This window comes from Physella acuta, unplaced genomic scaffold (genome assembly GCF_028476545.2).
Source record: "Physella acuta isolate Inbredline_101_S28 unplaced genomic scaffold, ASM2847654v3 ptg001754l, whole genome shotgun sequence".
NCBI classification, from domain to species: Eukaryota; Metazoa; Mollusca; class Gastropoda; family Physidae; genus Physella; species Physella acuta.
In genome coordinates, this window is record NW_026733264.1 from 74,720 (window position 1) to 146,808 (window position 72,089).

Consider the following 72,089-nt stretch of genomic DNA (forward strand, 5'->3'; position numbering starts at 1 on the left):
GCCTAATTACTTTTTTATGAATTAATTAACCAACCACACCACACGCGTCATCACGTTCAATAGCTGCGCCATCACGTTCAATGGCTGCGCCATCACGTTCAGTAGGCGCGCAATGGTTTTTAGTCATGTAACTGTATTGTAAATAAAACATGTAAAGTACTGAAAAAAAATTCATAAAAAAACTTTTTAATAACAAGCTTATATGTAATAATGCACTAAAAAGTAGAAATAAATTATAGACTACTATTTAAATAACTAGAAAGAAAAGCGTGGGTGTCTTCCTTAACATTAGTAAAGGTATCCAATAGATACTAAAGTGACCCACGATTTTCTTTATAGTTATTTAAATAGTAGTCTATAATTTATTTTCTACTTTTTAGTGCATTATTACATAAAAGCTTGTTATTAAAACGGTTTTTTTTTTAGGAATTTTTTTACAAGCTTTCATTTAATTCACTTCCTCGTCAGTCTGTCGTCAGTCTGTCGTCAGTCTGTCGTCAGTCTAGATCGAAACGCTGCATCGATACGGTTCACAGTTGGCACGTTGGTTAAGACATGAAGACAGTGCAATCTCAAATTAAATTTGACTTAATTTGATGCCTAATTAATTTTTATGAATTATTTAAAATTTGGACCGAATTAGTAGGCATATCTATCCAACTACACCACACGTGTTATCACGTTCAATAGCGCGTCATCACGTTCAAAGGTGCGCAATGGTTTTTAGTCATGAAACTCTATTGTAAATAAAAACACACTTTTTAAACCTTGCACCTAATCTCAAACACGACATAGGTCGCAATAATGGGGCGGGGGGGGGGGCTCCGACCCGTGCACCCCCACCCTCCCTCCACCCCCAAACCCTAACGCACGTCTACTGTCACATTCGACGAAATATACTCTTTATAGAAAATATATTTTTACCTGTGTTCCCCCCCCCCCCCCTTCCAAAATATTTAGTCCAACCTCACCCCCGAAAATTTCAAGAAACCCCTCCCATTCTGAGGAGGAATAACTCTGAAAGAAACTGGTCGCTTTTGTAGCTCATACAAACTAAAGGTAGAGCCTACTTCTATAATATAGACGTGTTTCCTACTTTTGGCCGATAAATTTTACTCACGCAGACAGTGTTCGTTTCTGGATTTTTCCCGAGGGGTGGGGCACTTGAATTTTTGCAGGGGCGAATAAACTTCGACCCTACCCGGCGCCCGGGGACAAACTTTCGATTTGAACCCCCCCCCCTCGAACTTTTCATTTGCACCCCCCCCCCCCCCCATCGAGCTTTTCATTTACACCCCCCCCCCCCCCTCAAACTTTCAATTCGGCGCCCCCCTAAGGTCATATTTCGTTTTCGTTTTACTATGAAAGTTTTTATTTTGCTTGTGTTTTCTCTATAGTGTTCTTGTCAGACAGATAGATAGACAGACAGCGAAACTATTAGTATTGATTAGTAAAGGTATCCAATAGATACTAAAGTGACCCACGCTTTTCTTTATAGTTATTTAATTAGTAGTATATAATTTATATTCTACCTTTTAGTGCATTAGTACATAAAAGCTTGTTATTAAAACGTTTTTTATGGAAAAAAAATTCTTTAACACGTAATAAAATCTTTGACGTGTTATAAACATCAGTGTGACTGATGCAGTTCGTTAGCGTTACTAATTGTGTATTATTAGATGCTCGATCTCAATTTCTGATTGGATTGTCTAAAATTAGAAGCTAATTGCATCATTCGCAAAGTGACGAAACTGTTTGGATTTTTTACGGACAAAAGGAACAACCCAGTTAATAATCTAACCTTAGTTAATTTATGTGATTATTTTAAAAAATGTATTACAGGGCCATGTGAGCCTTTAGGGGCCGAAACTGAAATTTTTGTTCGCAGCCAAATCGCACCCTACCAGGGCGCCGGCGGACTTGCCTAATTCAATTTAGTAAGCGACTGTAACGCACCATCTTATCCATTTCTAACAAACTGTTTAGACCGAACGTAGTCGCCATAGCGCTCACGGGAAAGACCAGGGCGCCAAATCGCATCCTGCCGGGTGCCGCCAGTGCAAAATTAAATCCCCCCCCCCCCCCCGCGAGAAACCGTGTTGGGAGTATTCATCAACTCCCTAACGTTTTATGGCACTCTGATAAACGGTGTCGAACAGCATCTGACTTTAATTTTTTTTTTAATTTATCGTATATAGAGAATAATCGCACCCTTCCGGGCCCCCCGCCCTTGTGAAACTTTGGGAAGTTGTTGTGAATATTCTTGGGGAGGTTTCTGCGGGGAAAAAAATCCAAATTCGCAGGGGTGGCGCCCCGGCAGGGCGCAATTTGGTTGTTTTGTGTATATTTTGTATTGTGTATTTTGTTTTATGTATAGACTGTTTTGTGTTGTGGGCAAAATCTTTAGAGGAAAAATAAGTTTAGTTGAATATTTTCAATAACTGGAATGTGATTAAAACGATGCTTGTTTAAACTTGAATCAATAGGTGGATGAATATATATATATATATATATATATATATATATATATATATATATATATATATATATATATATATATATACCATACATTTTTATTGTGTAGGGGGGGAGACACCATTAGGTGCCGCACCGGGTGACACCCTACCTAGCGACGCCACTTTGAGAAAGTATAAATACCATTAAGTCTCAGAGAATGCGCACCAAACGTAGTTGCTATGTTTAAATCAGCCATGGATCAAATATTAATTGTTAGACATTATTTTATTTTCAGACCTATTGGAAAACCGTTTAGTATAAATTCTAAAGCTTTTTTTTCTATTATCAAAATATTTTTATCGTTGTTTTTTTTTTTTTTTTGTGTGTCTAGTCAAAGAACTGATTAAATTAAATGTTTAAATTTCTGTCGGTGATATATATATATATATATATATATATATATATATATATATATATATATATATATATATATATATATATCTATAATATAACGCTGCTGGTAGTGTGTCAGTCCTTCCTTCCTTCCTTCCGTCATCGCTATAGATTTTGGAACCATAAAAGTAAACATTCGCACCATGCTGTGCTTTTCAGTGCACCGCAGTGTCTTATTATAAGTATTAGAGTAGGGTTTGTTTATATAGCGGCATAGAGCTATTTTATAATTGCCACGGTTTTTATTCTTTCGCATAACGTCAAGAAAATATTAAATACACGCAAACTGCTAAAACGTATTAAAAAGATTAATGTCAAATATCATTTTCGTTTAGGTTCCCAGAAAAAGTGGATACATTTTAATAAGATAATAACAGTACGGTAGAAAAATCAAATTAATTTAACTCTTTTCTAATTTTGACAAAGGAGGTAATTTAAAAATACATTAAACTCACGCTAATAAAAAATGTAAATGCAAATATACGTTCGTCATAGAAGGAATTAGTGTTGCAATAATATAATTAGCAAATTGTGAATGCAAATTATTCGGATGTGTAAGAGGAAATTATTGTTAGAAAATTATAATTAGCATGGATTGATAAAAGGCAATCTTTTATTTATTTTATTCACTGAATGTAGGCCCTACTGTTTATTACTTATAATTTTTAATCAACTATTCAGCTCTATTATAGACGCGTCATCACGTTCATTAGGTGCGCAATGGTTTTAGTTATGAAACTCTATTGTAATTTTTTTAAATTTAAAGTACTGGAAAAAAATGCGTGAATGGATAAAGTGAAAAATTGTAGGTAAAACACGGATATTTTAAATACTGCCTATTATTTATACTGTTTTCTAATTATTATTCTATCTTTCGGGTTTTATAGGAGAGGCGTAGCGAGGGGGGGGCATATGTCCCCGGGTGCCGACCTTAGGGGGCGCCAAAGTGGGTTGGAAAAAATTTGCGAGGGGGGGTGGAAATCGAAAGTTTTAGGGCGGGGGGGGGGGGAAGGGGTGCAAATCGAAAGTTTGAGGGGGGTGCAAATCACCGGAAAGGGCGCGATTTTGGCGCTACGGGCTAGACTGTGAGCAAAATGCCTGTATGATTGCATTTAAATTGTGTTTATGTTATGAGTGTTGTGTTTGTTTTTTCGTTGTTTTTTTTGCGTTCGTTTGTGTTGTGTTTAGTTTTGTTCTGTTCCCAAGTTGGTACATTTAAAAAAGATTTACCGTGGCGGAGCACGGGATGCAGCTAGTATATATATATATATATATATATATATATATATATATATATATATATATATATATATATATATATATATATATATATATATATATATATATATATATATATATGTAAGTATGTAAAATTAATCTGTCAAACTTGTCGATTGTTAACCCCTTATTATGACTTATCTGAGAATCTGCTTTTTTTTCAGGTGCTTACGGCACCAGATATCAAGTTTTTATTGCATCTGCAAATGGTCGATCTAATTCAAGCACAAAAATCTATCGCGGTCAGTCTAGGTCAGTTTTCGATCACTTTGAACGCGATTATTTAGATTTAATATTCCCGTTGGAACAAGAGAACAGCACATTTTGTCAAAGCAATTACATTGATATTTTCTTGCGAATACCCGATCTAATAGTGTGAGGATTAAACGAGCAAACAAACAAACACCCTCAGATTGCTCTTATATTTATTGATTATATACAATTTTTCCGAAACCTTTGATAAACTGAAGTGATACTTTACTCTATTTCCAGTTTCTAAAATACCGTTTCAGTTAGCTAATCGAAATATTGTATGCTTAAGTATACAATCCTATTCTCTTGATAATGTCTAATTTTAAGTGATTTTCGAGGTACGGAAATATTACTTTACGCTATTTCCGATTTCTGGGAAAAAGGTAATCTCAACCAGATTAATTTCTTTAAAACTGTTCACGTAGGTCAAATCGATTACATTGCAATGTGACAAAATCTGACTGAATTAGACATGTGATTAACTTTTTAAATCTGACTGAATTAGACATGTGATTAACTTTTTAAATCTGACTGAATTAGACATGTGATTAACTTTTTAAATCTGACTGAATTTGACATGTGATTAACTTTTTAAATCTGACTGAATTAGACATGTGATTAACTTTTTAAATCTGACTGAATTAGACATGTGATTAACTTTTTAAATCTGACTGAATTAGACATGTGATTAACTTTTTAAATCTGACTGAATTTGACATGTGATTAACTTTTTAAATCTGACTGAATTAGACATGTGATTAACTTTTTAAATCTGACTGAATTAGACATGTGATTAACTTTTTAAAACTTAATCAGTGTTTCCTTCACAAAGCACTATTGGTGTATTATTATATTTTTAAAGAAACTCATTTATTTTCTAATTTTTAGTGCAATTGTTCATAAAAGCTTGTTGTTACAACGTTTATTATGAAACCACAGCTTTTATGTTATAATGCACTAAAAAGCAGAAAGTGAATTTATACACTACTATTTAAATAGTAAAGAAAAGCGTGGGTCTCTTCTTTAATTTCAGTAAAGGTATCCAATAGATACTAAAGTGACCCACGCTTTTCTTTATAGTTATTTAAATAGTAGTGTATAATTTATTTTCTCCTTTTAAGTGTATTATTACATAAAAGCTTGTTATTAAAACGTTTTTTATTAAATTTTTGTGTGTGCAATAGTTTGTAATCAGGAAACTCTATATTATTTTAAAAAATGTAAGTTCTGAAAAAATGCATTGAAAAACGTTTTAATAACCAGCTTTTATATAATAAATTATAATGCACAAAAAAGGATAAAATACACACTACTATTGAAATAGCTATAAAGAAAAGCGTGGGTCACTCCTAAATATTAGTAAAAGTATCCAATATGTATCCAAATATTAAAAAAATATAAGTTAATTTTCTTATTTCCAGTGCCTTTAAGCTTCTTTAAGTCTTTTAATTTTCCACTTTTTAGTCATTTGTTCTAAAAGAAGTTGACACTACACAGGCTACCATTAAAATATTTGCTGTAAAACCCAACTAGTAGCTTGTGACAATTATTTGCCCCTTATTAATCCATGGTTGATTATTAGGCAACAAATACCCACCCTAGTTCCAGATTCTTGAATCTCCCACCCCACCCCACCCTAGCTCCAGACCTGTGAATCGCATGCTACTGGTGTCGATGAGTTCACTCGCTAAAAATAGATTACGTCGGAATCAGCTCATTATCTCCATAAGCTGAAATAGTGTTGGAGGTAGGTTTGTCTTGGCTAGTGAGTACTTGACCTCGCCATAAGCTGAAATAGTGTTGGAGGTAGGTTTGTCTTGGCTAGTAAGTACTTGACCTGGCCATAAGCTGAAATAGTGATGGAGGTAGGTTTGTCTTGGCTAGTGAGTACTTGACCTGGCCATAAGCTGAAATAGTGATGGAGGTAGGTTTGTCTTGGCTAGTGAGTACTTGACCTGGCCATAAGCTGAAATAGTGATGGAGGTAGGTTTGTCTTGGCTAGTGAGTACTTGACCTGGCCATAAGCTAAAATAGTGATGGAGGTAGGTTTGTCTTGGCTAGTGAGTACTTGATCTGGCCATAAGCTGAAATAGTGTTGGAGGTAGGTTTGTCTTGGCTAGTGAGTACTTGACCTCGCCATAAGCTGAAATAGTGTTGGGGGTAGGTTTGTCTTGGCTAGTGAGTACTTGACCTCGCCATAAGCTGAAATAGTGATGGAGGTAGGTTTGTCTTGGCTAGTGAGTACTTGACCTGGCCATAAGCTGAAATAGTGATGGAGGTAGGTTTGTCTTGGCTAGTGAGTACTTGACCTCGCCATAAGCTGAAATAGTGTTGGAGGTAGGTTTGTCTTGGCTAGTGAGTACTTGACCTGGCCATAAGCTGAAATAGTGATGGAGGTAGGTTTGTCTTGGCTAGTGAGTACTTGACCTGGCCATAAGCTGAAATAGTGTTGGAGGTAGGTTTGTCTTGGCTAGTGAGTACTTGACCTCGCCATAAGCTGAAATAGTGTTGGGGGTAGGTTTGTCTTGGCTAGTGAGTACTTGACCTGGCCATAAGCTGAAATAGTGATGGAGGTAGGTTTGTCTTGGCTAGTGAGTACTTGACCTGGCCATAAGCTGAAATAGTGTTGGAGGTAGGTTTGTCTTGGCTAGTGAATACTTGACCTCGCCATAAGCTAGGTTTATGTAAAGGTTATGCTTTACGTCAGGGTTAAGTATATCTAGTCCAGATTTAACCTACCTACCTAGTTACTTCACAAAGGTTATGCTTTACGTCAGGGTTAAGTATATCTAGTCCAGATCTAACCTACCTACCTAGTTACTTCACAAAGGTTATGCTTTACGTCAGGGTTAAGTATATCTAGTCCAGATTTAACCTACCTACCTAGTTACTTCATAAAGTTTATGCTTTACGTCAGGGTTAAGTATATCTAGTCCAGATCTAACCTACCTACCTAGTTACTTCACAAAGGTTATGCTTTACGTCAGGGTTAAGTATATCTAATCCAGATCTAACCTACCTACCTAGTTACTTCACAAAGGTTATGCTTTACGTCAGGGTTAAGTATATCTAGTCCAGATCTAACCTACCTACCTAGTTACTTCACAAAGGTTATGCTTTACGTCAGGGTTAAGTATATCTAGTCCAGATCTAACCTACCTACCTAGTTACTTCACAAAGGTTATGCTTTACGTCAGGGTTAAGTATATCTAGTCCAGATTTAACCTACCTACCTAGTTACTTCATAAAGTTTATGCTTTACGTCAGGGTTAAGTATATCTAGTCCAAATCTAACCTACCTACCTAGTTACTTCACAAAGGTTATGCTTTACGTCAGGGTTAAGTATATCTAGTCCAGATTTAACCTACCTACCTAGTTACTTCATAAAGTTTATGCTTTACGTCAGGGTTAAGTATATCTAGTCCAGATCTAACCTACCTACCTAGTTACTTCACAAAGCCAACTTATCTTCAGTTACCTTAGACGACCAACTAAGCTGATCAGTCTACATTTAATCACCTTGACAACCTATCATATTTACTTGTATGACCTTTAGTGGGAAAGCTGGCGATACATACAAGGTCACAGCATATGTGCTCAACAAGGTCACTGTTATGCCGCCCCCCCCCCCCCAACAATAATAAAATACAATTAAATTTAGCGATTACTTTTAATGGTATTTTACTCCACTGTATCAAATTTTGAACATTCGAAAACATATTGCTAGACAGAGTTTCTTCCAGGCATCTCTTCCGGGGGGGGGGGGGGGCACTTCGAAGAAAGTATATATACGTTTGACAGTGTCAGCCCCCCCCCTCCGGAAATTGTTGTGTGTCCCGTCCCCCCCCCAGAAATTGTTGTGTGTCCCCACCCCCCACCCCCCCCCCCCCCCCGAAAATTTCAATTGCGCCCCCGGATAAAAAATAAAGTCTGGAAGAAACACTGTTGCTAGAGTGTTTCAGCTGACTCTATTATTAGAGTTAGTACACCTAGGATCAATGATTATATGATCAATATTATACATGTTCTTTTTTTTTAAACATTGAGACATTCACAAAATATTTTTTATTAAAGATGGCAGTCCTTTGCCATGGTAACTATATCTTCAATAGAGTTCCTGGTGCATGCGCATATTTTCATTTGTGTGTATCTATATTAGAGTATTAACTTAGATACACACAAATAAATAAACAAAAAGCGTTTTAAATTAAGGAACGTTTTTGTTTTTTAAGTCCGGAGCCTCATCCCTTAATTTGTAATATAACTAGCGTATCCGTCCAACGCAGTGCCGCGGTCTTGAAAAAAAAAGGGCTGACACACTATTATAAGCAGATTTCATCAATGCGTTGCCAATCGCGTATTTTTAAAAGCGTTTCTAAAACTAAGTTATCAAATTATAAACAAAACAGACTCTACTAAGGGGCAGATAATTGTCGTTTGGGGTTAACTAAAAATAACTGAACTAAACAAGTAACTAAGCAACCAATAGTTTTTAATTTACATAATAGTTTATTCTTGTATTAATTGTACTATACATAAATAATAAAAAGCAGGACAAAAAACGGGAGTAATCACCCCTAAATTTATATGCTTATAACAGTAAGGAGGAAGGCAATTCAAGTGCATTTATGCAATAACATTTTTGTTTTTTATAAATATATTTTTAAAATACTTATATTTTTACTTTCTCGTATACGAAGTATAGAGGAAGTATTGTAATAGTGCAAAAAAAAAAAATCTCGATTTTTTTTTTACAAATCTCGTCTTTTTTCACCTCCCGAGTCGAAAAAAAAACAGTGTTTTGCAATCTTGTCCGTATTTCTGTGTGTATATATGTGTCTGTGAACACGATAACTTGAGTACCGTTACAGCTAGGTTGATGAAATTTGAAAAATAAGAATTATATCAAATTTGTAGTTCTGTATCAGCTTTTCAGCTATTTCCGGTAACCGAAAGTAGAACTAATTATACTTTCAATTTTTCAAAAGCCTATAACTTGAGTAATGTTCCAGACAGATAAATGAAATTTCACACAGAAGTAAAAGATCTAATTCTCTGCCTTCTGACAAATTTTGAGTAATTTTAGTTGGCCGAAAGTAGTAATTTACGCTATTTCCAATTTCTCATAAAACGCATGTGAATTTATAAAGTACTAATAATATTCCGCACTATTATACACATATTATTTGGCGTTCACTTGGTGCGCAATTCTTTTTTCTACGATATTCTATAATATTTTTAAAAAGTTTAATATGTAAGAAAAAATTTACTAAAAAATCACGTCTATATCCCGAGTTGCCGTCCCTCGTAGTGTTATATAAAAATATTCGAGAAAGTTTAGGGGAGATCACTCCCTTTTAAATCTTCGTTTAGTTCCTAGTGCGTTCCAGTTAGCTTTGCATTACCAACAATTTCGAGACAATCGCAATCTAACTCGGGACATTGTTGCTTATACATTCGATGATTTCGGTTTCTATTCTTAGCTGTTAAGCAATGCCGAAGGAATGCTTTCTTCAGTACATCGCTGGAGTCAGCCGTGGCACGCTGCCAACATCTTTTCCACGATCCCTAAGTAGAAAAAGGTGAATTATTTTAGCCCTCACGAAAAAGAAAAAACAAAAATGATCGTATTTAAAATATGGAATGACTAGACCAGCAACGAAAAAATAATTGACTAATGATTTCGTTGCACCAGTTGCAGTCAGTTGCTTTCCGAAAACCGAAATCAGATCAGCTGACTGTGTAGCATTATCTTTTGAGAGGGGGGAGCTGGATATTCCACATATTACTCATCAATAGAACCATGGGGAAGAATGAGTGAATAATTTCAATAAACTAACTACACACCACATTACACACCAATGGATACATGTTTTTGTGGAATGAATTGGAATTGAGTGTAGTCGCTAGTGGTGGTCTAGATTAGGTAGAATTCCCACTCAATTGTCGGTGGAGTAGAATTGTGTACATTCCCTATTGTGTCTGTAAAGTAGAATTGCGTACATTCCCTATTGTGTCTGTAAAGTAGAATTGTGTACATTCCCGACCATGTCTGAAAAGTAGAATTGTGTACATTCCCGACCATGTCTGAAAAGTAGAATTGTGTACATTCCCATCTGCCTGTCAAGTTGGATTCTGTGTAAATTGGTGGAGCAAAGTGTTTACTCTAAGTAAAGCTTTTTATTCTTATACACTAGGTCACAGACATGAACAAAAGAAAAAAGACAAAAATTTATATTTTGCCTCTGTTTTAATTTTACGCTTGTAATTGTTATTTTTCATGAGTACAATCATTTTAGTGTACATTTAGTCAGTTAAAAAGAAAGTAAGTTTTTAACATTAATACTAGTTGTCTACATTGTGAGAATGTTTCCATCCTATTTTAAACATGTGACAAAACGCTTTTTGTTTATTTTTTCGTGGCTTGAATTTTGACCAACACACAGTTCACAGTTTAAAGTATTTATGGTAGAAAAATGGACAGTTCCCACAGGGAAAACTATACAGACTCTATGTAGAAATCTGCCTAAATGTAGATCAAATACAAACATCTAGAGTCAAATGGTAGGGCTGATTGGGATCAAATGCAATGGGTGCTAAATTAATCTGATCAAACAAACAAAAATATTTACTACAGTCGGAATACACAAAAAATCTGGAAAGTGGCCGAGTCAAAAATTCACCTCGGTGCACTTTTGCCCACAATGCTATCAGGCCCAGGTATGAAAAAAATACATCTATTTTGTGTTTTATTTAGAAACAAAAAATTACCCCTGAGTTGGAGCGAAAAACAAAGGTTTTTCTGTCAAAATAAATCTTTTAAAATGAGGTAGATATGGTCATTGTGATATTTAATTGTTCGTGTGTTAAAAAATATTCTAAGTAGAATCTAGATCTAGAATCTAGATCTAGAATCTAAATCTAGAGTTTTTGTAGAGTCTAGAACTCTAGATCTAGTCTAGAAGATCTAAAATCTAAGTAACCAAAAAAGATAAACCGCAGACCTTAGATCGAATCTAGAGTCTAAAGTAAATCTATGTCCTAGGAAGCTAGATCTAGATTAGAAAAAAAAAACTTGCTGAAATAAACCTTAAACTATTATAAATTATTCAATTCTGGTTGTATAGAATTTACTATTTTACTTAATAGATTGAATCTATTCTAGATCTAGATCTAGTCTACTAACTAAACGGAAGTTCCTGAATTGTGAAAATTCAAACGTTAACTATTCAAACTGTTAACTGATATTTATTGATTAAAGATTATATTCACATATTGAATCTAGATCTAGTAATCTAGCCTACTATTGTTACCATTATTGAATAAATTGAAATTGGATAGTACAGAAAGAGAACTGAACTTATTACATCATGCCCTGCATTACTGATTGAAAATACACCATATGAATTAATATAATGTAAAAAAAGAAACAGACTAGATACTAGATCTAGAATAATCTAGTCTAAGTACAGATTAGCTTGATCTTAACCACTACTGCTCCCCTCAAAAACTAAAATGAAGTAGAATGTGACAGAAATAGTATAAAAAATGATTAATTAATGAATTTAAGAAAAATAATTATGAGTGCATTCAACATAAATGTTGGAATGAAATTAGTTCTGTTTCTGGATCTCTGATAGCTTAATAGTTTTCTTGGAGTGTTTCACTAAAAAAAAAACTTGAGACATACAATTGTAAATTCTTATAAAAGTCTAGTCAATCAATAAAAGAACAGTGACTGTAACATCTTCAGACTAATTAAATGCATGCGAATCCATTTTATTGTTAAAACACATCTGTTTGCTGTTACATGACTGCAAAACATCTATAACAATACACTTCTATAATGTCAAAAATGAATTCCCTGAAAAAAAAATGGTTTATACCATTTATAAAATCATTCAAAAATCAAATGAGGTACATTAGAAATGTGAATGAGTTGATCTGAGTGGGCATGCTAATGCTAATCTAGTCTGTAAGATCCCTGAGCTTTAGACCACAGATTGGTTTCCAGGATCACACTGGCCACATCAAAACAAGAACAAAGCATCCTTTAACATCTGTTTTACCAAGACCTTCAGCAGAAACATCTCCAGTACACTAGAATATGACTGAGGCTCATAACATGGATTTTTTAAACAAAACACTTAAGTCTTCAGATCAGAAAAGAAAATACTGTAATACTTTTCAAACACAAGACAATCTTACATTGCATCAATGTAATCACTCACATCAAAATTTAACAACATCCATTGTGTTATAAAAAAAAGAGAAAAATACAGGCAATACAACAAAAACTGAATGTACCGTGCTAGTGTGCATGATGAAACATGTGTGAACTCATTGAAACATACATACATCATGATTCAATTACTCAAAACAAGTTTCTTCACATTCAGAACTTCCATTGAAACCTAGAGAATAGACAAGAGAAAAGTCTAAAGTTCACCAACATAACTTCCATTGAAACCTAGAGAATAGACAAGAGAAAAGTCTAAAGTTCACCAACATAACTTCCAGTGAAACCTAGAGGATAGACCTAGAAAAGTCTAAAGTTCACCAACATAACTTCCATTGAAACCTAGAGAATAGACAAGAGAAGTCTAAAGTTCACCAACATTCTACCCATGGATATATTATAACTGTGTATAAAAATAAAGTAATAAGCTCTGCTATTATTTTTCAAGCACATCTGGTACAAGTTTAGTAACTGCTTTTTTTTTTTAAATAAATTTTTACTCCTTAACCATGAGAATTCTTTGGCATATTTTTCTAAAAAAATCTGGGTATATCCTGGTGTTGTGCTTGAGGAAGCCCTAGAACCCTGTGAAAGACATATCCGAACCCTCCCTTTGGTCATTAGCTATGAAGTCAGATGCAAATAATATAAATAGAGTCATTCAGCAGAAAATATTTCAAATGAAAAATACATCACTTCAAATTTTTGTGAACCACACACCTTAGTACAGTCAATATTATGCATATTTTATTGAAGTTTTTAAAAAATTATTTGAATTCTAAAATGTTATTGTTTAAATGATGTAAGGTAAATGATTACTTGTAGACAGGCTTATGCAACATTAATTTTTTTAAGGAAATGTTGTCTATAGGTACAGACTTAACCTTGTAGACATAGAAATATGCTCTTTACTTAACTCGTTTTTACCAGCTGAACAACAGCAAAAAAATCTGTTTTAAAAAAGCGACTAGCATAAAGTGTTAGAACAATTTGGTATACCGAGAACAAGTTTAAACACTCAAGACAAGCTCATTCATTCTGACTGGTGAGGTAGGTCAACACACAACTGTCGTCTGCACTAAGTGCAGAACTCAAACAAGTTTCAATTTTTTTAAAGCATGAGGTAAAAATTCATGAGCCATACAAGTTTTCTCAAAACACAAACTGAAAACTGGGTAAGATATAGCCATAGGTTTGCTGAACACCGTGACAATATTGAGGTATAATATAGCAAATTGCTTAAAAAATAAAAATGGAGGTAAAAAAAGTTAAGATGTTAGAATTTCAACAAGTAACATCCAAGTTTTGTGGTATGTCATTCATCAAACTGTACAGCCACATGGCATCTTGATGATGCAATCAAAAGGTATTGAACATATCCCATAATCCTCCTGTTTTCATCCTTAGGAAACCATACAATCTTGTATGGGTATCAGAAAGCCATACAATCTTAAATGGGTTTCAGGAAACCATACAAGTTTACAGTTCAGGTAGATTCTATATTAAAAAAATGTTAAATGCTCTATTTAACTTAGCGACATCAGGAAATAATAAGTTTACAGTTCAGGTAGATTCTAAATTTTTAAAAATGTGAAATGCACTATTAAACTTAGCGACAAATGTATAAAAAAATGTCTACTAAATCAAATGGCACTTTCTTTTTAGTATCTGTATATAAATTATGATATATTTCTCACATCTATATATAAATTATGATATATTTGTAACATCTGTATATAAATGATATTCAACTAAAAACCTTGACAGCCAAGTTTGGTGGGTGTCTCACCTTTTTTCTATCTCTAAACTGTTGTATAGGTTCTTAAAAATCATGTAAGTATCTGGTTTAATTTATTTTGGGGATTTGCACAGAATTAGGGCAGGCACCACCAACTGAGTATACATGAGTAGAAATATATGCTCTAAAGTGCTAGAGGCAACAGACAGAGAAGAAAATGCTTCAGGGTAAAAAAAATAGTTTAGACCGTAAAAACATGTGATTGCAATAAAGTTATGAGTAAAAACCGGAGTTGAAAAGAATATTTCTCCCAAGCTTATATGAAAAGATGCTGCCTTTTGTTTAAAGCTAAATTTTTCTCTCCTATATTGATTGGCCACAAAGAGCGGATAATTAATCAACAAAAACAGGTAACACCTGGGATATAGTTGCAAGTACCTGTGATCACCTTTTGAAAAAAAGTTGTCTTAAAACTCCAACATGAACATTGTTCTCTTTCATCATCAAATTTCTCCCCAACAACAAGGTCTGACTGATTGCTCTTTCAGTCATGTTGTAGTCGAATAAATAGTGCCACTAATACTGTAAGACAGCGCTAGTCTGGGCACCAAGCTCCACATCAGCTCATGTATTGCACCCACACAACAAGGTCTGACTGATTGCTCTTTCAGTCATGTTGTAGTCGAATAAATAGTGCCACTAATACTGTAAGACAGCGCTAGTCTGGGCACCAAGCTCCACATCAGCTCATGTATTGCACCCACACAATGGGCAATGGCTGTTGAAGGCTCTTCCTTCAAGTGTTTGTGACTAGGACTAACCCATGTTTTCTCAAGTGTCAACCAAAACTTTGGAACAAAAATTATGTACACTTAGAAACAGTTTGAAAGATGACACCAATTACAAAGGTATTAAAATAAAAGCAAGAGACAGCAAGTTTTGACAAAGACAATTTAAAAACAAGGGGGCAGACCATTCTAAGTATCCACATCTATTTTAACAGAAGTCTTAACTAACAAATTGAAATCATTATTTTCATGACAATATTAATGTTTTGTTGTAAATGGATTATTTTCATGACAATCTTATTTTTTTGGTTATAAATGGATTAAAATACCCATGCAACACACATATCAACATCAGTTGAAAAGTCTTTTGCAAGCATGTCTATAATGACAGCAAGGGTATCCCAGTGTCCGCTGTACAAATGTCTAAGGTTGAATAGATGTGGACTTGTATGAGATGTGGATGAGGATGTGTGAACCTATCAGGGCCGTATTGCCACGAGGGTGAGGTAGATAATGCTGGACACCACATTGCCGCACAGGCAGCTGGGTGGAGACCCTGCTTCTTCTCCACCCAAGCCTTCTGCACATCTAGAGAGCTGCCACTTCAATGGAGTATGGCAACTCCATCTGGCTAAATTGTGGATGTGTAAGCTTTTAAACAATAAAAACAGCGTAACATGAGGCAGTTCTGACCAAATTAAGTCCTTGATATCCTATCATACACCATATTTTTAACTTAGCCATTTTTCTCCTAGGGACAATATATTGGAAAACCAACTTGACTGTGAGTTACTACAGGAAAACTATTACATGGTAAGTGAGAATTAGAGTTAATATGTCCAACAAAAAAAATGTTTCGTTGACCATGAGATGTCAGTCAGTGAAAACACACAGCTGAGATTTCCTGAGTCTAGTTAACACAAGTCCTCATCATCCAATCTAAAATAAAAGCAGCTCAATCCCAAACTAGTTGGTGACACCCCCACAAAGTACCCAAAAACTGGATTTAGTGACACCCCCAAAGTATCCAAAAACTGGATTTAGTGACACCCCCAAAGTATCCAAAAACTGGATTTAGTGACACCCCCAAAGTATCCAAAAACTGGATTTAGTGACACCCCCAAAGTATCCAAAAACCGGATTTAGTGACACCCCCAAAGTATCCAAAAACTGGATCTAGGTAGAGATCAATCAGCTGTATGTTTACACTGCCAATGTTTACACTGCCAATGTTGTTTTGGGTGAAAATTTCAACCTAATTCAAATGTAAGTTTTTAAACTATGTCGAATACTGAAGTTATACAGAAGCTGAGGTAGCTATAGAGTAGGTTGTCTTGTTACATGTTCAACGCACACATAGGGAGAAAACTATTGAAAATGCACTTCACTCTACAGTATGCATGCACACTTAGGGCATATGAAACTATGTGGAAAATGTTTGAATGAAAACTACTAACACACACTTGTCTTCCATGGCTGGATCATCTGGTCTGACCAGCACACAACTGAGTTCTTAGTTCTAGGACAAGAGCAGCTTTTTCAAATGCATTTTTTTTTCTCAATGGCTAATTGGGAATTTAAAACTCCATAAAATGTATTTTAATGTTTGTATGTATAGCTGAGTCATTTAAAGATCTGTATGTGGCAGAAAGATCAATATGCCACACAAAGATCATAACACAGTGGCTTGTACTATTGTTTGCTGTTTGCAACTAACTTGAAATTTGCACCTAATGCTTGCAACTAATTTGAAACTTGCACCTAATGCTTGCAACTAACTTGAAATTTGCACCTAATGCTTGCAATTAAGTTGAAATTTGCACCTAATACTTGCAACTAACTTGAAACTTGCACCTAATACTTGCAACTAACTTGAAACTTGCACCTAATGCTTGCAACTAAGTTGAAACTTGCACCTAATGCTTGCAACTAACTTGAAATTTGCACCTAATGCTTGCAACAAAGTTTGGCCAAGAAGCCAGAGTGTCTGTGTGTTGATGGTGTGCTGTCAAGGCCTGGTTATTGCTGTGCTGATCAAGTCATACATGGGATGGCATAGAGCCATGATCCCCCCCATTAAATCCATTCTCTGTGCTGCTGTTGTTGTTGCGTGGTCTACGTTGCATGAGTGATGCTGTTGCTGCAGGGGAAGATGTGGAGTCTTTAAGAGGACAGTCTGCTATCAAGTGTTCAGTAGACTTGCACTGGTGGCATCGCTTGGGAAGTGGACCATGTGGACACTTGGCAGCAATGTGGTTGGCAAAGTCACCACAGTTGTAGCACCTGAAAAACACAAAGATAAAAAGTAGGCACATTCATTGGGGGTCTGCTAGTGGCAAGTAAAATCTGACACATTCATTGGGGGTCTGCTAAAAGGTAAGTAAAATCTGACACATTCATTGGGGGTCTGCTAGTGGCAAGTAAAATCTGACACATTCATTGGGGGTCTACTAGTGGCAAGTAAAATCTGACACATTCATTGGTGTAATATTGGCAGAATAGTGGCAAGTGAGATTTGAGAGAATGGGTAGTGGCAAATAAAAAGTGTGCCAATATTTACCTGTAGGACTGAAAAAATGTAAAGACCTACCGTATTTTCCTTGGTTTCTTTCTTGACATGGGTCTCCTTTCACTGCCCTTACACTCCTGGCCTCCAATGCCACATACAAAGGTTGCTTCCATCCCCTGATTAGAAGGCTTGCTTTCAAACTCAACCCGCTCACCTTCTGCCAAACTGCGGAATCCATTCTTAAAAATAGTTGTCTAAGAGGAAGAAAAAAATTCTATCAGTTTGATGAAGTAAACAACAAGCGTGGCTCAATTGAATATTAAACTCAGTAAGCCATGGCATGCCCCTACCTACATCAAAGCTACATTACTCAATGTTGGGACACAATGGTGTATCTCAGATTAGAGTACCTGGTGCTATCTTGGGACTGCTGATCCAAAAGTCTCATCTTCTCAGTACCTGGTGCTATGTTGGGACTGCTGATCCAAAAGTCTCATCTTCTCAGTACCTGGTGCTATGTTGGGACTGCTGACCCAAAAGTCTCATCTTCTCAGTACCTGGTGCTATGTTGGGACTGCTGATCCAAAAGTCTCATCTTCTGAGTACCTGGTGCTATGTTGGGACTGCTGATCCAAAAGTCTCATCTTCTGAGTACCTGGTGCTATGTTGGGACTGCTGATCCAAAAGTCTCATCTTCTCAGTACCTGGTGCTATCTTGGGACTGCTGATCCAAAAGTCTCATCTTCTGAGTACCTGGTGCTATGTTGGGACTGCTGATCCAAAAGTCTCATCTTCTGAGTACCTGGTGCTATGTTGGGACTGCTGATCCAAAAGTCTCATCTTCTGAGTACCTGGTGCTATGTTGGGACTGCTGATCCAAAAGTCTCATCTTCTCAGTACCTGGTGCTATGTTGGGACTGCTGATCCAAAAGTCTCATCTTCTCAGTACCTGGTGCTATGTTGGGACTGCTGATCCAAAAGTCTCATCTTCTGAGTACCTGGTGCTATGTTGGGACTGCTGATCCAAAAGTCTCATCAAATCAGTACCTGGTGCTATGTTGGGACTGCTGATCCAAAAGTCTCATCAAATCAGTACCTGGTGCTATGTTGGGACTGCTGATCCAAAAGTCTCATCTTCTGAGTACCTGGTGCTATGTTGGGACTGCTGATCCAAAAGTCTCATCTTCTGAGTACCTGGTGCTATGTTGGGACTGCTGATCCAAAAGTCTCATCTTCTCAGTACCTGGTGCTATCTTGGGACTGCTGATCCAAAAGTCTCATCTTCTGAGTACCTGGTGCTATGTTGGGACTGCTGATCCAAAAGTCTCATCTTCTGAGTACCTGGTGCTATGTTGGGACTGCTGATCCAAAAGTCTCATCTTCTGAGTACCTGGTGCTATGTTGGGACTGCTGATCCAAAAGTCTCATCTTCTCAGTACCTGGTGCTATGTTGGGACTGCTGATCCAAAAGTCTCATCTTCTCAGTACCTGGTGCTATGTTGGGACTGCTGATCCAAAAGTCTCATCTTCTGAGTACCTGGTGCTATGTTGGGACTGCTGATCCAAAAGTCTCATCAAATCAGTACCTGGTGCTATGTTGGGACTGCTGATCCAAAAGTCTCATCAAATCAGTACCTGGTGCTATGTTGGGACTGCTGATCCAAAAGTCTCATCTTCTGAGTACCTGGTGCTATGTTGGGACTGCTGATCCAAAAGTCTTATCAAATCAGTACCTGGTGCTATGTTGGGACTGCTGATCCAAAAGTCTCATCAAATCAGTACCTGGTGCTATGTTGGGACTGCTGATCCAAAAGTCTCATCAAATCAGTACCTGGTGCTATGTTGGGACTGCTGATCCAAAAGTCTCATCAAATCAGTACCTGGTGCTATGTTGGGACTGCTGATCCAAAAGTCTCATCAAATCAGTACCTGGTGCTATGTTGGGACTGCTGATCCAAAAGTCTCATCAAATCAGTACCTGGTGCTATGTTGGGACTGCTGATCCAAAAGTCTCATCAAATCAGTACCTGGTGCTATGTTGGGACTGCTGATCCAAAAGTCTCATCAAATCAGTAGAACCTCCCTGAGCCCATGCTGCTATGACGAGTGCCTGACTCATTTTAGGGAGTGTAAAGACTGAGCCTAGCTGTGCATAGTGCTGACCACACTATCCATTCATATGCCGAGGTCACAAAAACAGGTGAACTCAAGAGCTTGACTTACCTGGTGTACAAAGACATCAATCCCTCCATCGTCTGGTGTAATAAAACCCCATCCTTTTGCCACATTGAACCATTTACAAAATCCTTGTCGCCTGACCGAGCCTCCCCCACCTCCACCTGCAGATACAAGAGACAATTGTTAAGATACCACAGAATAAGTGAAGGCAAGTCTAAGATAGTAAGAATGCTTACAAATAGCACAGAGAGCAGGAATACAGAGGACAAGAGAAAGTGCTCAACAGGGCGCTTCTAAATATACGGAGCTCAAATAAAATGGAACGGTGCTTAAAGCCAATAATGAACTAAAGGAGACTGGAATCAGGCTACAATCTTTTAATATAGTTGTGTGGCAATCCCAGTGCATCTAGGTGGAGATGATAGGACACATCCCAGTGGAGCAAGAAATGTGTAAAAAGAAATCAAGCTGAGAAACACAGTGAGATATATTTGGGTGGGGGGGGGGGGGGGAGAGGACCTATTATTTATATCTATATTCTTCTTTAATTAAGAATATTTATAAATCATAGAACTATGGCTGGAAGAAAAAGTTGATGATGATGTATAGCCAGAGTCTCAATTAATTTCAGGGCATTCAAATGTAAAAAAATTGCACTGCAGTTGTACTACATCGTTGGGGCCTAGAGTCTACAGTTACAGCAGTCTAGACTCGTCTCAGAACGCCACATCAAATAAATTATCATATGATCAAAATACGATAATGGTAAGTGAATGAATGAATGAATGTAAATAGTTTTGTTGCATAGACTAACGGTCCAATTCCTTTGTGAATAGTCGCTTTATGGTGAAACTTGTTCCGCCAACACCTGCTTAGAAAGGCGTGATGGTGGCCATAGAATTGACCAAACAAGTAACTAGGCAACAGACCAGGCACTGTTCTGGGACAAAAGGCCAAGGAGATTGGCCTGATTTCGTGCGGGAGAGGAAGAAAAGTGGGGCGGAAGTTGGTCAACTAGGGAGAGATCATTGATTTTTTTTCTACAGGGGTTGTCGGCTTGAATGATTGCGAATCTTTTAATTTACTACGACCCTGTATCTTATTCAAACTAAAACAGTTTTCTTGGAATATTATAATAGTCTCTATGATTTGAATGAACAAGCATGTTCACGTTTTACTTGATACCATCTGACAGTGTCATCAATGTAGGGGCTTCAAATATGTACTGCTCTAATGTGTTTTTACTGTGGCATTGGCTTCAAATTAGCTTCTCATTTTTATATTTTTACGGCGTCCTTGCAAGCGTTGAGACGAAGCTACATTCGAGTTTAATTAAACTCAACTATCGAATGACCAAATTGTGTAACGTACGCTCGGGTTAGTCATGACTTCATTAACGGCAAAATGTCTGCACAAGTATTACGGTTTAAATATAGCCAAACACGACATTGCATCAACAACTAACTTGTTCTTAGCGCATGAAAGGAGGGGAGGGGGACAAGAACGTCATTTATGGTTGGCTTTAACATGCTCTCCTGTTGTCCCTTATTCTAAACAGCACAGCATGATACAGCGCTATTATCTACCAATTAGCCCCCAATGCTGTTTACATCATGTAGTTTCCTAGTCCCAGCAGCCCTTGGGATTAGTAGAACGTCATGTCACGTTTCATCTTCGATTGGACCCGAAAAATGACGTCACAAATTGGCACCGACCCAGTGACGTCACTGATTGGTACCCAGTAGAACTGTACAATACAAGATGCCCCCCCCCCCCACACACACACACTACTTTTTAGTGCATTAGTACATAAAAGCTTGTTATTAAAACGTTTTTTTATGATTATTTTTTTTCGGTAATTTAATTTTTTTTTAATTTATAATAGCGTTGCTTGGCTAAAAACCATTGCGCACCTAATGAACGTGATGACGCGTGTGTAATAGTGCGGAATAATTGGATAAGTCTGCCTAGTAATTTGGTCCAGATTTTAATTAATTCATAAAAAAAGGAATTAAGCAACCAATTAAGTCCAATGTAATGTCATGTAATGGCATTGTCTTCATGTCTTGACTTACGCACCAACTACGAACCGTATCTTTCAGATAGAAGTGCCCGTAATTTCGCTCGGGCGTTTCAATCTAGACAGACTGACGACAGAGGAAGTGAGTTAAATAAATGCTTGTAAAAACGTTTTAATAACAAGCTTTTATGTAATAATGCATTAAAAAGTAGAAAATAAATTATACACTATTATTTTAATTACTATAAAGAAAAGCGTGGGTCTCTCCCTAAATATTAGTAAAGGTATCCAATAGATACTACAGTAACCCACGCTTTTCTTTATAGTTAATTAAATGGTAGTGTATAATTTATTTTCTACTTTTTAGTGCATTATTACTTAAAATTAAAAGCTTTTTATTAAAACGTTTTTATGGAGGAAAACATATTTTTAGGGTATTTTATCTATGAGTTCCGTCCTATGATTCGGTTGTATGCTCGCGGGGACAGAGTTCCAAGCGGTATTATGACGGGAGCCAATACGTCGGGGTCGTTTTGACGTCGTCATGGGTGGCTGCGGGGAGGGGTGTGTGAAGGATAATCATCTTTCGCGAGCTACTGATGGTGTTTGAATAATTTTAGTTGCAGCATTGGTAGATAGGATTTTTACCCACTAAAAAGAAAAGAAAACAAATATTAAAATTTTTCTAATAGCAAGCTTTTAATTGAACTGGAAATAAAAATAAAATAAAACTAATTTGCTTTCTTTCATGAAAGCTTTGATTGCTAAAATATGTAAAATGTTTTATTATTTTATTTGTACGGCCGCTGTGAACGCAAAATAGACAAAAAAGTTTTCTATCCTTGACATCAATAATGATGGGAGGCGTCTAGTCAATACACTACACAACTTTTGCCTATTCGGAGTTTGTCAACTCAAGGCTAGTATTTAATTGACTAAGCGCGTGGCTCCGCAAATCTAGGAATATTAATTTAATCCATTTTCCATTGTCCGATTGAGCGAAATTTGGCACATTGGTTAATCTTAGAGGTCGTCGATAAACGACGCCACTCTCGTAGGGGGGGGGGGGGCGTAAATTTGTGGCTGTGTGATGAGGTGGGGGGGACGTAAATTTGTGGCTGTGTGATGAGGTGGGGGGGACGTAAATTTGTGGCTGTGTGATGAGGTGGGGGGGGGGGGCGTAAATTTGTGGCTGTGTGATGAGGTGGGGGGGCGTAAATTTGTGGCTGTGTGATGAGGTGGGGGGGGGGCGTAAATTTGTGGCTGTGTGATGAGGTGGGGGGGACGTAAATTTGTGGCTGTGTGATGAGGGGGGGGACGTAAATTTGTGGCTGTGTGATGAGGTGGAAGGGGGGGGACGTAAATTTGTGGCTGTGTGATGAGGGGGGGGGGACGTAAATTTGTGGCTGTGTGATGAGGGGGGGGGACGTAAATTTGTGGCTGTGTGATGAGGTGGGGGGGGGGACGTAAATTTCTGGCTGTGTGATGAGGTGGAGGGGTCCGGATGGTGTGACGTCACACTTTTGCAGTATAAAAAGCAATGTAAGAAAACGAATTCTACATTTATGTTGTTGTGATTTGTGAATATAATAAAAATATTTTTGTTTTTAATTTGAGAATTATTTCATCACAGTGGCGTAGGCAGGGGGGGGGGGGTTAGGGGGGTCATAACCCCCCCCCCTCCCCATAGACCCCTCGGTATATAGAAAAAGTATGAGGGGGGTGCAAATCGAAAGTTTGAGGGGGGTGCACATCGAAAGTTTGAGGGGGGGGGAGTGCAAATCGAAAGTTTTTCCCCGGGTAAAAATTGGAACCCCTCCCCCTTGAGACGATCCTGGCTACGCCACTGTTTCATCATAAGTGTTAATGACATATATATTCACAATCGAATTAGATCTAGAAAAATGTCTGAAACGCTGATTAGGCTTTGGTAATCATGGTAAATTTTGTTAAGTTCTGTCCGTTGTTGTAAGTGTATTTCATTGATGTCTGCAACAAGTGTATTAGATTGATGTCCGCACAGTGCGCCCAGGTCTAGGGCAATCAATACATTGATTTCTTCGTCTGCCGCGCGCTGTGCATGGGGCGGAGTCTAGTTACCAGAGAACGACACTAATTAAATCCCACATTAAAACAAATTAAATCCCAACTAAACCCTTTATTTGCGGAATTAGGTTCTGAATGAGGTTTTTTTCTAAACAATCTGTTATGATATTGCTTTTGGCACATTTAAAGCATATGTCGAAGGAAATTTCGTTTCATAAATTTTTAATGGCCCAACATATATTGGTACTTATAAGTACCGTCAGGAATGTAGGACATTTTTTCCAAAAAAAACCTTTTTTTTACAAAATAGGAACAAACGATACAATTTATTAATTAATAACATGGCAAGCATTATAACAATCATTTTTGTAATTTTCACACGTAAATACAGCATAAAAGTATATTTTGAGTACGATTTTAACACGTTTTTCTTAACTCAGCTTCGCGTTTGGTTGTTTGGTTGTTTGGCTGTTTTGACATCGAAAATTAGCCCACTTCTGATTGCTCTAGAGACCTGAAATTTGGCATGCATGCTACTTTCGCCTAACAATTTCAGATGCAATCATAAAAACTAGCAATTAGTGACCGTAATTAGCTTAATTTAATTACGCCCCAAGGACCATAAAATTGAGGACATGATTTCTAAAGATACCGACAAGACTTGAGGCCTATTGACACAGTTACTTCGGCCCCAATCGATGTGAGCGCGCTGGCCGTGATCGTATAGTGGTTAGTACTTCGCGTTGTGGCCGCGACAACCCAGGTTCGAATCCTGGTCGCTCAAGATTTTTAGTCCGTGTATTTATAAACACTTTTTTAAAAACCACGTTTTTCATGTGTAGCAACGGACTAAAAAGGAGAAAATAAAATACTTAAAAAAAACTTTTTAAAAAACCACGTTTTTTATGTGTAGCAACGGACTAAAAAGGAGAACGGACACGGTAACACATTGTTAACGGTGACACGGTTGGTACGCTGGGCATGCTAAAATACACATAAAAACGTTTTTCCTTAACTCAGCTTCGCGTTTATTTGTTTGTTTATGGGAGATTTGATCACGTGATTCGTGAGTAGATCTCCACGCCAGCAACGTAAATTACACCCTTTCTCTGTTTAAAGCGTATCGGTCGCTCAAGATTTTTTTAGTCCGTGTATTTAAAAACACTTAGTCAAGTCATACTTAATCAAGTGATTAGATAAAGTAGAAAATAAACTATATAAAAAACTTTTTAAAAACCACGTTTTTCATGTGTAGCAACGGACTAAAAAGGAGAAAATAAAATACTTAAAAAAACTTTTTAAAAAACCACGTTTTTCTTGTGGACTAAAAAGTAGAAAATAAATTTTCATACATTTGATGACAAAAAACGTGGGTCGGGCAGATGGGTCGGGAAATTTGATGGTGAACGTACCCACGTTTTTTGTCATCAAATGTATGAAAATTTATTTTCTACTTTTTAGTCCACAAGAAAAACGTGGTTTTTTAAAAAGTTTTTTTTTAAGTATTTTATTTACTGGATTTTCTATCGGAACACATCTTAGACCTCAAACACAGCAAAATTTGCCGACATGTCATGCTCCCTCAATCTTGTCTGTGGTCTTTCTGGTGTAGCAACGGTTGCCGGACTGAACATGCTTTTGCTAGAAGCTTCCAATAGCTATTACAATGAGCCGTATAAACAAACAAAAGCCTAGTCATTCAGTACACAACTACTAGTAATACTAGTATAATTGTAACCTACTAGAATGTTACAAGTCTTCACTACAGTGTAAAGTTCATAAATAGAAGTGAGCTTAATATGTTTATGATAGCTGTAGTGGCCTACTGTTTTCTGTTTAATGATTAAAATTAAAATTTACCATATAGATCTATACTATATGCCGAAGTATGGACTATTACTAGTCTACAGGTATGCATTACGTAAATGCTAGTTATTGCTGGCAATACAGTTTATTGCAGATTGCAGTAAATATAACAAACAAATTAAATCTTACTACTAGAACTAGACTTAGGTATACAAATGAAGTATACTAAACCTAGTAAACGAGCCTGCAACTGCTACCTTTATTCTTGTTATTCTTTTAGTACTAGACATCAACATGTAATTACAATATTTCTTAGGTAAACCATATGCTAACCTTCTTATAAATGTGTAAATATCATTTTTTGAGTACATTTCGAAAATTAATTATCAAAACAATATTTATGTCACTCCACATTGAAAATATGCCTAGAAATCCTAAAAAAAATGACCGTGTGCCCTGACGGTACTTATAAGTCCACTTGTAAACATCGATCTAATACAAAGACAGTTTAATTAAAATTGTATAACTAGAAGTTAAACGCGTTTGCCTGACTATTGAAGGTGCCAATAAAAAATATTTGGGGTTGAAAACTTGAAAACTAAGGTAAAACAAAAGGAAATCAGGAACGTGTGTCAGAACTGTACAGAACAATTGTGAACTCCCGATACAGCAAGACATTGAAAATGGCGCCACACCAGAAATTTTCAAAAAACATCGATCTTTCCAACTACCGGCGACTCAGGGGAGATGTAAGAACCGTCAGTAGATAATGGGTTAAAACAAAATTATCATCCCACCTTAAAACACAAATATTATCCCACCTTAAAACAAATTAAATCCCACCTTAGAACTAATTAAATCCCACCTTAAAAAATACTGGATTGGTGAGTAGTGTATAAAGCGCATTTTACGATTGTGTAACATTTGTTTAAAAGTTGGTTACGTTAAAACCCGCTCTACAAACTTTGTCCAAGATGGTGGGGAGGTGTGTGTATGGGGGGGGGGGGGGCTTTTTGGCGAACAAAAATCGCAAGTATAACTCTTTTAACATTTAGAAAACTAAAACCAATGGAGGCGAGTGAGTTGACAAGAATCATTCCATTATGTTGTTGACATGGAATAAAAACGTGCTATTTTAGATTTAGACCGTAAAAATAATTTTAAAAAAAAACTTAAGCCTAAAATTAATTTAGAAATTTTATATTTTTAGAATAAATGCTATAAAAGTTGCAAATCTAGAGAACTTGAAAATAATGTGTTCAGTTTAAGGCTACATTTATATTTATTTTCATCAAGCCAAAGTTATAACCGGATGTTTCATTTTCGTAAGACAAATATTGATTGGCTGTACAGTAACTTAGTGATCGATAACTATTTGTTTAAAAAACTTTGCAGATAAAGTTTTTAAAAAACAATGCAAATTTAAACACCATGACCTAGTATTTCTATTTTTAGCTTACAATGTGTACAATAAAATTTATGGCAGCCTATCGAATAGCAGGGTGCCATTGTTTATGTCGCCATTGCACGTGAAAACCAAATTGTTTTTGCTTTTTTTTTTATTTAGTTACCGAAATATTAAAAACATCAAATACATCCAATATTTAGTAAAGTCCGAAAAAAAAACCCACACAGACAGGATTTTCTAACCATATTAATTGTAACTACGCCGTGCATGATTTGTTGTAAATTATTTAATGGGCCTCTCAAATACCTTTGAGACTTTTCTCGCTCGCATCCATTGTATTAAAACGTATTTTGTAACAGTAAAATAAAGAAAAAGTTGGTATGTGGCGTGTTTTTTCGGAACGGTGATTAGATAAGATAATATAAACCAATTGTATTAACGCGTAATGTAAAATTTCACTATCCAGTTTTGAAGGACGCGACTAGTTCTTTGTAAGATTCTTACTATTCTCTTGACTTCAACGTGAAAAATCAGATATTTTTACTTGATTGCATTACATCGTGCCTGGACCACAGTATTAAATAAAAATAAATATCACGGATTCTTGAATGGCTATCCGATCAGTAAAATAGCATACGGTCGGAGCGTGTGGGCGGAAGACGATACTCTTGCCGAAATTTTCTGTTGTGAGTTGAGGACAGGGTCGACAAGAAACCAACACGAAGTCCGTTCACAATCCGTTACTTTTATTGCTTGTAAGATCACACAACCTAGGATGCCTATAAGAGAATGGACCCCCTAATAATCCTAACCCCACCTTTTATACCCCGCCTACTGCTCCACCATCTGTTGTGAGTTGAGGACAGGGTCGACAAGAAACCAACACGAAGTCCGTTCACAATCCGTTACTTTTATTGCTTGTAAGATCACACAACCTAGGATGCCTATAAGAGAATGGACCCCCTAATAATCCTAACCCCACCTTTTATACCCCGCCTAACATCTAAGTTTTCTGCGCTCTATGTCACTTCCCTCCCAATCGTTCCTATGCTACAAAATGTGTGTGTACTATTTATTTACATTCTTTGATCTCAATATACTAAAATAGACTATAGATTGAAGGTTAATGGAAACACGTGAACAAAAGGGACGCTACTCTAAATCTACGTAAATACTTATATGTAACAATCCTAACATACCGAATAGATCATTTTTTTATTGCTTGTTTCATAACAAGTCATATAGTTTTAAAGCCACTAGACGTACTAAGTGATGTAAAAATTGTACAACACGACGACTGCTAATGTTTTGCTACTTTGTTCAACTTAACTGATAATTTCATACTGTAATACACTATTATCGAAATTGTTCTAAAGACACGACCAAATGTATACCAAATGCACTTGCACCTTTTACAAACTACACTCTAAAGCAGTGGTTCTTAACCTTTTTGCAGGTACCTAACCCCAACAGTTTTATAAGCGCCTTCGCTTTGAAATTGAAAAAGTAGATGATCCTATTTTTATATAAAAACAGATTTTTTGGCGAAAGAATACTTTTTTTGTTTAACATTAGTTCAATTGTGTGATTATGTTAGTGTATTTTTTTTGTGTATTTTATTTTGGTGTTTTTGTGTTGGTGTATTTTGTGTTGGTGTATTTTGTATTGGTGTACTTTGTGTTTGTGTATTTTGTGCTTGTGTATTTTGTGTTTGTGTATTTTGTGTTGGTATATTTTGTGTTGGTGTTTTTTGTGTTGGTGTTTTTTGTGTTGGTGTTTTTTGTGTTGGTGTTTTTTGTGTTGATGTATTTTGTGTTAAAAAAAGATTTGACCAACACAGTCCGAGCCGAATCATCACACGGGGCTTCAACCTCCCCCCCCCCCCCCCCCACCTAGATCTCGACAATCCCCTAGATTTTCATACATTATTTCCTTACATTCTCAATTCCCCGTACATTTCCTTACAAATCAGATTTTTATCAAGTTACGCAACTTCCACAATTTTATTATTTATATAAAAATTTTAAATTAGGCCTCTTTTTAAAAATGTACTCATTATTCTTAATTACATCCTTATATTTAAATTAATCAATGATAGTTATACTCTCGTAATAGAATTAAGCAAATGAAAGGCTACTTAAAATATTTAAAAAGATGACATTTAAACGCGAGTTGTGACAAAGTCCAATATTCTTGATTACATCCTTATATTTAAATTAATCAATGATAGTTATACTCTCGTAATAGAATTAAGCAAATGAAAGGCTACTTAAAATATTTAAAAAGATGACATTTAAACGCGAGTGATGACAAAGTCCAATACTTACAGGCCAAATTCATTGCGGCAAGCAAAAAGTCAGGCACAAAGTTCACCATTTACCCTCAACCTACGCGAGTCGCCCGACCTGAGGTATGTCAGACTTTCTTATAGACGTTCGACGACATCAGTTGGCTCAACTAAACTAGGGCGCACGCGACTAACTTCTTATAGAAGCTCGACTACATAAGTTGGCTTAACTAGGGCGCACGCGACTAACTCATTTGACACTTTAAGTATCTGAAATCTGAAAATTATCGGAATTAGGTTATGGCCGACAAACAATACAATCAAAATCCGCCACGTTCTAATGTCATGTCAAGATGATCGAAAATAGGTTGCTGCCGACAAAACAAAAGTAACACGCTACACTCCCAATTTGTCCGGATCTAAAGATAACCCGCATCTTCCCAACAAAAAAAAAGTGGATAGAAAAAAGCTCTCCAGTTTTTTTTCTGACCTATTTCAGCAGACTTGTACTAAAAAATAGTTAACGACCATCTAGCTGAGGGTCAAAACTTCCTCCTAGCTGTAACACTAGCGCATCCCCCGTCAAGAACAAAGGGGACGAAAATAGTGTGTTGATGCCAGGGACGGCCCTTATGACGGAGAGCTACCTCAGCACCTGTCTCCATCCCTTCCTTTGGTTTCTCCACCTCGGCCTACAACTATTCTTTATCAGCTTGTCCAAAAAAAAAAAAGATTTTTAAAAAATATCCTTTGTCAAATTTTGATACAAAAGATATTAAATTAGACCCCGTTTTTTCCTCCATCGGAAACTTTAAAGCATTTTCACAAACGTTTCCTAATTTGCTTTCCGATCAAGCAGTTCTTTGTCCATCGTTTATTTTCATTGCAATAAACGTATCCGTGGTGGGGACAACTGAAATGTGTCAGTAAATGTAAAGGTGGTTAAACTAAGCATAACTATTGTTGCGATGAATTGAGGGAAGTAAGTCAGATGAACTTACCATTTCACGGTAATTTAAAGTTGGTATTTAAAAAATAACGCGATGAAAACCGTGGACTTTAGACTTTCTATTAAATGCTATTAATATGTTTAACATAATTACAATCTACATGCTTCATACTAAATATTTTTAGATGAATTATAAAAATTACTATGCGTATACAACCTACACACATTACATTTAATAATTCCTAAGTTAATTTGCACTCTCTGAATATTTAATACATAACAGTATTAACAAATTCAATGCAAATATACATTTGAGACTTTTTCCTGTGACTTTTTTTCTGTTGTTTTTTTTCCTGTGACTTTTTTTCCTACAATCTGACCAACACCACGCCTACCTAGACAAGCGACCCGTGCAGGTTAAATTTAGAAATGAGGTCGCGCTCTGTCCTGTTGTCACGTGACTTTGACCGTCGTCCCCACCCCTAACATGTGGACGATGACTGACCCCCCCCCCCCCTCCTGCCGCGTTCTAAGGGTTTAAATTTTATTTGACCACATTTAAGTGTTCGTTACGGCCCTCAACAAGATGGCGTTAGCTAACTGATCTTAAGCAAGCTAATAGTCACACAACTAATAGTCTCACAACTAATAGTCTCACAACTAATAGTCTCACAACTAATAGTCTCACAACTAATAGTCTCACAACTAATAGTCTCACAACTAATAGTCACACAACTAATAGTCTCACAACTAATAGTCACACAACTAATAGTCTCACAACTAATAGTCACCCAACTAACCTAAAGCCAACTAACCTAAAGCCAACTAACCTAAAAACAACTAATCTAAAGCCAACTAATCTAAAGCCAACTAACCTAAAGCCAACTAACCTAAAAACAACTAATCTAAAGCCAACTAATCTAAAGCCAACTAACCTAAAGCCAACTAACCTAAAGCCAACTAACCTAAAGCCAACTAACCTAAAGCCAACTAACCTAAAGCCAGCTAATAGTCACCCAACTAACCTAAAGCCAACTAACCTAAAGCCAACTAACCTAAAGCCAACTAACCTAAAGCCAACTAACCTAAAGCCAGGCTAATAGTCACCCAACTAACCTAAAACCAACTAACCTAAAACCTACTAATCTAAAGCCAACTAGTCTAATGCCAACTACTCTAAAGCCAACTAATCTAAAGCCAACTAACCTAAAGCCAACTAATCTTAACAACCTGGTCATATTTGGGGCTATAGTTAATAAGCTTCACGCATCTCTTATGTAGGGTTTATAGTTGATGTAACAAACATGTGTAGGTCTTTGGGCACAGGTTGGAGCATGAAGACTGTGGGCACAGGTTGGAGCATGAAGACTGTGGGGACAGGTTGGAGCATGTAGACTGTGGGGACAGGTTGGAGCATGAAGACTGTGGGGACAGGTTGGAGCATGAAGACTGTGGGGACAGGTTGGAGCATGAAGACTGTGGGGACAGGTTGGAGCATGAAGACTGTGGGCACAGGTTGGAGCATGAAGACTGTGGGGACAGGTTGGAGCATGAAGACTGTGGGGACAGGTAGGAGCATGAAGACTGTGGGGACAGGTTGGAGCATGAAGACTGTGGGGACAGGTTGGAGCATGAAGACTGTGGGGACAGGTTGGAGCATGAAGACTGTGGGGACAGGTTGGAGCATGAAGACTGTGGGAACAGAGCATGAAGACTGTGGGGACAGGTTGGAGCATGAAGACTGTGGGCACAGGTTGGAGCATGAAGACTGTGGGGACAGGTTGGAGCATGAAGACTGTGGGGACAGAGCATGAAGACTGTGGGAACAGGTTGGAGCATGAAGACTGTGGGAACAGAGCATGAAGACTGTGGGGACAGGTTGGAGCATGAAGACTGTGGGGACAGGTTGGAGGATGAAGACTGTGGGGACAGGTTGGAGCATGAAGACTGTGGGGACAGGTTGGAGCATGAAGACTGTGGGGACAGGTTGGAGCATGAAGACTGTGGGGACAGGTTGGAGCATGAAGACTGTGGGGACAGGTTGGAGCATGAAGACTGTGGGGACAGGTTGGAGCATGAAGACTGTGGGCACAGGTTGGAGCATGAAGACTGTGGGCACAGGTTGGAGCATGAAGACTGTGGGCACAGGTTGGAGCATGAAGACTGTGGGGACAGGGCACAGGTTGGAGCATGAAGACTGTGGGGACAGGGCACAGGTTGGAGCATGAAGACTGTGGGGACAGGTTGGAGCATGAAGACTGTGGGGACAGGTTGGAGCATGAAGACTGTGGGGACAGGTTGGAGCATGAAGACTGTGGGGACAGGTTGGAGCATGAAGACTGTGGGGACAGGTTGGAGCATGAAGACTGTGGGGACAGGTTGGAGCATGAAGACTGTGGGGACAGGTTGGAGCATGAAGACTGTGGGGACAGGTTGGAGCATGAAGACTGTGGGGACAGGTTGGAGCATGAAGACTGTGGGGACAGGTTGGAGCATGAAGCCTGTGGGTACAGGTTGGAGCATTAAGACTGTGGGCACAGGTTGGAGCATGAAGACTGTGGGCACAGGTTGGAGCATGAAGACTGTGGGCACAGGTTGGAGCATGAAGACTGTGGGGACAGGTTGGAGCATGAAGACTGTGGGGACAGGTTGGAGCATGAAGACTGTGGGGACAGGTTGGAGCATGAAGACTGTGGGCACAGAGCATGAAGACTGTGGGAACAGGTTGGAGCATGAAGACTGTGGGAACAGAGCATGAAGACTGTGGGGACAGGTTGGAGCATGAAGACTGTGGGCACAGGTTGGAGCATGAAGACTGTGGGCACAGGTTGGAGCATGAAGACTGTGGGGACAGGTTGGAGCATGAAGACTGTGGGGACAGGTTGGAGCATGAAGACTGTGGGGACAGGTTGGAGCATGAAGACTGTGGGGACAGGTTGGAGCATGAAGACTGTGGGGACAGGTTGGAGCATGAAGCCTGTGGGGACAGGTTGGAGCATGAAGCCTGTGGGGACAGGTTGGAGCATGAAGACTGTGGGCTCAGGTTGGAGCATGAAGACTGTGGGCACAGGTTGGAGCATGAAGACTGTGGGGACAGAGCATGAAGACTGTGGGGACAGGTTGGAGCATGAAGACTGTGGGGACAGGTTGGAGCATGAAGACTGTGGGGACAGGTTGGAGCATGAAGACTGTGGGGACAGGTTGGAGCATGAAGCCTGTGGGGACAGGTTGGAGCATGAAGCCTGTGGGGACAGGTTGGAGCATGAAGCCTGTGGGGACAGGTTGGAGCATGAAGACTGTGGGCTCAGGTTGGAGCATGAAGACTGTGGGGACAGGTTGGAGCATGAAGACTGTGGGGACAGGTTGGAGCATGAAGCCTGTGGGGACAGGTTGGAGCATGAAGACTGTGGGGACAGGTTGGAGCATGAAGACTGTGGGGACAGGTTGGAGCATGAAGACTGTGGGGACAGGTTGGAGCATGAAGACTGTGGGGACAGGTTGGAGCATGAAGACTGTGGGCACAGGTTGGAGCATGTAGACTGTGGGGACAGAGCATGAAGACTGTGGGCACAGGTTGGAGCATGAAGACTGTGGGCACAGGTTGGAGCATGAAGACTGTGGGGACAGGTTGGAGCATGAAGACTGTGGGGACAGGTTGGAGCATGAAGACTGTGGGCACAGGTTGGAGCATGAAGACTGTGGGAACAGGTTGGAGCATGAAGACTGTGGGCACAGGTTGGAGCATGAAGACTGTGGGCACAGGTTGGAGCATGAAGACTGTGGGGACAGGTTGGAGCATGAAGACTGTGGGCACAGGTTGGAGCATGTAGACTGTGGGGACAGAGCATGAAGACTGTGGGCACAGGTTGGAGCATGAAGACTGTGGGCACAGGTTGGAGCATGAAGACTGTGGGGACAGGTTGGAGCATGAAGACTGTGGGGACAGGTTGGAGCATGAAGACAGTGGGGACAGGTTGGAGCATGAAGACTGTGGGCACAGGTTGGAGCATGAAGACTGTGGGGACAGGTTGGAGCATGAAGACTGTGGGGACAGGTTGGAGCATGAAGACAGGTTGGAGCATGAAGACTGTGGGGACAGGTTGGAGCATGAAGACTGTGGGGACAGGTTGGAGCATGAAGACAGGTTGGAGCATGAAGACAGGTTGGAGCATGAAGACAGGTTGGAGCATGAAGACTGTACTGGCGAGCAACAGGCCAACTGTGAGGGAGCCAGCAGCTGGGGCAGATCACGTGACAGACGGGTGTATTGAGCGCCCCGGGGAGGGGGCGTCGTGTGACCGTGGCAGGTGTCGCGTGCCGACATTGACTTGTTTCAATTGGATGATGACGGTGAAGAGGTTACTTTTAACACCGGGCTTGTGAGAAAGTGATGACGTCACCCACCATCTGAGACCTCCCTCACCCGGCTATCATGGCCATCTGGTGTACGGGTGCACATTCATTTCAGGGCCAACAGGAATGGCAAGATCGTGGACCAACAGGAATGGCAAGATCGTGGGCCAACAGCTACCATGTTTGTTTTGTCGGCACGTGTAGGTGTCGTCGTCCCCCCGTCCCCCCAAACGAAATGAAATTTTTTACTGCCCCCCCCCCCCCGAAAATTTCAAGTGCCCCACTCGCCCACCCCACTGGTCACAACTCCCCCACCCCACTGGTCACAACTCCCCCACCCCACTGGTCACAACTCCCCCACCCCACTGGTCACAACTCCCCCACCCCACTGGTCACAACTCCCCCACCCCACTGGTCACAACTCCCCCACCCCACTGGTCACAACTCCCCCACCCCACTGGTCACAACTCCCCCACCCCACTGGTCACAACTCCCCCACCCCACTGGTCACAACTCCCCCACCCCACTGGTCACAACTCCCCCACCCCACTGGTCACAACTCCCCCACCCCACTGGTCACAACTCCCCCACCCCACTGGTCACAACTCCCCCACCCCACTGGTCACAACTCCCCCACCCCACTGGTCACAACTCCCCCACCCCACTGGTCACAACTCCCCCACCCCACTGGTCACGACTCCCCCACCCCACTGGTCACAACTCCCCCACCCCACTGGTCACGACTCCCCCACCCCACTGGTTCCCCCACTGAACAACAGCAGGTCAGATAGGACAGATGACTCACAAACGGCGTGGCCCAGTTAGGTCCATCTGCCGGCCCTTCGCCGGAGAAAGAACATTTGACCGCCTTAAAGTCAGGGGTGGGGAAACTGGCCTGATACATGTGGGCACTAAAGGTGGTTGAAATAAACTATTGCCATGAGTGCAGCAAGTCTATATGCCGGCCAGGACATGCACTGGCCTCTGGGAAAAAAACTATTTATGGGACCGCGACTTGTGTGTTTGTAAAGCAGTATATACCCGGCAGTGCCCGGGTTCAGGAAATATATTACTTTTCAATTAAATGTCTATATGCATATATGGACGTTTAAGAAAATAATACATAACCCTAACCCTATTTTTCTTATACTTACCCTAACCACAATCAGCCACAACCAAAAACACAAATTAAAACGAAACACAAAAACAACCGAAAACACAAAAGCAAGCGCAAACACGTAAAGATAAACAGAAAAATAAAACATAAACCCTTACCATCACCACAAGCTCACACATAAACCAACCCTCACAACAACCTCAACCACTCTAAAATTCAGAAATGAGGTCTTAAGTAGTGATAAATACAAATTAGTGCCTCTTTGTAGGTCTCTCAAAAAGTAAACCTGAATTATTATAATAGTAACATTTTAAATTAAGAAATTATCTGTTATTATATCCTCATACCCGTTTTTATTTCAGAATGTTAAATAAATACTACTTAAGAAAATGCGGAAGTTTTTAATAAGAAACTAAATAGCACCGACGTTAAACGCAGCGCATAATATGTAAATAATGAATACTTAAATCTTTATATATATATATATCAATTTTTACTTTCTCAATCTTTTAAAAATAATATCTCGTAGAAAAATGTTTCGCACCAAATTAACAACAAACAATGCGTTTATAACAGTGCGGAACATAAGCACTTTATAAAATCATGTTTTTTTTAATGAGTAATCGGAAATAGTTAAAGTACTAGTTACGATCACCGGAAATTACTTTCGAAAAACAGTACGTAGAATTAAGTTCCACTTCCGGTTACCGGATAAGGCTGAAAAGTTGACATAGAACTACAAATAAGATGTATTACTTATATATGAATTTCATCAACCTAGCTATAGTGATACTTAAGTTATCGTGTTCACAGACATACAGAAAGAATTGCAAAGCCCATTTTTCCGACTCGATAACGCTTAAAGCAAGGTAATTTTGATAAATGTGGATTTCAAATTTTCGCCCGATTAAAATAAGCTGCCTATACTATGTATATGATCAAGTACTGAGATGTAAAACGGTGAAAACTGTCAAATTTTCATATGATTTTGTGCACGATTGCAATTCTTTCTCGATAGTCTATCTGTCGTTATAAATCGAAACGGGCGAACGAAATTTCGAGCACTTCTAACTGACAGATTCGTTTCAAAGTTGGCACGTGGGTCAAAATTTGAAGACAATGCTATCCAAGATCAAATTTGACATAATTGGTTGCCTAATTATTTTTTTTATGAATTAATTTAAAAATTCTGAATCAAGTAGGCAGTTTAGTGCTACTCTTTCGGCAATATTATAAGCATCATGTTCTTTTGGTGCGAAATATTTAGTCATGCAACTTTATAAAAAAAAATTTGAAAACACTGAAAAAAATTGCATAAAAACGTTTTAATAACCAGCTTTTATGTAATAATGCAATAAAATGGAGAATTTTTTTTTAAAATAATCACTAATAATATAATAGTGATTTAGCTAACATTTTTATTTTTAATTTGGATGCGCTGAGTCAGGTGTTGTAGAGATAGGGGATGTTATGTTATTTAATATAATTTGTGATTTTCATTGTTTTACTTTCCCTGGCCACTCCGGTTGTCTTAGGAGGCGTTGGGGCGGCTTTTTTTAAATATTTAAATTGCTAAAATGGACTCTAAACGGCTTTTGTTCAATACATAAATAAAAAATGCGTGTAATTTTTTAAAATGTAACTATATTTGTATCGCTTGCCATATATTTTTAAAATATTTCAGTGTGATTACATAGACTTAATATAAGCCTATTGGATGCCGCTTAAAGTTTTAATTCATTAAAATTTTCTAAATAAAGTAGTGGGTTCCTACCATAGTTTCCCACTATTATATGCGTTTAGTAATGTTTATTTGGTGAGCAATAGTTTTTAGGGTCTCTTCCTAAATATTAGTAAAGATATCCAATAGATACTAAAGTGACCCACGCTGTTCTTTACAGTTATTTAAATAAAAGTGTATAGTAACATATTTAAAGAAAATTATTTATTTTCTACTTTTTAGTGCATTATAACATAAAAGCTTGTAATTAAAACCAGTGGCGGAACTAGAAAAAAGGTGAACCCTCAAAAAAAATTTCTGGCCCGATCGGGTTTTGAAAACAAAAGTCTTTTTTTTTTTTCAATTTAGAACAAATTACAACATGTTATGTTTGTGAGTGCATTAGTCTGTTTTGTATTTCTTTTTTAGATTTAGAACTAGTTTATTCAATATGTTTGCTGTAAAACTGCCTACCCTCAGTAATTAGCCGGTGAAAATAAAATAAACATGAAAGCTTTGTATGTAAAATGGTTTCACGTGTTATGTTTATTTTTATGGTTTTTTTTAATTTATATTATTTGTTTTAAATATATTTCCTATTTATGCTATGTCATTCTTTAGTATGTATTTTTAAAAAATAATAACTAAGAGAAGTAATTGCTTTTTCATTCGTTTAGTACAAATATATTAAAAGGAGCTTATGAGCACCTCTATTTAACTATTTAAAAATGGGAAATAAGTCATGGAAGTGTTCTGAACTTTTACCTATCTTTCACAACAGAGGTCAGGCATATAGTTTTTTAATGTGTTAGCTACTGTATAACATCACTGCTGTAGTAGATCTGTTTATTATTTACAAAAGCTTTTACCGCCAAGTCAAAAATGCAAGAAAAGTAGTTGTTTTTTTTAACTATAAAGAATTTATTATGGTCGGCTATGGGCCCTAAATGACGTCCTCCTCTCCCCCCCCCCTCCCCCCCCCCCCCCCCATTGCAGGGTCTGGCGGCACTGTAGTTCTGCCCCTGATTAAAACGTTCTTTTTTTATGAAAACAAAAATTAAATTTTACTTTAATTTTTTTAAATTTAAATAGAGTTGCATGACTAAAAACTATTGCGCACCTAGTGAGCGTGATAAAGCGTGTATAATAGTGCGGAATAGTTGGATAAGACAGACTAATAATTTGGACAAAATTTTGACCCCAGTTACGCTCCCGCAGAGGTGCCGCGTACGGACCCTGGCTAGTTAAAACCAACATAGACGCCATCGTGCCAAATAGCATCCTGTTAACAATGATGCAGATTGAGTCATTCGCTAAAGTGAAACAAATGAACAGGATTTTTTCTTTAACACGTAAAAAAAATATTTGAAGTGTTTTAAACATCAGTGTGACTAATGCAATATGTTAGTGTTACTAATGGTGTATTATTAGAAGCTCGATCTCAATTTATGATTGGATCGTCTAAAATTAGATGCTAATTGCATCATTCGCAAAGTGACGAAACTGTTTGGGTTTTTTTTTACGCACAAAAAGAAACACCCCAGTTAATAATCTAATCGTGTTTAATTTTTTCTGATTAACGCTGTGAAACCGCAATCGACTTTTATTTTTAAATACCGTTTATATAGAAAATATAAATCGCACCCTGCGAGGGTGCCACCCCTACGAATTTGAAATATTTTTTTCGCAGAAACCTCCGCAGTACTATTCTCAACAACTTTCCAAAGTTTCTCCACTGTTACCTAGCTCTAAACCATACCAGAGGCCTAACGACATCTCTCGGCCCCGGGAAGAACTTTCAGTTTTGCGCCCCATATATATACATACATATACTATCTGCATCACGTGCTCCTCCCCGGTAAATCTTTTTTAAATGTACCAACTTGGGAACAGAACAAAACTAAACACAACAATCATAAAGGCATATTGCTCACACTCTAGCCCGTAGCGCCAAATCGCGCCATTTCCGAGCGCCGGCGGACGCGTCTGACACAATGAATGACTACAAAACAGAGGCGTAGCGACCCTTCCGGCGCCCGGGGAAAAAACTTTTGATTTGACCCTCCCTCAAACTTACGATTTGCATCCCCTCCCCTCAAAATTTCAATTTCCACCCCACCCCCCTTAAACTTTCGATTTGCACCACTTTTGATTTGAAACTCCCCCCCCCCCCCCCCCGCTCAAACTTGTGATTTGCATCCCCCTCAGACTTTGGATTTGCACACCCCTCCCCCCCCCCCGCCCTAAAACTTTCGATTTCCACCCCCACCCACCCCCCCCACCCCCCGCATATTTTTTCCAACCCACTTTGGCGCCCCCTAAGGTCGGCACCCGGGGACATATGTCCCCCCCCCCCCCTCGCTACGCCTCTCCTTCGAACCCCCAGCTTGTCCGCAAACCGAAAGATAGAATAATAAATAATATACAATAAATAATAGGCAATATTTAAAATATCCGAGTTTTACCTACCAAATATCACCTTATCAGTTCACGCATTTTTACTTTCTCGTATATACGAAGTATAGAGAAAGTCTTGTAATCGTGCAAAAAAAAAAATCGAGATTTTTGCAAATATCGACGTTTTACATCTCACTGATACGGAAAAACATAATTTTGCAATCTTGTCCGTATGTCTGTGTGTGTGTCTGTGTGTAAACACGATAACTTGAGTACCGTTACAGCTAGGTTGATGAAATTTCAAATATAAGTATTTTATCAAAATCGTAGATCCGTGTCAACTTTTGAGCGATTTCGGATAACCGGAAGTGGTACTTTTTCTACTTTGAATTTTTCAAAAGCCTATAACTTGAGTACTATTTCAGATAGATAAATGAAATTTGATATGTAAGTAAAAGATCTAATTCTCTACCTTCTGTCAAATTTTGAGTAATTTCCGTTGACCGGAAGTACTTATTTACGCTATTTCCGATTTCTCAAAAAACGCATGTAAATTTATAAAGTACTAATAATATTGCGCACTATTATTGCACATCTTTATTTAGCGTTCACTTGGTGTGCATTTCTTTTTTCTACGAGATTATATTCTATTTTTAAAAAATTGAGTAATTAAAATGGATTAAAAATCATGTCTAGAAGTCTATATCCCGAGTTGCCATCCCCCGTAGTGTTATATTAGAATATTTGAGAAAGTTTAGGGGAGATCACTCCCTGTTTATTTTTCCAGTACTTTAAATTTAAAAAATTTCATAACTAAAAACATTGCGCACCCAATGGTGCGGAATAGTTGATTAAAAATTAGAAGTAGTAAACAGTACATTCAGTGAATAAAATAAATAAAAGATTGCCTTTTATCAATCCATGCTAATTATAATTTTCTAGCAATAATTTCCTCTTCCACATCCGCACAATTTGCATTCACATTTTACTAATTATATTATTGCATTCACATTTTTTTATTATCGTGAGTTTAATTTAATTTTAAATTACCTCCCTTGTCAAAATTAGAAAATAGAGTTAAATTAATTTGATTTTTCTACCCTACTGTTATTATGTTATTAAAATGTATCCACTTTTTCTAAGAATATAAACGAAAATGACATTTGACATTAGTCTTTCTAATATGTTTTAGCAGTGTGCGTGTATTTAATATTTTCTTGACGTTATGCGAAAGAGAAAAAACAGTGGCATTTATAAAATAACCTTATGCCGTTATATAAACAAACTACTCTATTACTTATAATTCAATTCAAAAACACAATTTACAACATTTCGTTTGACAGCCAGCGTACTGTAGTGTAGAAGAGCAGAACCTCGTGATCTATATTAATGTTTTTGCTCAGTTCTTTGAAGGCTCCAGATTTTATATAATTTACGACTTATACTAGCAATGGAGTCTTGATGTCGATTGGTTAGGGCAGTGGTTAGGGAGCTAAATCTTTTGTTTTCTGAAAGCCCGATTTTGAGCTAAACATAGATGGCGCACCATCCGTACAAACCCCCACAGCCGTTCTAACCCATTTTAATCATCCAGTTTCAAAAAAGGTATGTATTTTCTCCATGCTATCTTCCCAAAAGAGCAACTCTTCTTTGCTATCATCCGCATGAATATAGACACAGACCAGCAACTGCGAACACGAACTCACGTCTGTTGATTTATCAACTTGAAAAGTAAACAATGGTGAAAGCTTAATTTCAATAAAAATGTGTTATTTAACATGTACGTACATGCAGCGTTTGATGAGATTTTCTCCTCCTATAGTTGTTTTTTTTTTCTTGGTATTTCCTATCGCGACTTCATTTGATGCTTGCTATAATGCTGGTGAAAACTTCCTGTTCGATCAAGTCTCTGGCGTTTGCAACTAGCTTCTTACCGATGAAAGAACATATTTTTTGGTGTGTTCCGAATGACTCGTCTCAAATGGCGTTTTAGTTTTGAAGATTTAATAGATTCGTGACTGACAACAAATTTGTACAGTGCGCTTTCTTCTCTATTACATTTCCAGTGATGTTAATGAAGCCGAATTTCAAAAATTCTTCTAAATATTTATGTTTTGTTTCAAATTACTAAGGTTTAGTATACCAGTTGGCGACCCCCCAGAAAGACCTTCGCAGGGGGGTCGCGACCCCCAGGTTGGGAACCCGTGCTTTACGCTATGCGAAAGAGTACAAACAGTGGCAACTATAAAACAAATTTAAGTCGTTATATAAACAAAACTTCTATTACAATAAGAGAATGCGATGCACTTTAAAAGCACTGCATGGTGAGATGTTTACTTTTTATGGTTCCAAAATCTATAGCGATGACTGACTGCCACACTACCAGCAGCGCTTTGTATATATATATATATATATATATATATATATATATATATATATATATATAGAGAGAGAGAGAGAGAGAGAGAGAGAGAGAGAGAGATTAGGTATGTGCACGTGCGACTATCTTTGGAACACTCTGCTATGATGTTACATTGTTGGATTATAAGTTTGTTAGATTAAGCTCGTAAGAGCGGAACACAATAGTATAGCAAATGATCCGGAACATGTATTGTTTTTATTGCCATGGGAACCATATTTTCAGATGAGTCACTGGTACATGCAAATATTTTCCCTCAAGTACCCTAACTTATACATACACACATAAATTTAAAAAAAAGGTTTATTAATTAAAACGTTTACGATTTTATGCATGTGTTAATTATTTGAAACATTGGAAAGAAAATGGAATTGGTTCCTACAATGTCATCACGTCTCGCCGGTTTTATTTGTCATGAGATGAACTAAAGCTTTCACATCCCAACAGGCTCTGGTTTGGTGAAGACTTCCATTTTTTTAATAGTGGGGAATCTTCCAGGCACAAATCTCACAGATATCAACATCACAGTAACATCACACTGATATCAACAACATCACAGTAACATCACACTGATATCAACAACATCACAGTAACATCACACTGATATCAACAACATCACAGTAACATCACACTGATATCAACAACATCACAGTAACATCACATTGATATCAACAACATCACGTTGATAACATCACATAGATATCAACAACACAGTAACATCACACTGATATCAACAACATCACAGTAACATCACACAAACAACATCACAGTAACATCACACTGATATCAACAACATCACAGTAACATCACACTGATATCAACAACATCACAGTAACATCACACTGATATCAACAACATCACGTTGATATCAACAATATCACAGTAACATCACACTGATGGTGATATCAACATCACAGTAACATCACACTGATATCAACAACATCACAGTAACATCACACTGATATCAACATCACGTTGATAACATCACATAGATATCAACAACACCACAGTAACATCACACTGATATCAACAACATCACAGTAACATCACACTGATATCAACAACATCACAGTAACATCACACTGATATCAACATCACAGTAACATCACACTGATATCAACAACATCACACTGATATCAACATCACAGTAACATCACACTGATATCAACAACATCACAGTAACATCACGTTGATATCAACAACATCACAGTAACATCACGTTGATATCAACAACATAACACTGACAACACTGATATCACTGACATCAACGACATAAAACTGACATCACCATGGCATTTAACCTGTACACTGATTGGCCTTGACCCCTTACCTCGTCACCCTGACCTCTTGAGTTGGGCGCCATCGCCAGCATTTAGTCATTGTTTCATTTCTTGTTGTATTCTTCAAGTCCACTTAAATTGGGTGCGTGAACTTTAAACAGTGTTTAAATGTCTTTTAATATACGGAGGATGTAGTTGAACATTCGAGCAACGTTTCTGTGTTTGAAGGCGGGCCCATTTTGTTTTCCAAAGAGCAGACCAATGAAACGCCTTCTCAGTGTTTCTGCCATGCGCGCGCTACTTCGTCAGCAGTTCATTCACAAAACACGCCAGGTTACACAGTTAGATGGGGGGGGGGGGGGAGGGGGGAGGTCAAGCTTCGCTGGCTTTCCAGTACCACATTTCACACAACGCAGAGGATCTCAGTTATAACCACTGTGGGCTGGATACAGGAGTTTCAACCTTCAATGCACTCAATACAGAGGTCTCAGCTAGCCTACATTGATCTAGATACATGGGTCTCGGTTAGCTTTAAGTGTACTCTATACAGGGGTCTCAGTTAGCTTTAAGTGTACTCTATACAGGGGTCTCAGTTAGCTTTAAGTGTACTCTATACAGGTGTCTCGGTTAGCTTTAAGTGTACTCTATACAGGGGTCTCAGTTAGCTTTAAGTGTACTCTATACAGGGGTTTCGGTTAGCTTTAAGTGTACTCTATACAGGGGTCTCAGTTAGCTTTAAGTGTACTCTATACAGGGGTCTCAGTTAGCCTACATTGATCTAGATCAGGGGGTCTCCTAACTGCGGGCTGCATGCGGCCCGCGAGGTCCTCTCATCCGGCCCGCGGAGATCTTTGTCCACGCAAAAAAAACATTTGTTGGTGATAGCTGAGGAACTTTTCCCAGGAAAATCAAAGACATGCCTGGAAGAAACTGGCCCCCGAACTGAACTTTGATAGTCAATGCGGCCCTCGGGCTGAAAAGTTTGGAGACCCCTGATCTAGATACATGGGTCTCAGCTTTAAGTGCACAGGATCCAGGGATCACACCCTTTGTACTATATACAAGGGTCCCAGCCTTTAGTGCACTATATACAAGGGTCCCAGCCTTTAGTGCACTATATACAAGGATCGCAGCCTTTAGTGCACTATACACAAGGATCCCAGCCTTTAGTGTGCGATATACAAGGGTCCCATACACACCGACCAAGCACAAAAACACTCGTGGAATGCAAGAGCGGGGGTCAAAAGGTCACAGTAAGACAGGCGTGCTGTGCTCCGTTCAATGGGTCATCATGTGACCTCTGACACCACATACCTCTCCTACCCCCAACACAAGCCGCCCCCACACAACCCTCCCCTCAACACAGGTAACTGAATGGTATAAGTCAGCCACCCCATCCTAAAAATACAGGTGACCAGTTGATACAAATCTGCCCCACACACGTTTCCTTTAGCCAACCCCCTAGTGTATGTACCGGACCCCCGTGCTTTCGTTTGTACGGGTGTAGGGTAAGGGAGTGGGGGTCATCTGTTAGATACATGGTGGGGGGGTCATTTGCATAGAGAATCAGGGGGTCATTTGTATAGGAAGTGGGGTTCATCAGCAGCTCTAGGAGTGGGGGCCATGTACCGCCCTACACAGCACATACTCCACAATTGCCGCCTGCACCCAGCGCGCCTAGGAAGCCCTGACCTCAATAGTTCCTTGAATGAAAAATTTCTAAGGCGAGGTTTCTCCAGCTGATAAAATTATGGGATATTTTTTTCTCGCTCCCACTCCCTCCCACTTCCTCTTTCCCCCCCCCCCCCCCCCCCCCCCCCCCCCCACCTTCCCTCCCTCGTAGTGCGGACACCAGTTGGGTTTATCCCGTTCCCTGCCCTGAAACTAGGTCACAGTTTGAGGCAGGCAGGCCAGGCTGCTCGGCAACTTATCAATGAAATGTACAGAGTTGTCCGTTTGGGCAAAGATCGCTAGTTGTCCGTTTGGGGAAAAATCGCTAGTTGTCCGTGTGTTTTGTATTGGTTTTGACTAAAAGTATATTTGGTCTTTTTCCTATGTCAAGACTCGAGTGCTGGGTCTAATCGAGAAGTTAGCGCGCTACACCGCTCTACACCACACTACATGCTTGAGAACACCCCCCCCCCCTCTCTTCTCCACACATTGAATCTAGGTCACAGAGGTTGGGATTTTAAACTGCTTGTTCAGTTTCTCTTAATATGGGGGAAATCTACTCAATTCTTACTCGCTCAAAGTGTACCGATTAAGCTGGTATGTGTATGCGTTTAACTGATTTGTGTGAGGGTAAAATGTAGTGTGTGAGGGTTACATTGATATGTAAGCGTTAAATTGGACGTTTCACGTGTGTATTAACTCAGCCTGGCTGAGATAACCGAGGTTAAAAGCTTTTATTATGGCAATGCTTCGGCGATATGCAACATCTTAGCGACACCTTACGGCGATATACAACATCTTAGCGACACCTTACGGCGATATACAACATCTTAGCGACACCTTACGGCGATATACAACATCTTAGCGACACCTTACGGCGATATACAACATCTTAGCGACGCCTTACGGCGATATACAACATCTTAGCGACACCTTACGGCGATATACAACATCTTAGCGACACCTTATGAATGTCTACAACTCCAACTAATGTTACAACGACAACAAATTGTACAACAAATCCTGCAAATTGTAAAACAACTCCAATAAATTTTTAAACAACTTAGTAAATATTTAAAGCAACTGCAACAAATATTACAACTACAACAAATTATACAACAAATCCTGCAAATTTTAAAACCAATCCAGCAAATTTTAAAACAAGTCCAGCAAATTTTAAAACAACTCCAGTAAATTTTATAGCAACTTTTACAAATTTTACAACTCTAACAAATTTTACAACTCCAACAAATGTTAGAATGACAACAAATTGTACAAAAAAATCCTACAAATTTTACAACTCCAGCAAATGTTACAACAATTCCAGCAAATGTTACAACAATTCCAGCAAATGTTGCAACAATTCCAGCAAATGTTGCAACAATTCCAGCAAATGTTACAATTTTAAAACGACTCCAGTAAATTTTATAGCAACTTTTACAACTCTAACAAATTTTACAACTCCAACAAATGTTAGAATGACAACAAATGGTACAAAAAAATCCTACAAATTTTACAACTCCAGGAAATGTTACAACAATTCCAGCAAATGTTACAACAATTCCAGCATGTGTTACAACAATTCCAGCAAATGTTACAACAATTCCAGCAAATGTTGCAACAATTCCAGCAAATGTTACAACATTTCCAGCAAATGTTACAACAATTTTAAAACTACTCCAGTGAATTTTATAGCAACTTTTACAAATTTTACAACTCCAACAAATGTTGGAATGACAACAAATTGTACAAAAAAATCCTACAAGTTTTACAACTCCAGCAAATATTACAACAATTCCAGCAAATGTTGCAACAATTCCAGCAAATGTTACAACAATTCCAGCAAATGTTACAACAATTCCAGCAAATGTTTCAACAATTCCAACTAACTTCACGACTTCAACAAATTTTAGAAACATAATTAAGCTTATGTCGTTTGGTTCATCATTAGTAGACCCAATATCTGTCAAGCATCAGCATTCATCAACTCAAAAAATTATTAGTAGACCCAATATCTGAAAATAATTATTTTAGTTATTCAAATCAAGCAAAAACCAACCTTAGCTCTCCTGAAAATACAATGCTCTTGAAAAATGTATCCTGCGCAGTGTTTCTTCCAGACTTTTTTCTCGTGGGGAGGGGGGCTGACACTGGTAAAAGTATATATTTTTTATTTTAATTCCATTTCTTTCGGGGGGTGGGGGCGGTAGAAGTGATGTCTGGAAGAAGCACTGATCCCGCGTGTGTCGCCCCTCCATAAGTATCCATAATTCAACCGAAAGCCTATGTCGCCCCTCCATAAGTATCCATAATTCAACCGAAAGCCTATGTCGCCCCTCCATAAGTATCCATAATTCAACCGAAAGCCTATGTCGCCCCTCCATAAGTATCCATAATTCAACCGAAAGCCTATGTCGCCCCTCCATAAGTATCCATAATTCAACCGAAAGCCTATGTCGCCCCTCCATAAGTATCCATAATTCAACCGAAAGCCTATGTCGCCCCTCCATAAGTATCCATAATTCAACCGAAAGCCTATGTCGCCCCACCATAAGTATCCATAATTCAACCGAAAGCCTATGTCGCCCCTCCATAAGTATCCATAATTCAACCGAAAGCCTATGTCGCCCCTCCATAAGTATCCATAATTCAACCGAAAGCCTATGTCGCCCCACCATAAGTATCCATAATTCAACCGAAAGCCTATGTCGCCCCTCCATAAGTATCCATAATTCAACCGAAAGCCTATGTCGCCCCACCATAAGTATCCATAATTCAACCGAAAGCCTATGTCGCCCCTCCATAAGTATCCATAATTCAACCGAAAGCCTATGTCGCCCCTCCATAAGTATCCATAATTCAACCGAAAGCCTAAATTTCTGGAACATTACAGCCCAGAAACTAAGAAGAAAAAAACTCGTTAGACTAGGTTGTTCAGCAACATTAAATAATGCTCATATACTCTTGTCATGTTTCCCCAGCCGAAATTATAAATAAATATCACCGTCTTGTAAATATGTACCAAACATATTGGAGGGGGCGGGTGACCTACTCGTTGCTCGATAACTGGTTAGCGCCGACTAAAAGTGGATGGTTGAAGTTTCATCGATTGAATGCAGCAATGATAGTTCAACTTGTATCACGCACCCACGAGGGAATGCTGTGACCAGGTACTGTTTGCAAAATGGACATTTTTTGTTTACGTCAGTCAGTCAGGGAGTCCACCATCATAACCAATATATGCAAGTATCCATGTACATAAACATGTACTCAGAAGAAATACGTGCACCGTTTCAAAATGTTGTACACATAAAGAATGCTAGTCATTCACCAGACGCTGACACTCATCAACTATCATAGCACCCACGTTACCCTCATCTTCCCTCCAATATGTTGATTGCCACACAACCCCTCCCCCCCCCCCCCACTCAAAGTCCGACCCAACCTACAAAAAAAACACACCAATATGCCTGACACTCCACACCCCCCGAATCTAAGCTATAAAGCTCTTACCACCATTCTTCCCCCCCCCCCCCCCCTCCCCGCAAGCAGCGATGAAGATGGCGACAAAAAAAAGACAAAAGTCTGGATGCGGGGCTAGACTGTCGTCTGCTAGCAGGGTGGGTCGCCACCCACGGACTGGCGACATGCAAACTCTGAGCCCGCTCGAGAATAGGTTACTGCCGACAGATCGGCCCAAACAAATGTCTGCACATGGAAAACTCACCCAAAATTTTTGTAAAACACCAAAAAAGCAATGGGCCCAAAATATTTGTGACATGCCATTTAAAAAAAAATATCAGGGGCCCAAAAAATTAGCGGACCCAAAATATTGGTAAAACACCAAAAAAAAAAAGTAATGGATTAAAAATATTTGTGACATGCCATTAACAAAATATCAGGTGTCCCAAAAAAATGAGCGAACCCAAAATACTCGATACAAAACATTCAGACAGGATAAAATATTTTTTTAAAAATTGTAACGAATTATTTGATCAGATGCTGTAACTTTATATGACGACAACCCAGCAATTAACCTAGAGATCTATGTGATGGAGGAACGATGCCATTTCAACTAGAATCGAGAACCATTGTGAAGGTTTACATTTCGATGACAAATTTAAATTATAATTTAAAATAGATTAGTATGAGATTCTAGGAATTTCATTGCATTTGTCATGGCCAAGTGCACGACAAGGAAAAAAATGTTCATGATTCGATTTGTTATCTAAAAACTGTCAAAGAGAGAAGAAGAAGAAAAAAAGCCCAATAAAGTAAAGCGTTCCTTACCTGTGGCCATTCCTTGAGTGGCCGCAGTCCGCGATATCCTGTGGTCAGCGCATGCGAGGCTAGCAGTACACGTGCTCAGCCAAGCTACTACTGCATGGATCGAGTCAAATCCGCGAACAACACACCAACACAATGGAGCATCAGCACACTCAACAAGTAGGGAAGACGGCTCTGTTGTGTGCTAGCGGCTCCACGACACTCCACCAATCCGCACAACTGACTTGAATGGAAGGAACGCGAGACACCTAGCCACTATTGTTTTCAGATACAACTTCGATAAAGCAGTTTCTTTTTTACTCAATTATTTTGAGCATCTTGTTCTAATAATAGCAAAGAGTCCCATGATTTGTGTCAAGATGGCCACCAATACCAAGGCCTGCTGGTGGCCCTCGCTGGGTGGGGAGAGTTGGCCAACACCTGACTCGGGTGCTGCACTACCCAAACGCCGCGCTGTGGCGCCTAAATTGGAACAACGGACAACTAAACAATAATCACTCAATCCCTCCTGGCTGACTTTTTAACCCTCCACGCTCTCTCCGTGGCTCGGGGAAGGCGAGAGGGAGCGAGCTACGGTCGAGGGAAAAAATCTTTTTTGACCTATTTTTTTTTCTACTGTAGAACAATAGAGGGGGAGGGAACACGCGTTTTCTGCTTTCGTTGACCTCATTTTTAAAACCGTGGATAAAAAAAGATCCCTTTGACAGGTACACTACGGGAAACAAAATGCGCAATTTCTTTTCGCCTACCGACGCAAGAGGCGGCGCTTGGCGGTGGGCGGGGCGGCGAGAGCGCGTGGTGTGGTTGGTCCGCCGCAGTACAGCGCGTCGTGCCTGCCTGCGCCAGGCCATGACCGAATTACACGCACACAGCCCAAGGCCGTGGTGCTACATGTTAGCCCCGAGATTTCCCTCCTTTAGACAACTGCAGCAGGTCGCTGGCTCTCGCTCATTCTGGGGATGTTGTGTGACCTACACCATCCTGACATTGTCGACACAATTCTGGGGGATAATGCAGCTAGAAGTCCGTAAGGAACGTACCAGAACACAAAACGTCGACCCACACTAAACAGAGAACTATAGAGACCCCCTTAATTGACCCACACTATACCTTGAAGAACTAGAGCGATTAAGCGAGCCCATATTTTCGTCCCAACTTTACCGAGACGTAGGCCTATAGAGGTTCCCCAAGGCGCCCAATACGAACCATCAATTTATAATTGGCATTCAGAGACGACCAATGTACGGGCTACAGTGGCGTGTCCAGGGCTTTGTCCAAACAGCCCACCCCAGCTTCTCATGGCAGTGTCGTAGACTCAGGCTATCAGGGGTTCACACACCAAACAGCCCACCCCAGCTTCTCATGGCAGTGTCGTAGACTCAGGCTATCAGGGGTTCCCACACCAAACAGCCCACCCCAGCTTCTCATGGCAGTGTCGTAGACTCAGGCTATCAGGGGTTCCCACACCAAACAGCCCACCCCAGCTTCTCATGGCAGTGTCGTAGACTCAGGCTATCAGGGGTTAACCCCCACACCAAACAGCCCACCCCAGCTTCTCATGGCAGTGTCGTAGACTCAGGTTATCAGGGGTTAACCACCACACCATTTCAAATCTAAAAAGCAAAACAGCCAACCAATGTACTTCATAAAATCCATTTCGGGATTTCTAAAGTGGTGACACGGGGGGGGGGGGGGGGGGGGGAACAGGGGGAAGTGCGGACCTTACTGTGAGACACAAGAAAATATTCAGTGTCAACAAATCGCAAGACAAATCGCAGTCAGAATGTGCAAGAGATGGCAGCGTACCAAAACTGCAGGCAAGGAAACACGAAGAAATTGCATACCTAACTACAACCCTCTCAGAGGCGTAGCGAGGCAGTGGGTGTGGACCGCACCTGGTGACACCAAGGCAAAAAAAAAAAAACTAGCAATATATATATAGAAAAATGATTATTCCAGTTAACCAAAGTTGACAAATCCCGACAAGGTTGGGGGGGGGGGGGGGGTGACACCGTGACGTAAACCTGTTAACGATTGAGAAAACAATTCTATATCCAGCTGTATTTATAACCAACTATAGATAAACATTGTTAGAATTATCTGTGCACAGTTAACAAAGCTATCGCTGGGTGGGGGGGGGGGGGGAAGTGTGTGACAACAACGTTCCAAAATTTGCCTGAGCTAAAAGGTTTTGTCGAGAATTCACCAAATTCAACAATTTACTGCAAAAACAATGATTTTTCCACTGGAATTAATAAATGTTGGAGTTAGGCCCTAAATGCATTTTCTAGGTTGATTATACTTATACTTATACTGTTCGCACAAAATTGACGCTAATCGACAAAAAATTACAGGGGTGGGGGTGACACCGTTCACCGAATTGGAGTGAAACAACAATAATTGTAGGTCTTCCCTTAATTTTTGTGGTAATTTTCATTTAATTAATACAAAATTAATTAAGCATCCCATAAAGCCAAATTCAATGTCCGATTTTATTATCGCCCTATCTTAACCCACGTGCCAAGTTTGAAACCAATCGGTCAGTTACAAGTGCTCGATATTTCCCACGGCAGTTTCGTTCTATGAAGACAGACATAGGAATCAAGTTAAATAAAAGCATGTAAAAATGCTAGAAATTTCCCGGTTATATACTTATAATACATATACGGTTATATATATATATATCGTATATACTAATAGTTTCGCTGTCGGTCTGTCTATCTATCTGTGTATCTATCTGACAAGAACGCTATAGAGAAAACACAAGCAAAATAAAAACTTTCATACGAAACGAAAAATGACGTCACGTTGAGAATATAGTAGAAAATAGTATCAAGCCGGAGAGTGCACACAATAATATGACGTCATTGATTCTCGAGTAAACATTGAATTAAAAAGCCAATTTTGTCTCATCTCAAAAGTGGTTTGCCTGCAGAGTTTCTTTCATGCAATTGTTTGGTTAGAGGCGAAGCCCCAGCCCCCCCCCCCCCCAAAAAAAAGAACGTTTAAGCCGCCCCCTCCCCCGCCCCAAAGAAAAGAAATGACGTCATCGATACTCTATAATAAAAAACACAGACATTACGGTCTAATTAATGTGTCTAATCTTTAAAGTGTTTTGCGTGAAGAGTTTCTTTCATGCATCTCATCGGGTAGGGGCTAAGCCCCACTCCCGGTAGATCGTCTATGTCATCGATACTCTAAAATAAAATTACCGCCTAATTAATGGGTCTATTCTAAAAAGAGGTTTGCGTGCAGTTACTTTCATGCAATTTTTCGGGTGGGGCTCCGCGTTTTGCGTGTAAAGTTTCTTTCATGCAATTCTTCGAGTAGTGGCTAAGCGCAACACCAGTGTTTCTTTCAGACTTTTTCCTCTCCGGAGCGGGGAACTTGAAATTTTCTAATCTAAAAAGTGTTTTGCGTGCAGTTTCTTTCATGCAGCTCTTCCAGGCTCTGCCTTTAGTTTGTATGATCAACAAATGCGACCAGTGTTTCTTTCAGACATTTTCCTCCCCATAGAGGGGTGGGGGTACTTGAAATTTTCGTGGGCGGGAGTGGAATTTTCTGGGAGGGGAAAAAAGTATATTCATATTTCGTTGAATGGGACGGTAGACATGTTTTGTAGTGTGTGGGGGGGGGGGGGGGCGGAGCCCCCTACTCCCAAGTAGAGTTGCCTGAAAAAACTCTAAATGCGACTTTTGTCGTGATTGAGATAAGGTGCATGGTTTAGAGGTATGGCTACGACTATATTTAGTATAAATGTGCGATAACTATGCGTAGATCATGCTTAAATCCGATTAAAATGCCGATTCTGGATAAAAATCAGTTTTCAATGTCATTTTTCGTTTCTGTTTAAATTAGAACTATAGGTGGTGATTTTGGTTTTGGTTTTAGTTTAGAGAAAATAGACAGAACTATCAACCTAGCGCCCGTTTTATCCCTTCTCAACGGGCCACTTTTCTCGTATATATACGTATGTATATTGTGTGTTTGTATGTGAGCGCGACAGTCCGGAAACAGTTTAATGATTATAATGTATGATTGTCGTACCCTAAAAAAGACTGCACGCCAATTAAATGCCCCTTAATTAAATGCCCCTTAATTAAGACACTTTATCCTTTAAAGAATGATTAGTAATGTCAGAAAAAGTAAACCTCATCTGAGGTGCTAATTCGTTTAGGGCAGTCTTTTTATGTTTTATCTTTTGAACAGTCTATGTTATGATATAGTACATAGTTGGATCATAAGTTTGTTAGATTAAGGTCATACAATTGACATACAATAGCAAAAGTATTGTTCACATTAGAAAACGATATGGGTATTTCATTTACTGTTTGATTGTATAAGGAAACAAGCTAGAGGAAACAAACTGGAATCCACTGGACTCAACAGCTCGAAGTCTTGGATTTCGCAGATTTGTGCTGCCTTCGCCCACACAGTCAACAACAAATGGAGAACAAATTGTACTGGTTGAAGAAACTGTAATAACTGTTATGATATTGGCACCGCCCATGACTTTCAGATTTGAATCAGCAGCGATAAAATTCGTATTAACATTCTAAGCCAAAGTGAAATTCAAATGGATTGTCAAAAAAATGTATCAATCAAGATCTATAACTAAATATGAAGTCTCTTTTACTGTGTGACTCTGGGGTAGGTTACAGAAAGAATGAAATAAGAGCATGAAAAAGTGGTGGTTAGGGCACAATATCAGAAAGACAGTAAATAACATCACTAAGCAGATGCTGGTGCCAAGTCCACGGGGAAGGAGGAAGAGAAGGAGACCAGAAATAGAGAAGGGGGGGGGGGGTGGCTTGCTGGATTATTAGGGTTCGATCTTCATAAAAATCAAGTGAGTTGACGAAGTGTTGCCTACGACTACGCTCCTTAGGAAACCGAAACCAATTAAAGAAGAAAATAGAAAGAGTTTAGAACAGTGCATCGAACCCAATAGGTTCGGTAATTCAGTCTCGGGTGTTCGGCGTAGGTCAAGACACACACCCGACTCATAGGATTCCAGGATTTTGTCGATACAACTATTAAGAAGGGTTTGGTGAATATGAAACTGGTGGGGTTTGTTACTTCCAAAAAGTTAAGAACCATTGCCTTAGGTCTTAGATTGTACTTCGTAGAAAGTGCAAGCTTATTTGGTCTACTTTTGGTCATGTCTTTAGTACAATTTTGATAATAGTATATTACAATTTTAAAATATCAGTTAGGTTGAACAAAATTTTATATTAAAAAAGCAATCTAAAATTATCAGTGGATTTGTTACTTTCTCGTATATACGAAGTATAGAGAAAGTCTTGTAATCGTGCAAAAAAAAAAAAATCGAGATTTTTGCAAATCTCGACGTTTTACATCTCACTGATACGGAAAAACATAATTTTGCAATCTTGTCCGTATGTCTGTGTGTCTGTGTGTGTGTGTGTGTGTGTGTGTGTGTGTGTGTCCGTGTGTAAACACGATAACTTGAGTACCGTTACAGCTAGGTTGATGAAATTTCATATACAAGTATTTTATCAAAATCGTAGATCCGTATCAACTTTTGAGCGATTTCGGATAACCGGAAGTGGTACTTTTTCTACTTTGAATTTTTCAAAAGCCTATAACTTGAGTACTATTTCAGATAGATAAATGAAATTTGATATGTAAGTAAAAGATCTAATTCTCTACCTTCTGTCAAATTTTGAGAATTTTTCGTTGACCGGAAGTACTTATTTACGCTACTTCCGATTTCTCAAAAAACTAATGTAAATTTTAAAAGTACTAATAATATTGCGCACTATTATGCGCTTTTTTATTCGCGTTCACTTGGTGTGCAATTAATTTGTCTACGAGATTTTATTCTATTTTTAAAACTTTAAGTATTTAAAATGGATTAAAAATCATGTCTATAGCCCGAGTTCCCATCCCCTGTTATTTTATATAAGAATATTCGAGAAAGTTTAGGGGAGATCACTCCCGGTTTATTTTTGTTTTTTTTTTGTTTATAAAACCACTATCAAAGTATTCAAGTGTAGGAAAGAATTATTTGGAATAAAATAAATTTGGTTTTGTTGATTTCGACTCTCCCGTTCCCCACACACATTGCGGGGTCTGTCGGCAAAATAGTCCCCCCCCCCCCCCTGCTGGGCTATCCCACACAAATTTTTAAAAGACAGCATATGATGTAGAGCTCATGTTTCTTGATCTCGGCTAATGAAAGATGGGATGATTCGAACTCCATTACATTGATAATTAATCAATGTCGAAGCTAAAGAACCATTAAATGCGTAATGATAACTTAATTGTTTAATGATAACTTAATTGTTTAATGATAACTAATTATTTTATGCGCGTAGTTACCATGCGATAACCATGGAACGGCTGTGTGGTGTATTCCTAATTAGACAATTAGAGTAATTAGTCATCATTTATTTGCATGTAAATTGTGGAACTGTAAAATGAAATTTTTAAATAAACAATTTAACAATATGAACTGGGTGGACAGGTTTGAGTACATAAGCTAACAAACACAAACTTACAAACACAGGCTAACACACCAAACATATCAATTGCATCTCAAAACGAACTCACACGCTATCGATAACAGGTTGACCCCGACAAATTTGCCAGAAATGACGACATCCGTCATTTCTTGTGCTTACCTTGAGCCATTCTAACCTAAAAAAAAAAAAGAGCGCTTGCTAAAAATCCCTGGGCCTCAAGTCTGTATTAGAATCACGTGACAAGTAAATAAATCCTGCTGGAACAGTGGTTTTGTTTTGTTATTGTTTGCACCAGTGCAAGATGGAGACGACTAGATGAGAGCCGATAGATGTCGACTGCTGATTGGTTGCTCGACAAGCAACAAGGCCGCCTATTGGTCGGCCTGCTGGCGATTTCTAGTTAGTCTAATCGTTGACAACTTCACCGCGGCTGCTAGATTGGAATGGGTGCCGACTATGGACAAAAGAAAGGACTCTGCCACTAATTATGTCTGAGCATCTTTAGGCAGTTGGATACTAAAGGCGAAATGAATTCAGTACAAACTGCACCGTTGGTATGTCCAGTGGTCACCAATACGTGAACCCCTACACAAACAATCCAGAGACACATGTAGATGTGTTGAGGGGGGGGGGGGTCGCACCGGTCGATACCAACTAGGCGTCGAGCGGTCAAGGCTACTACTCTGGTACTGGTAGTAGTGAGTCATCGATTCCACCTCACAACCCCCCCCCCCCCCTGTGAGCTAGGGTCAGACTGACCACCACAACAACAACAAATAACTGTAAGGGGCAGACGTCAATGTGGCAGTGACACTAGACACAAACAGCCGTTGGTAATTTAGTGACGCTAAACAGCCGTTGGTAATTTAGTGACACTAGACACAAACAGCCGTTGGTAATTTAGTGACGCTAGACACAAACAGCCGTTGGTAATTTAGTGACACTAGACACAAACAGCCGTTGGTAATTTAGTGACGCTAGACACAAACAGCCGTTGGTAATTTAGTGACGCTAGACACAAACAGTCGTTGGTAATTTAGTGAAGCTAGACAAACAGCCGTTGGTAATTTAGTGACGCTAGACACAAACAGCCGTTGGTAATTTAGTGACGCTAGACACAAACAGCCGTTGGTAATTTAGTGACACTAGACACAAACAGTCGTTGGTAATTTAGTGAAGCTAGACAAACAGCCGTTGGTAATTTAGTGACGGTAAACAGCCGTTGGTAATTTAGTGAAGCTAGACAAACAGCCGTTGGTAATTTAGTGACGGTAAACAGCCGTTGGTAATTTAGTGACGGTAAACAGCCGTTGGTAATTTAGTGACGGTAAACAGCCGTTGGTAATTTAGTGACGGTAAACAGCCGTTGGTAATTTAGTGACGGTAAACAGCCGTTGGTAATTTAGTGACGGTAAACAGCCGTTGGTAATTTAGTGACGGTAAACAGCCGTTGGTAATTTAGTGACGGTAAACAGCCGTTGGTAATTTAGTGACGGTAAACAGCCGTTGGTAATTTAGTGACGGTAAACAGCCGTTGGTAATTTAGTGACGGTAAACAGCCGTTGGTAATTTAGTGACGGTAAACAGCCGTTGGTAATTTAGTGACGGTAAACAGCCGTTGGTAATTTAGTGACGTCAACAGCCGTGTAAGTCGTGTGAGCGCCACAGCTGTTGAGACAGAAAGACGCCAACCACGTGACATGTCCAGCGCGCGCACGTGCCACGAAAAGGACAGATGGACTAGTGGACAGATGTGTCGCGCGCGCCATTGTAAGGGCGCCCACCTCAGGGGTCAACGGACGATTTGAAAATGACCAGGAACTTTTCTTTATGTCGCCCCACCCCGCCTCTACTGTTTGAGATTTTGCGTTGAGACAAAAAGACCTAAACCGAACTGAGACAAATCTCTCACTCGATGACTTTGTCGATCGTCTAGCTCGAGCTAAGAGAAAGGTTTTGATTGAGTGCTGTAGTACAAGGAGTTATCTTAGTCACATCAAGGCCACCATACAGTGAGACACGTTACAAGTCACAACACGTGGTGTTTTAAAATTTGATTTTACCAAAACTCTTAGAAATTTAAAAAATTGGATTGAGTTTTTGTTCAAATCATCGAAACATCCAATTGTGTATGTATTGCGTCATGTTTTTAAGCATGCTGAAACCAGAGCAGACGTAACGAACGCTTGGCGTTGGTCAAACAACCAATCAGATTCACGAATCGCACGGCGTTAGTGACGCAACGCGGGGCTATAGAATATTTAAACTACCTTCAACTTTTCAGTCGCCATATTTAAACTACCCTCGATGTTCCCACCAGGGCAAGTAGGAGCAAAGATTACGTAACTAAACTCTCTAAAAGCTCCTATGTCTAATAAAAATAGATAAGAAATACTCTTTACAGTTTATTGTCTAATGAGTGTTCCAGCTAAATGAATTCTTTGAAATGCCATCAATACCAAAAGTAATATAGACCTAGCCTATGCCAGGACAGGGAATGCTATGGTGTTGATAGCACCAGGACAGGGAATGCTATATGGTGTTGATAGCACCAGGACAGGGAATGCTATGGTGTTGATAGCACCAGGACAGGGAATGCTATATGGTGTTGATAGCACCAGGACAGGGAATGCTATGGTGTTGATAGCACCAGGACAGGGAATGCTGTTTGGTGTTGCACTAGTTTCTCTCTAAGAGACAGCACAAAGGTGCACCAGAGTGAGTACAGTGAGTGTGACAAAATGAAACTTACCGTATCCAGTGGCCATGGTATCCAGGTTGAATCCAATCAATCGATTCAGTAGATCGATGTTGATCTGGCAGAGACGCGTGTACACCGGTCGGCCACAAGCCTGAGACTGAGCCCCGTGCCTGACGCTTCAAGCCCCACTCAGACGGCCAGCGGTCAAACAAAGGCGCTTATCCCCCAACCCCGTCCCCACCCCTTTAGCCACTAATTATAGTTACGCAAAATCGCCCCCCCCCCTCCCCCACCTTTCCCCCTTTAGGCGCGGGAGAGTGTATCAATGCGTGTTCTATTCTGTTTCGCAAGCAGGCGGGTCATTCGCACACTGGACACTCGGGGGGTGGGGGGAACATTCAAGTAACCCCTACACAGTGACGTCACGCAACTGCCTGAAGTTAATTGTTTTATTGAGACACCACACACCTAGCCGAGCGACAACACATGTGTTCGGGGGGAGGGGGCTACAACACATGTGTTCGGGGGGAGGGGGCTACAACACATGTGTTCGGGGGGAGGGGGCTACAACACATGTGTTCGGTGGGAGGGGGCTACAACACATGTGTTCGGGGGGAGGGGGCTACAACACATGTGTTCGGGGGGAGGGGGCTACAACACATGTGTTCGGGGGGAGGGGGCTACAACACATGTGTTCGGGGGGAGGGGGCTACAACACATGTGTTCGGGGGGAGGGGGCTACAACACATGTGTTCGGGGGGAGGGGGCTACAACACATGTGTTCGGGGGGAGGGGGCTACAACACATGTGTTCGGGGGAGGGGGCTACAACACATGTGTTCGGGGGGAGGGGGCTACAACACATGTGTTCGGGGGGAGGGGGCTACAACACATGTGTTCGGGGGGAGGGGGCTACAACACATGTGTTCGGGGGGAGGGGGCTACAACACATGTGTTCGGGGGGAGGGGGCTACAACACATGTGTTCGGGGGGAGGGGGCTACAACACATGTGTTCGGGGGGAGGGGGCTACAACACATGTGTTCGGGGGGAGGGGGCTACAACACATGTGTTCGGGGGGAGGGGGCTACAACACATGTGTTCGGGGGGAGGGGGCTACAACACATGTGTTCGGGGGGAGGGGGCTACAACACATGTGTTCGGGAGGAGGGGGCTACAACACATGTGTTCGGGGGGAGGGGGCTACAACACATGTGTTCGGGAGGAGGGGGCTACAACACATGTGTTCGGGAGGAGGGGGAGAGTCAGACAGCCGCACAGCATACTCAGGCTGATTTCAGTTATAACTTTATATTCAGGCTGATTTCAGTTATAACTTTATATTCAGGCTGATTTCAGTTATAACTTTATATTCAGGCTGATTTCAGTTATAACTTTATATTCAGGCTGATTTCAGTTATAACTTTATATTCAGGCTGATTTCAGTTATAACTTTATATTCAGGCTGATTTCAGTTATAACTTTATATTCAGGCTGATTTCAGTTATAACTTTATATTCAGGCTGATTTCAGTTATAACTTTATATTCAGGCTGATTTCAGTTATAACTTTATATTCAGGCTGATTTCAGTTATAACTTTATATTCAGGCTGATTTCAGTTATAACTTTATATTCAGGCTGATTTCAGTTATAACTTTATATTCAGGCTGATTTCAGTTATAACTTTATATTCAGGCTGATTTCAATTATAACTTTATATTCAGGCTGATTTCAATTAAAACTTTATAATCAGACTGATTTCAATTATAACTTTATAATCAGACTGATTTCAATTATAACTTTGGGGTCGTCCATAAATGACGTCACACTCGTGGGGGGGGGGGCATATGGTGCGACGTCACACTTTTGCATTATAAAAAAGCAATGTTAGAAAACGATTTTTAGACGTTATTTCGCGTTTTAGAAAACTATTTTAATAAATTGTAATAGGAATTGATTAAAATACTCTATTTTGACAGAGTTCAGACAAGATTTCATGGTTGATAAATTCGTAAAAAGTCTCTAGTTCAAACCCTCTGGCAGACTAAAAATTAAGAACGAAAAAGAAGAAGACACAAGATTTTAGAAAAATATCGATGTTTAAAAAAAAAAATCAACTGCAATTTTGAGGGGGGTTGTAGGCTGAGGTGTGACGTCATTTTAGGGGGGGGGGGTCTGGCTTTTTGTGACGGTGGGGAGGGGGGAAGTAAAAAGGTAAACGGAAAAAAAGTCACAGGAAAAAAAAAACACAGAAAAAAGTCACAGTTTTTGCTAGGAAAAAAGTCACAGAAATAAAGTCACAGAAAAAAAGTCACAAAAATCTTTTCAGAAATATTTTGATTTATTTGTTGAAAATAATAAAATTTTGTATGTTTATTGTTGTGGGTTGTATTTTTTATAGCATATATTATTTATAGACGTTAAAAGCATCATGGTTTATAACATGTGTAAGTAAAAATACTCTAATATAATCTCAAATTTTGTTACGTATCTAGTTAATTACGCGGTAGAAAAAATAAGTATAAAAGAAATTTAGGCACAGCATTGTGTTTTGCATATGTTTTGCCGTAGGCTATTCTCTGGTCAGCCTCTCCTCAGTCGGCCTTGTCCGAACATATTGTGTGTTGTTGAAGTTTTGTGTCAATCGCAGCCTTTGAACCTTGTCGGCTTTCCTTTTTTTATCTCATGCTTTGTTATGTAATGAGCGTGATAAATGTGGGCAGTAAAGGTGGTTGAACTAAACATAACCATTGTTGCGATGAGTTGGGGGCAGCAAGTCAGATGAATTTACCTTTTCACGGTAATTTAATGTTAGTATTTTAAAAGAACACGATGAAAACCGAGGACGTTGGAACATTCTACTAAATGCTATTAATATTATGTTTAGCATAATTACAATCTACATACTTCATACTAGATATTTTAGGATGAATTATAAAAATTACCATGCGTATACAACCTAAACACATTACATTACATTAATTAATAATAAGTTAATTTGCACTCTCTGAATATATAATTCATAAAAGTATTAACAAATTGCATGCAAATATATATTTGTGACTTTTTTTCCTGTGACTTTTTTTCCTGTGACTTTTTTCCTGTGACTTTTTTTCTGTGTTTTTTTTTCCTGTGTTTTTTTTTTCCTGTGACTTTTTTTTCCTACAATCGGTAAAAATCGTCCAAAAAAGCGTGACGTCATTTATAGATGATCCCTTTATAATCAGACTGATTTCAATTATAACTTTATAATCAAATTGATTTTAATTATAACCTAATAATCAAACTGATTTTAATTATAACTTTATAATCAGACTGATTTTAATTTGGAATAACTTTATAATTAAATTAATTATACTGATTTTAATTTTTAGAATTAGAATTAGACTGTTTTAAGATGGTGAACGGAAAAAAGTCACACGAAAAAAAAAAAGATTATAGCTTTTGTTAGGAAAATAATTTACAGAAAAAAAGTTACAAAAGAAAAAAAATTTCGTCACAAAAAGTCACAAAAATATTCTAAGAAATATTTTCATTTAATTGTTGACAATTGTAAAACTTTGCGTGTTTATTAATTTGCTTCGTAATTTTTTTCGGTAGCATATTTGTAAACTTTTAAAGCATTATGGTTTATAACAATAATAAGTTAAAATATTTTAAGATACCACACATAGCAACGTCCACATTTGGTATGTATTTAGTTAAATAAACGGTGGAAAATTATTATAAAATAATTTTGTCTCATCATTGTGTGTGCATATGTTTTTGCCGTAGGCCTTATCTTGGTCGGCTTCTCCTCAGTCGGCTTTTCCCGGCATTATTACGTGTTGTTTACGTTTTGCGTCAATCACAGTCTTTGTACCGTGTCGGCTTTTTCTTTTCATCCTAAGCTTTGTTATGTAATGAGCGTGATAAATGTAAAACAGAATTACAATTTAAACCTACAAACTTTATACTCAAATATTGTATGTGTTATAAATATTACTATATCAACAAACCACGCATATATATATGTATATGTATATATATATATATATATATATATATATATATATATATATATATATATATATATATATATATATATATATATAAACGATTACATTACATTTAATTAATCGTTAGTTATTAGCTTAATACATAAAAGTATTAACAAATCCCATGCAAATATACCTTTTTCTTTCTGTGACTTTTATTCTGTTTCTTTTTTCTGTGACTTTTTTTTTTCTACAATCTTTAAGATAGGCCTAAAATTTATAATTAGTCCTTAGAATTAGAATTCTAACATTCTGAATAGAATTATTTGAACACATGAACTGGACTTATTTAAATTAACTTTATTATAAATTAGACTTTGTTTATTAAGACTTATTTTAACTAGACCTACTTTAAATATAACATTACAATCATACAGTTAAAAATACAATTATAATTAGATTCTTATAAAATTATACATTATAATTAGGGTGACCGGCCCTAGGGGGGGGGGAGGTGGAGCGACAAAATTGGCAGGAAGAATTAAACGCTAATTTAAGCTAAAATATTGAATTATGCCAGACAATACCCGGCTACAAAGATACGTAGGTTAATAAAGTTTCTCTTCCAAACTTGACGGTATGTGGGGCAAGTGAAGTAGAGTTTACCTGTTTCTGTGACCTCGGTATATGAAGCACTATGCCCAGCCTCCTTTACTTTCCCTAAGTTAGGCACTCATCAGAGCTGGATACAAAAGGAGTCAACGGCTGCTACAAAAACTCACGGTGGACAGGAAGAGACTGGGGGCACTTACCACAGGGACGTACGCGGGTTTTGGGGCAGACAGACTAGTTAGGGTATATCAGAGAGAAATTAAATGGGGTTCTGTCTAAATAAATCTCAGACAGACTAGTTAGGGCATATCAGAGAGAAATAAAATGGGGTTCTGTGGGGCAGGCTAAATAAATCCTGGTCAAAGGTAGGAGACTTGATGGACTAAACTTTTTCAGAATAATTGGTTAAAAAAATGTCTCCAGATAGGCGATTTATTTACTACTAGAGCGTGGGGGGAGGGGGAGAGGGTACTTTACTAACTTGTTTATATGCTTGTTACGTCACTGGAATTACACCGTGTTGAAGAGTACGGGATGGAGCGGCGTACAGTGCTGGAGTTCAGGTTCAAGTTGGTAGAAGAACGTCCCCGAAGCCACACAGCGATGACGGGTATCTAACTCACGTTAGGGAATGTAAAGTAAAGGCGGCTTATCATAGTGCTGATCAAGTAGTGTAGGCGTACACAAGGGGGGAGGTGGACAATTTAAGGATAATGGCGCCTTTTTGGCAGAAACTACAAATTAAAAACTGTCAATTATGTACCCTTAATATATCACATTGTTTAATAACACGTGGCAAATAGATGTACAGCCTATACTTCCTGGCTTACTTTTCGGCGCCTAGCTCAGCGTCAGGCGTGTGCGAGGCGCTTTCTTGTCATAATGTATGTCCACTTTAGTGCCTGGACATATCTTATGTTTGTGTTATTCCTGCTGGATATGGAGCGTTTGATCTTAATTCACAAGTGAAACCTTTGCTTGAGTTGTCAGGCTCTATAAAGCCATCCCTGTTTTATACTAGGCATATTAACCTTGGTTTTAAGATCAGTATAGAAACGTAGGGTAATTGGTTACCTAAAGTGCGCCCCGTTGCATATGATTTTGCTTATCTTTGATATGTCTATGCAAGCAGGAAGGAAAACTGCGGGCCCTTGTCTGTCAGCTGATCTAGAACATTTTCCAAAGTTAACTTGTACAGATGCACATATTTTTAAATGTAAAATAGTAAAGTTCCCTTTCAAACCTGGCGGTCTACGGGGCAAGTGAAGAAGTGTTCACTTGTTTCTGTGACCTCGGCACATAAAGGGATGGTGTGGTCAGCACTATGCCCAGCCGCCTTAACTTTCCCTAACGTGAGTTAGGTACCCATCAGAGCTGTGTGGACTCAGGGACGGTCTACTGAATTGGACCCGAATTCAAGACTAACGGGTTAGCAGTCCAGATCTCTACCGTTAGGCCACTCCGTCCCATTTGAAAGATGGGTTGTGTTAAAAAGTCTATGCAACTAAATGGGGGGAGGGGGGAGAGACAGCTGAATAAATGTACAGAAAAATAAACACATTCTCACACAACTTCAAGAACGTTAGTATGAGTCAAGGTGATCAGCACATACAGATGTACTTAACGAACCTACACTAAAATACCTCGGGTAAATTTAGTTAAAACAATATAAAACACTGTGGATAAGAGTAAAACAGCCTCCAAAAGATGAATAAGCAAACTTCAAATAAAGAATAAATATAGTGGTTTATTTTGCAATCAGAATCATAGCTTCTGAAACAGTTAAAACTCCGTTATTGTTTTTTGCAATTACCAGTAAAGTGTTGTGTGAGCAATAGTGATCTAATTCATACCTTGTCATTATGTTAAAAAAAAAACTTTAAAAGAACACAAAAAGAAGTAGCTAATTCAAAGATGTAAAGATTTGAAATGCTAATCCTATAATCAAGTAGAAATCAAACCCTATACGGGCGCACACGGACCCGCCTGCTTCAATTTAGTGAACGGCTATAAAAACCCCAGCTTGTCTGCAAACCGAAAGATAGAAGTAAACATACAGGACATTTTGGAGCGGCTTCTAAACTGCTGTTGATTAAAAATAATAATTAGTAAAATAAACTTGAAGTGATCTCCCCTAAACTTTCTCGAATATTCTTAAATGAAACAACAGGGGATGGCAACTCGGTATATAGACATGATTTTTAATCAAATTTTAATACTTAAATTTTTTAAAATAAAATAAAATCTCGTAAAAAATAAACCGGGAGTGATCTCCCCTAAACTTTCTCGAATATTTTTATATAAAATAACAGGGGATGGGAACTCGGGCTATAGACATGATTTTTAATCCATTTTAAATACTTAAAGTTTTAAATAATAATCATTAAAAAAGTTTTAAAAAACCCACGTTTTCTGATTGAACTAAAAAGTAGAAAATAAATACTATACATCACAATAATGCAAGCGATCACTCTACTATAAGCTATCAAAAACGTGGGTCGCCGAAGTAAAAGTTATATTACTATTGATTAGATAATACTATTGACTTTTATTAGGGAGCTTGTAGAGAGTCAACAGTATTAGAAACTGTAAGAAAATCACGGCGCCCCACGTTTTTGATAGCTTATAGTAGAGTGATCGCTTGCATTATTGTGATGTATAGTATTTATTTTCTACTTTTTAGTTCAATCAGAAAACGTGGGTTTTTTAAAACTTTTTTAATGATTATTATTTTCTACTTTTTAGTGTTTGTCTGTTTGTTTGCATGTAAATCTTGCTATCGATTTTATCTTTTCACTTTTTTTTGGGTAAACGAAGACAACTCGTAAAAAGACAACTCGTAAAAAGACAACTCGTAAAAAACACGTTGTGTGAATACGTTACTGACTAGAACACATAGATTTGAACCCGTGTCGAGTGGGATAGCAATCGTGTGCCCAACCACTCGACCATATCGTCTCCCCCAAACTGGCCACCAGTTGTTACGTTATGGTTGTTTGTACACAAACACAGCGTGACAACTACTCAGTAAGCAAAAAGAGGGGGAGTGCCGAACCTTGTTTTCGTCAAATTACCTGTTACTGGGTAATGTCCCTTTTCCCCCACGTTTTTTGGTACAATTATATAGCGGTCTAAAATGATCAATAAAATGTTTCCATGGATTAATTTAGTAATAATAACAATTGAATATTCAATGGTCATCCAAAAGAAAGCTTCCCTGAAAATTTCAGCGCGCTAGCTAACTGGGAAGTGCCAGAAATTTCGATCGCAAGATTGGATTGGAAAGACAAACACAGAAAGACACAGAGAAAGCAAGTTAAAGAAAACGTGGGAAAATAGAATAAAATCTCGTAGACAAAAGAATTGCACACCAAGTGAACGCTAAATAAAAAAGTGCATAATAGTGCCGCAGTGCGCAATATTATTAGTACTTTAAAAATTTACATTAGTTTTTTGAGAAATTGGAAGTAGCGTAAATTACTACTTCCTGTCAACGGAAATGACTCAAACTTTAACAGAAGGTAGAGAATTAGATCTGTTACTTACATGTGAAATTTCGTTTATCTATCTGAAATAGTACTCAAGTTATAGGCTTTTGAAAATTTCAAAGTAGGAAAAGTACCACTTCCGGTTATCGGAAATCGCTCAAAAGTTGATACGGATCTACGATTTTGATAAAATACTTATATATGAAATTTCATCAACCTAGCTGTAACGGTACTCAAGTTATCGTGTTTACACACACAGAGAGACACAGACATACGGACAAGATTGCAAAATTATGTTTTTCCGTATCAGTGAGCTGTAAAACGTCGAGATTTGTAAAAATCTTGATTTTTTTTTTTTTTGCACGATTACAAGACTTTCTCTGTACTTCGTATATACGAGAAAGTAAAAATTGCACATCAAGTGAACGCCAAATAAAATGTGCATAATATTGCGCAATATTATTAGTACTTTATAAATTCATATACGTTTTTTGAGAAATCGGAAATAGCGTAAATTACTAATTCCGGTCGACGGAAATGACTCAGAATTTAACAGAAGGTAGAGAATTAGATCTGTTACTTACATGTGAAATTTCATTTATCTATTTGAAATAGTATTCAAGTTATAGGCTTTTGAAAAATTGAAAGTAGAAAAAGTTCCACTTCCGGTTATCGGAAATCGCTCAAAAATTGATACAAATCTACGATTTTGATAAAATACTTATATGTAAAATTTCATCAACCTAGCTGTAACGGTACTCAAGTAATCGTGTTTACACACACACAGACAGACAGACACACAGACATACGGACAGAATTGCAAAGCCCTGTTTTTCAGAATGGATTACGCATAAAACCTCTTAATTTTGATAAATCTGGATTGATAATTTTTGCCCGATTAAAATAAGTCCTCTATACTTCAGAGACATACGGCCAAGATTGCAAAACACTGTTTTTTTCGACGAGAGAGAGAGAGAGAGATAATAACATAACGCTGGTGGTAGTGTGTCAGTCCTTCCTTCCGTCATCGATATAGATTTTGGAACCATAAAAGTAAACACATCACAGGTCGTGCTTTGTACTTGCATCGCAGTTTCTCACTATAAGTAATAGAGTGGGGTTTGTTTATATAACTACTTACATTTATTTTATAGTTGCCACTGTTTTTACTCTTTTGCATAACGTAAAGAAAATATTAAATACACACAAATTGCTGACACATATTAAACGGTTCAATGTCAAATAGCATTTTCCTTTAGATTCCTAGAAAAAGTGGATACATTTTAATAATAATAGGGTCGAAAAAACGAATTAATTAAACTATTTTGTAATTTTCCAAGGGAGGTAATTTAAAAATAAATTCAACTCACTCTCAATAATGAAAGATAATTTTTAGCGCAATTTACATTCTGGAGAATTGCGATTATTAACTCGTCATTTCTGGGAATGGATGGATGGATGGATGTCCGCAGCTTTAAGTCGTATCTCCTCCTCAGCGAAGCAATATCGAGGACTAGCTCCAAAGCAAATATGTTAAGCAAGTTCCGAGGATGATTGTGGGCCCAAAAAATTCCCGGAATTCCTTCCTGGATTTCCAGGAAAAGCCAAAAAACCTCGAAAAAATGCAGTTTTTTGCCCATATCTCGGCAACCAGACCACTTAGCGACTTGAAACATTTACCAATCGATTCCTGCCATAATTTAGAACAATATTGCCGAAGAAAGTTTTCAAAAATATCCTTTCGTTCGGTCACAAAAAAAAATATATTTTTTTCTAATTTGTATTGGCTAAGATTACTAGGAATATACAAATATTTCTATCCCTTCGCGTCTCACCACTAGAGAAGAAGCGAAGCGGTGAAGTTCGAAACCAAGCACAGATCTCGCTGGAAAGGCTCTCTCTGGGTGCGGACGCTTAGGAAAGCGTGTTGTTCGGCGGTGATTCTAATTACATTGTCAATGTGTTTTGCCGTACATTTACTTGCATCGCATTGCCTTATTGTAAGTAATGGAGTAGGATCTATTTATGTCAGGGGTCGGCAACCTTTTGAAGCTGAAGAGCCAAAAGTTAAAATTTTCAAAATTTCCCTGGTTTTAAAGAGCCACTAACATTTTTTTTTATTTCAAATATTTTATTTTTTTATTAAGATTATTAGTATTTGTGCAAGGAGCTGGAGAACCGCATCTTGATATCAAAAGAGCCGCATGCGGCTCGCGAGCCGCAGGTTGCCTACCCCTGATTTATGTGACTTAATTATTTATTTTTTTTTGACAAATTTTTTATTTAAAGTTTTTAATTGTTGACAAAGTTTTTACTCCTTTTTATACTTTTCTTTCTGTAAAAACTAATGTGGGAAAGGCGTTCACACGGTCGTTTGTTTCCAAAAGCCATTTGTTAAAGCGTTTACGTTTGTGTTTCCTTTTGATCTGTTTGTGATTTGTTTGTATTTGTGATTTGCGTTGTGTTTGCTTTTTGTTTGAGTTTGCGTTTGTTTTCTTTTGTGTTTCCGTTTGTGTTCTGTATTTACGTTTGCGTGTTGGGTTTCTGTTTTCTTTTGTGTTTGAGTTGTGTTTGCGATATTGCGTTTCAGTTTGTGTTTTCTTCTGAGTTTGTATTTGTCTTAGCGTTTGTGATTGCGTATTGTATTTACGTTGGGTTTTTGTTTGCGTTTTATTTTTTGCATTTGTGTGTTGTGTTGTGTTTTGTTTGTGTTGTGTCAGTGTTTTCTTTTGTGTTTTCTTTTGTATTTGTGATTTGTTCGGTTCAAAAGTCGGTACATTTAAAAAGGATTCACCGTGACGGAGCACAGGTATGCAGCTAGTGTGTGTATATATATATATATATATATATATATATATATATATATATATATATATATATATATATATATATATATATATATATATATATACATATATATACATATATATATATACATATATACATATATATAAATATATTCTAAGTGAATTTAAAATGATAAAAGATAGTTAATTAACATTTTGAACTGCTAAAGTGATGCGTAATTATTCATTAAAAATAACTACAGAAAAGCGTGGGTCACTATATTATCTATTGGATACCTATACTTATATTTATGAGGAGACCCACATTTTTCTTTATAGTTTTTTTAAGTAGTAAAGTATCTATATATATAATTCTCTTCTGGGAGACGCTAGAAAACAAGCTGTAAACGCGCTCTCTACCATCCCCACCCCTACATGGTCTTAGTGAGCTGTGATTCACTCTAATTGTTTACAAACAGAGCCGGGTTTAGTGACGACTATTAGGGGCAGATAATTTAGTTTGAAACGATTTTAAACTTTGGGGGGGGGGGATTATGGTCCTTAACGTGCTACTTATAGTGTTTTAAAGAAATATTTTCAGCGTTGGTAGTGTCGAATTCAATAATTATGAATTACTGAAAAGTAGAATAAACAACAAATAAATAGCGGCGTATGTTATGCCGCGGGCCGGCTCGTCTTAATATAATTCTCTACGTGCTAATGGATGTTATAACACTGGACGATTTTCAATTGGATGCAGTTTGTCTTGGTGCAAATGGATGTCACAATGGTTCTGGGGCTGTGTGCCTCCCATCCAGTCAGCGTAAAGCCTACACTCTGAGGCTCATTACAGTCTTCGTGCCTCTGGACAGCGTAAAGCCTACACTCTGAGGCACATTACAGTCTTCGTGCCTGGAGAAAAACAACAGCCCCCTGTCGTGCCAGTTAATTTCTAGTCGGCTGCCATCTGTGCTGCCTTCCTGCCCCGTACAAGTCCGTACCTTCCAGGTACCAATGGTCGTTTTCCTGATAACAAGAAGGGTTGTCGGTGACGTGGTTTCCTCTCGGCTATTACCACCCCGCACCATGTCTCACCCTAACGAAGACCCAGGACAGTCTTGTCACAGATTTCTCGATTTGCCGTGTCTGTAACGAGCTTTGTTTGCAGGTCCGTCGGCCCCGACCCGACGTTGGGGAGTCTCATTTTAGCCATCAACTCACAGATTTAACTACTAAACCTTACCACAAACAATTTACTAAACCTTACCGCAAACAATTTACTAAACCTTACCACACACAATTTACTAAACCTTACCACACACAATTGACTAAACCTTACCACAAACAATTTACTAAACCTAACTATAATTTACTAACACTAACTACTTACAAATTAATAACCCTAACTATAATTTATTAACCCTAATTACATACAAAATACTAAACCTAACTATGATTTACTAAACCAAACTACATACAAATTGATAACCCTAACTAAAATTTACTAAAACAAACTACATACAAATGACTACGCCTAACCACACTAAACCAAACTATGCTATAAATAGATCACTACACACTGGTGCGGGTCTAGCGATGACTCATCTGAAGCGACCCGTGGACGCAGCAGTTCACTGACCTCAGGGCAGACGGCGTGAATGTCTGCTGACCACACACGTGGTGGCCAATTGGAGTAGGTGGGGGGGGGGGGGGGGGGGGTTAAACCAGGAGAAGTAGAGCCATCTTTAAAAAAAAAAAACCTGCCATAGAAAGAGAGGTAATCTAGGAATGGGGCTGGTGGAGGGACGGGCCATTGACATAGTTGACCAACGGGCCATTGACATAGTTGACCAACATTAAGGGACGAGCCATTGACATAGTTGACCAACATGAAGGGACGAGCCATTGACATAGTTGACCAACATGAAGGGACGAGCCATTGACATAGTTGACCAACATGAAGGGACGAGCCATTGACATAGTTGACCAACATGGGACGAGCCATTGACATAGTTGACCAACATGAAGGGACGAGCCAGTGACAATGTGAAGAAACGGGCCAATGAATCTGTTATATTTATCTGAATACAGAAATAAGGTTAACAAGTAAAGTAACCGTTTGGCCAAAAACATTTCACCTGTCTCTATGCACTTGGCATACAACACGAGTCAGGTACCCATCAGGGCTGGGTAAACTTAGTGATGAAAGGAAAAACATGTGAATATTTGAACAAAGTACAACATTTACATTTTAAACGCACATAAATTAAGAGCAGAGGCGTTCATAATTTGACAAAAAATCCGTATTTTTCAAACATTAAATTAATTAGACAATTAAATTATTACATCTAATACAGAAATATCGAAATACAGAATAGCCATACA

General features: G+C 38.7%; 1 protein-coding gene across 1 annotated transcript; it reads right to left on the bottom strand.

Moving 5' to 3' along the window:
* Positions 1–17,045: 17,045 nt before the first annotated feature.
* On the bottom strand, positions 17,046–50,095 carry LOC131930295 (protein lin-28 homolog). Its single transcript, XM_059286713.1, has 4 exons — positions 49,657–50,095; positions 19,939–20,054; positions 17,797–17,969; positions 17,046–17,489 (listed from the first exon to the last, which is right to left on the bottom strand). The coding sequence occupies exons 1-4, from the start codon at positions 49,664–49,666 to the stop codon at positions 17,246–17,248; spliced, it is 543 nt and encodes a 180-aa protein (XP_059142696.1). The 5' UTR covers positions 49,667–50,095; the 3' UTR covers positions 17,046–17,245.
* Between the last annotated feature and the right edge of the window lie 21,994 nt (positions 50,096–72,089).

Excerpts from the sequence above, each read along its gene's own strand:
- LOC131930295 (XM_059286713.1), bottom strand. Across the intron at positions 17,970-19,938 it reads TTGATGTCTTTGTACACCAG|ACAACTATTTTTAAGAATGG; the intron begins GTAAGTCAAGCT and ends TCTTCCTCTTAG. Across the intron at positions 17,490-17,796 it reads AAGAAACCAAGGAAAATACG|GTGCTACAACTGTGGTGACT; the intron begins GTAGGTCTTTAC and ends TGTGTTTTTCAG.